This window comes from Dipteris shenzhenensis, chromosome 33 (genome assembly GCF_047967505.1).
Source record: "Dipteris shenzhenensis isolate YYH24624 ecotype China chromosome 33, Dip_SZ_1.0, whole genome shotgun sequence".
Taxonomy (NCBI): Eukaryota; Viridiplantae; Streptophyta; class Polypodiopsida; order Gleicheniales; family Dipteridaceae; genus Dipteris; species Dipteris shenzhenensis.
In genome coordinates, this window is record NC_141628.1 from 29,888,425 (window position 1) to 29,960,513 (window position 72,089).

Here is a 72,089-nt window from a genome sequence, read left to right on the forward strand (position 1 = left end):
ATATCAAATTTGTATTTTGTAATGTCACTGAGGAGGATCATTATGGCTTCCTTCCCCATAACCCTGAAAAGTGTCATGAATAAAACTCGACGTGGATGGTGCAGTTCCTATCTGCATATCATTGTATATCTCAAGGCCAAATAGCTCGAACAGTGCACGAGATAGTGGAACAAGACATATTGGACATACATGGCTTACTTTCATATGATTTATCAAGCATGAGAGGTGCAAATGGTGCAGATCACATAGCAAATTGTAATACCTCGACCCCATGAGTCAAATGAGTTGTTGCATGCAGGACATTCATTACAATCTTTAACGCCTTCCCCTACTTCAATTTGGACATCTTTCGAATGCTTCACAGTGATGGGGTTAGGAGTTAAGTCATTCTAGTGCTTCAAGGACTCTGTAAGCTGCTTCACTCTGCTTTAGCTCAGCCATCTCTCGCACCATGCTTTCATGTCTAGCATGAGGTTGCACTGGACGAGGTGGCATTTGAGTTTATGCAAACTCATGCCACCTCTTCGTTTTTGTCTTTTGTTGGCTCAACCTCTCAAGCAAAGAATTTTCATATACCTTCAAGGCAGCTCTTGAAGCGCTAGATTCAGCTCTTCCCATGTGAATGTGACAGTCTCCCTCCTGATATGATGTACGTTGTGAACAACCTCTTTAGAGGTAAAGTCCACACTCTCGCCTCGAATAAAGTGCATGTATAACATTTTTGCAAAGAATAATGGGCAATCGGAGTGATGAAGGGGATGTCCAAACACTTTGAGGTAGATCCTCTTAGCGTTTGCCTTTATGTCACCATTCGTGCACTTGTCCACCTTCCGTCATCCCTTTTGAGACTCGCTCAATGACACTGGCCATATTGAATGCACATCTTCAACCAAAACCTGCTTCTTGATTTCCTTCCATTGAAGGGATGTAGGGTTGGCCCATTTGCTAGTTCTGGGAGCAACACGAGCTGCTCTGGTTGGATCCATCCCCAAGGCTAAGATTCGCATTTGCTCGAATGCTTTTTGACCTCTCTCCTTTGTTATAACCTCCTCTTCCAATTCCTCTCTAGTCAATGGTCTTTTTCCCCTATCTGTGTTACATCCGAGGTCCTATTCTTCAACCATGGAAGTATGCATGTACATTGTATTGTGATGACATGCGTCTACCGAACAAAAGGACATGATGTTCAGTACACAAGCAAATATGCGATAAAAATTACACAATAGAGATTTAAAATAATTAAATATGAATTAATCTTAAAACAATGAGCATCTATTTAAATACCATTGAAACAATTTAATTTAAACAATACAAATTTAAAATAATTGGATGCTAAATAGTCTTGTAACAATGAGAGCCCATTTAAATACCATTTAAACAGTCCCTGATTTAAACAATAGAAATTTAAAAAAATTGGATACTAATTAAACATGCTCCATTTAAACAATTAAATACTAGTTAATATTAAAACAATGAGCATCCATTTAAATACCATTTAAACAGTTTAATTTAAATAATAAAGATTTAAAACAATTGGATATCAATTAAACAATACCATTTAAATAATTTAATCCACACTCGTCATGCAGGGATAGCAAGTTTAAAACACAGACACAAACTTCAATTGATGAAAAGTTGAATACACAGACAAGTGCATGAATAAGATAGTGCCACAGGTACAGTAGCTATTCCCAATACAATTAGATATTCATTGTAATTCAAATACAACATGCCCAACTAGAGCCTTGGGTTCATCTCAATCATTGGTCGCATGACCAACTGTGGATTAATGTTCAACTTGCTAATTCTTTCTCTGACATCAATCATAGCAGCACATGCATTTGCGTTCTTTTCCAACATAAGATCTACAATAATATCTATACGTGACATTGGAACAAAATTTGTATGCATGCGGTAGTCTACTTTCAGATATACATCCACACACTCTTTCCAAAAAGTGAACATTTGCTTGATGATCCAACCGAGAGAGTATACATCGGAGGCGTTGGAGTATGGATTAGAGCATGTCGGATCCCAAATCTTTAGAGCCACCACCCACTCTCTCAGTCTCTCCCTCCCTCGTTGCGCTTCTTCTTTCCTCAGCTCGAACTCTGCCCCTCGCATTCCCTGGGGCCTAGTAATAAAATTAGAAGTTGGTCTAGTCTCACTGGCCTTTAGCATGAGACCCCAATCAATGACACCTACTCTGGGACAATGGTCTCTCATAAAGTCCAATATAATATTTTCAGCGTGTAGATCGCAATGCACGATCCCTGCCGTATGAGCAATAGACACTGCATCCACAAGGGCATACACAATTGAGAGAATATGGTCTAAAAACCCCAGTAATCTTGCCATGTCATTAGCTTTAATCTTTGGATCCTCCCCCGAGTTTTTGATCACTTCTCCTTGCTTCAACTTGAGATGTGCATGCCTATATGTACCTTTGCGAAAAGGTAATTGCATCATCATTTTCCTTAGGGTACCGCCATTGAAATATGGAAAGATACTTACCCATGGAGTCTCGCCTATCTTACCTATGCAACAAACAAGACAAGGGTGCAATATTTGCATCCCTTGTTCAATGTCAAAATCCTCAAACTGTTTTCCTATGGACCTTGTTGAGTATTTCTTTGCACAAGTATGTTAGATGACTAGGAAAGAAGAAACACCACTGAATTGGACCTTGTGACAAGCTCCGTATGCACCCTTCCCATTCTCTTCTTGCCATACTATAGCATCATATGGCACTACAATGATCACCATACACTCATTGTTTCTTGTCATCCGTTGCAAGTGTCCAAACCCCCCTGTATCACCTAATGATGCTCCTACAACACCTATCTCTCTCTCGCCACTCTACTAGATTCATCTAATGCTTTGCGCTGACGTTTGCTCAGCAACAACTGCGAGTCAAAGTCCTTTGCTCTCTTGCTCCTATGCTTCTCCTTTGCCCATTGAACATCCCATAAAGATATTCTTTCCATATCTTCAGCTGGTCGTTGGAGTCCTAGACTAGTGACACACTTAGTGACATTTCCAATGACATTGAGACACGTGTTTGACCACTTTCGGGCACCATAATCTTGCCTCTGTCAAATTTTCTTTTCCCTCTCTGTGAAGGCATCTTTTTCCACTCAGTATTGCATGAGTGAAGTCATTGAGTGATGCGAAATTTTGAATGGTGTTCTCAATAGCAGTCAGCAACTAATCTCATTGACTAGATCCAACCTAAGAGCTCCCATCACATCCCTTCTCTCATCTCTCCTGTAACTGACATCACCCATTCTGCATATAAGAGCAATTGACAATGAGACAAAGAGCATGCTTCTTGATAACAAGATTGTTGTAAGCGAGAAAAAAATGATGTCAAAACATAAGCATAGTAAACACTTACACATATATGTTGTAGGCGGGCCCGGCGGGGTTTTTACAAGTTATCAAGTCACGCTAAACCGGCTTATTACCAAGCTCTTAATAACATGATGATGTGAAGTTGTTATTAACACAAGTTATTAACGTAACTACTGAACCCTGGGTATGATACTTTAGATATGCATGATTCATGGTAAGAAATAGGAAAATATCCATGTTCAGCCACCTTGAAAATGATATTATATGGGTATGATAATTTAGATAGGACTTAATCTTACCTAAATTAAGGCTTGTGCAAAGTATCCTGCATAGTAGAGATATTCACATAGGGTAGAATCACTCCGATGCATGTTTCTTCACCCTCATGCATGCCAAATGGTGAAACAAGGAAAAATGTGTCCGTAACCATGCAAAGGATATGCGATTAACATGGTACTTTGCATGGGTCTTAAAGTGGGTAAGATTAAGGCTCCTAAAACTACCATAATACAAACAACACACACATTCAAATGATATGCCCAATGCATGTTTTTTGCTCGTCATCCATGATGTGTGCTAAGAAATAAGAAAACATGTATCCTAGGCCATGAAAATTATATCTTATGGGCACAATACTTTGCATAGGCCCTAAAGTAGGTGAAATTTGGCCCCACACAAAGTATAAAGACCATCGAATAGGCAAACATTGAATGTGAACATTATTTTAGAAGTAATTAAATTCTATTTTCCTTTTCCATTGTGGCTAATCTTTGTTTCATTAATACAAGACTTCACTCTTCAAGAGGGTTTAATTTTAGCAATATATTTGAGAAACGAAGTGGTTGAATTTGGGAAAATACTCAGACTTGATGCCATGAGCTTGTCATTTTCAATGTTGTGGCATCAAAAGATGTGTGGTAATAATGACCAACATGATTTTCCCTCAAGACATAGAATTAAAATATCCGCATGAAAATTTTGAAACAGTTTGTGATGTGTTACAAGGTAAAATTATTGACATGCATGCACAAAGAATTCTTTGGGATCAGGATGAGATCATTCCACAGCATTTACTTCTTGACATTACACAAACTTATCTTGAGGGAGAAAAGGTGCACATTTGTTCTTGCGCTGGAGAAGTATTAGGAGTTGTCAAATTTATTGGCTATGTTGATAATATACTTTATATGGTCTACATCATTAAGTCGACATGGAAGACATCATTGAAATTGCAATGGATAGTAGTTCACATTTACAAGTGCATAATAATATCTTTTGGGGTAGCTTTCTTGAAATCCCATTTGGTGAAAAAAAAAATCTTTTAATCTAATGGATGACACAAGAAGGTACTACCAAAATTATGGGAGATAAGAAAAGGACACCCAGATGCAAAATTTAAGAACACAAAGGCAAGGGGTTGTTGGAATACGTAATTCAGTAATAGGAAATATCGATAAAAATTTTAGTGATATTGGCCATGAATTATTTACTTGGAATTAAGGATATCTATTGCATTTGTGGGATATATTGAAGCTCGTGAAATATTGATAGCAAATTCATAGAACGAGAAGGCTCCTCTCCATTCTCCCTCCAAGAGGTAATCCAATCACTTGCTTTCAAAGAGGGTGGTGGTGGATCAAGTTCACCTTCCTGCGCAGGATGGTCAAGCAGAAGGTATCGAGCATGACCTTCATAAACCATTTTCTTCATATGTTTTGAGTGTCATGCAAGTTTATTTAGACTGCCACCACAAATAGGATAAGCATGGAACCCATTTATAGGAAGTCCTACATGCATGCATAAAAAGGTTAACTGCATAGATCACATCACGAAGTATAAAAGGATCCTTAGGCATGCACATATCTACAAGAATGTACCTGAGCACTCCCAGATGCTGGAAAGTCATGCATGTCCACATCAAGATTCCCCTAATGAGAATGTCATGGGTATGCCTTAGAGCTCTAGAAATACGAAAGGCATGTATGTCTCTCCATAGGGTCTAAAACTCCTCTATCAAAAGTGCCATGTGTCATGAGTGTAGGTGCAATTGTGAGTGTTGGCATATGCACATGTGTCAGGATGCATGCGCACATGTGTGGAAAACTCTATGCATGTGTGTGAGCATGTGCATGTGTAAGTGCGAGCTATGTCCCAATCTTGTGCATGTGCATGACACGAGTGGGTGTATGGGGTGTGTTTCGGGAGGGGGGGGATTGCGCATGTGCACATAGCCTGAACTTCCTAGAAAAGTGACTCATATGTGTACAATTCCATCGTGAAGGGTGATCCATATTTATTCCTATAAAGCATCATTGTGTTAAATATAGATCATTCAACCATTGTCATAATTATACACGATAATACAACACAATCTTTTAAAGCGAAGAAAAGAAAGGCTTTCATAAGCATTGTTACACATGTTCAAACAAGAAATTGGAAAAGCATAGAAATGCATATTCTGTCCGATGTCTTCTTTTTGCATTCTCTATGAGCAGGTCTACTTATCTATGTATACGTGAGTGAGTGCATGCATGCATGCATGAGGAAGCTGTAATCTGCATGAAGGCCATGATTAATCAGCACTAGTTTCAATACGCTCTAGAATCAGCGCTTGAAAGGTATGAACAAAGCATGATCATGCATGCATTGTGTCACACCACGCGCAGTTTGAAAGACTTCAAGTATGTCAATGTCTTATAAACGGTCAGGAGGAATGTTACAATCAGGCAATGAAGTTAATGCAGGTACTTACTAATTAGCAACCCGTGATAGTCGTAGTTAGAAATATCGGATGTGGTACGTCGTTTTAACGATAGAACCAGGCTGTAGAACTTACAGGCATGTTGCTAATGCTGCTAATGTGCCTACGCCAGGTTCCTGTTATTTAAAGAAGAACGGCTCTCATTGCATACGTACAATATATAGTACCAAGTTCAACGCACAGTTCTGAATTCTAGGTTATCGACTTGACAACCAAGAATAGCTTTCAATATCTACAACAGCCATGGGGCTCAGGACAGCAAATTGTGAATTGGTGCAACCTGTCGAAAAACACCATGCAATCAATCTAATGCCGACCAGACAAAAGGAAGCATAAGGTGACAAAAGAGTAAAAGACGAGAGAACCTGCGATCTTCGGAATTTAGGCGGCGAAGTACCCAAGCTGAAGCGTTGTCTCGGCAGCAGTTATGCTTGATTCATGTTGTTGAAGGTTTGATGGAGGTGGTATAGATGAAGCCTTGACACTCGAGGAATCCTGGACATCTAGAGAGCTAACTCCTGTGACACTGTTGAGCTGCATCGAGGAGCTGGGCTCCGAAAGCTGCTAGAATTTCGGGTTGACATATTCTTCAGATAAAACATAAGTTCGCAAACTACCTGAATTGTACATCTCGTTCTACTCTACAAGAGTGAAATTCAATCTCATAAATAACATGCCATATAGAACATAGATTGTGGTACCTTGGCTCTAAGCATCTCATTCTCTTGCATAAGAAGTTGCTCCTGGGAATATATAATCAAGTGTCATGATTCATGGCACATGCCTAGGGGCGTTAGATGTCTACTTGTCCTACTTGGAATTGTATCCTAGCAAAGAATGGGAAACTATCTCGTACCTTCTTACGAAGGTCCTGAATTTGTTCCAGCAGTACTTCAGTCTGTCCACAGAAGTTATTACAAATGAGCTAGATCTCAATACATGCATTGGCGATATTACGTCTTGCCCACACGCATCGACAGGTTGGTAAACTGCGTCATGCAAAAGTTACCTTCCTTGCCCTCACGCGACTTACTCCAAGTTCGAGTTGGTTTTCTAGCTTTTGTAAATCCTTCATTGACAAACCTGTCAGGTTGTCGCCCATCATATGTCTGCAACATACACAACCTCCCATGTTAGCCTGAGTACGTTACAAAAGAAAACCTTCTTACAGGCGTCTACCATTTGTTGGTCTAGCAACATGTTGTAGGTATTTAAGGCAATCATATACGACTGAAAAGATATGAGCCAAGTCAGGTGAACCGTTGGTGACTTTGTTATACCTGTGTGCTTCTTGCATGAAAGTCAGCTGGTCCTTTATTCTGGTAGCTTCCTGTCTCCAGTACTGCAGTATGAATCATAATAAGAACGAACATCCAAGCAAGTCTCGGTTTTGCAAGAACAGCCCGGAACATTGAAATATTGTACGACAGCAAGCAATATAAATCACTCAGTATTAGCAAGCTTAACTAGTTTTGAGATAGTTGGCTCTTAAGACTATTTATGGCAAACAATCTAGCTAGCTCAGTTTCTCAAGACAATTCATACTATTCTCATTAGCATTGACAGAGTATTTTGACTTCTTTCGTCAATAATTTCAAGGCAATCTCATTAACATTGAGAGTTGTTTTGACTTCTTTCCTCCAAGCACAACATGCATATCAAAATTCTAAGCACAAACTAAATGAGATTACAGAAAATTCTCTATTCTTTCTCTAGTAATATGGATCTTGAAGTAAATCTCTTTTCTCATACACTGGTTTAAATCTATCTCAAACTTATTTTTGGTTTTGATAAATTGTAAAGCACAAAGTATGGGTTATATTCCTTACCCTCCTCAAAGAAAATGCGAACTACAAGGTTATCTTCTATGCATGAATTGGGTCACCAAAGCCATCTCAAGTGCTTCAATATTTTTTCCTTACATGTAGTAACTATTGCATCTTTGTTAGAGAAAACATAAACATACTGGTTATGAGTTTCACAGATATTGTCATGGTCATAGATGTTTATATTTTTTCTTTAATCCACCTTAACCTCATGGAATACTCTGTGCACTAAATTACTAGCGAGGCTGTTTGTTTGTTTGTTTTTTGTTAAAATTCCGGCTTGTATTGCAAGGGGGGGGGGGGTCAGACCCTGAAAAAAAACCCATGATCATACAAAAATTAGCCTCTAGTGGGAGAACGACCTAGGCCTATGCTAAGTGGCTAGCCACAAGCCATGCTAGTATTTCATGGGCAACCTATATCCTATCATGTGGACTAATCACTATTAAAAATGCATATAGGAGAGATCACACTTTCTTTTCTTTTTAAAGGTAGAAGAAAAAGGTTGCTCAAATAAGAGCCATTCTACAATGCCACAAATAAGAGGACTAGATATGTAAACCCCCCCCCACACACACATACGCACATGCACGCATGCACACATGTGCACACACACCCCTCACCCCCACACACACATGCACGTGCGCGCACACACACACACACTAGTTTTGATTAGCAAATGTATCTCACACACACAAACACTTATTTCTTTACACACACACACACACACACATGTATACTTCCCAAACTATGAGTTATTTCTTTATGTACCCCCGTGACATCTATCCTTTACACTCTCTTTTTAACCAACCTACACACCAAGCCTACTAATCGTCCCATACCTCCTCTAATCTCTTCTAAACCCATGCACTCATTTGCTTCTTACTCCACTTGTGACTTAAACTTCACTTGTATCTCACACACATAAACACTTATTTCTTTTTACACACACACACACACACACACACAATGACATTGACACGCACGCACGCACACACACACACACCCATACATATAGAGATAGATAAATAGATAGATAGATAGATAGATAGATAGATAGATAGATAGATAGAGAGAGAGAGAGAGAGAGAGAGAGAGAGAGGAAGAAGAGTAGGGGTATCTAAGAGGGGGAAGATGCGGGGGTGTGGGCCAATGGGGACTTATAATTTTAAACTTATGGCTCACTTAAAACTTTATTAAGTTGTGGATTTGTGTAAAATATGCTCGTTTCAAGGTCCAAAATTTGACTCAATGGATGAGAATAAAAACCTCGACCCCCATGTAAAGTGCAAGAGAGGATTTCTAGCCAACGGTAATAGATATGGTAGGTCTATAGAAAGAATGATTGTCATTTCCACAATGGAAGGTTTTGACTACTATTAACATAGGGATATAGGCCTCTCCGCCCCCCAGTAGAGCATGAGAGAGGATACACTATAGTTAATACTAATACATTTGGTAGGTCACCATAATTCATGACAGTCATTTCTTTGCTATTGTGAGCATAGGGATAGAGGCCTCTTGTTCCTGGAGATGATTGTTTACATTAATTTAGAGCTAGATATACTAAAGATATCGCCTATGGATTGCTCATAGCTATCTTCTTCTTCTTAATCTACCCTATAATTTGAGATTTTTACTTACAACATAGGAAACCCTATGGCTTGTGCATTTGGGCTTTTAAAATAAATGCGCAACCTGTAATTCTATGCATCCTCCTAACCAAACAACCCTTTTCTTTATTGATAATATGGCATCTCTTTTTGTGTTTTCCTTCTATCACCTACATTCGAGACAAGTGATCTTAATACTCTCTTTGATCTTTGCACCACATCTATATCCATTTATTGACCCTTCCCTTGAAACTTTGGATCTAAAATAAAGGATGCAATTACCTCCTAAGGCGAATGATATTTTGTCCATTGAGAGGTTGTAGTGTCCTTTAAGTCATCCTTGCTCAAACCATACAGGCATCGAAGGTTTGAGCTATCTCAATCATCCAATCCAGTACTTCATAAAAGGTCCTAATACAAATAGCGTATCCATCAAGAAGCCTCAACATAATGAGAATAGGCATTGTGACCCAAAGCAATAGGCCAACCTCACCCAAAATTACATGTCATACAAAACAATGGAATTAAAGCTTTGAACCTTGTAGAGTTAATCTACACCATGCATCCCACTCACAATACGTTGTCTCAATTAAGTTTCTAGCTTAAAAAGTCACTTCAAGATGATGATTTCGACAATCAAGCATGTGCCAAAAAATTCAGGAGATTCTTTGGGGATATCTTGCAAAAAAAGCCAAAATGTAGTGGTGGTGAGTGATTACAATGACAACACCATTGCCTAATTGTGAATGGCAAGCTCCGCCTATCCAACCTACCAATGTCTTCCAATAGATTATTAAACCATGTGCCATCCAAGGAGTGAAAGTAATGTGAGAGGACTTCTCCCTAGAGTCGTCCCTAATACCCTATTGGAGTTCTCACCATGAGAAACAAATTGTATAACACTATGTTACCCCCCCATATGCTCAGTGGCCTCCATCCAAATGCCTGTTAACTTCTCCGATCTCCTCTAAATTATCAATAGCCTTAATAAAAAGTATGTCCCTTTGGAGTATGAAATCATTCCTTGAATAGGGTAGCTCCTAGTATTACTCCATCCATGTCAGATTAGTGTGACACCATATCTCAGCCATATGTAAAGATTTGATGGGACTCAAAGCCCACTCTATGCTGGGGTAGCATTGGGGTGCATATGCCTCACGTGAGGAAAGAGTGTGTTATGGTCCAAAGGCTATAAACTTCTTCACCATATCAATGAAGTAAGGATTACAAGCCCTTACCATGGCTACATCTTCTCCACAAAAGAAATAGCCCACTGCTATACCTACTTATGCCCTCACTCAAACATGCCTCATGCCATGGATTCACAAGGCTAGCCTATGCAGCTCTTGGGGCTCGTGAAGGGGTATGTTCACCTGTATGTGTGGATGCTCTACTCACAAATAAGGGGGTGTAAATAGAAGTAGAAGCACGTGAGCTACCACACATGGTAGAACTTATTACACCTGGGGCTAGTGATGCATAATCTTGAAGATCAAATACCACAAGGGTTGATCCATTATTCCCCAATCTCTCTACATGTGTCTTCAAATATGTGAGATCTACTCTTGGAATTGAAGGGAAAGGGGACATGCCTTGCTCTCTCACTCCTAATAAATGATATTGTACATAGTCTATGTCTCTGGTTTTCATTGCTTTACAAAAGCTACAATTCTACTTATGTCCACCTTCTCCCACGTGCACTTTACAAGGTGATCTACCTCCTTCGATCAAATGACTTATTATCCATCTCACGCCACATGGAGGAGTCATTAAAAGAGAGGACGAAACTTGAAAGGAAAGAGAGAGAGAGAAGGATAGGCAGTCCTACAAAAAAGGCATCAAAAGGGCTGCAAATTTGCAAGAAAAGGAAAAGTATAAGTAGTGAGGACTTGGAAGACAAGGAGGCTGAAGTTTAAAGCTTGAGAATAGGGGGTTGATGCTGCATAGTGAGGCAAAAAGTAGGCGGTTAATAAGAGGAGGGGGCTGAGGGAAGTAAGGGTGGGTTGAGAAGAGGGGGCTAAGAGAAGGGGGTTGGGTAGTGAGAAGAGATGGGGCCTTAGAGAAATCGTGTGCTGAGCTATAAGAGGGCTGGGAGGGTAAAGGATTGTAGTATAGTTAGATAGGAAAGAGTGGAGGACCAAGCCAACGACACAAAAACAATGCACATTCTTCAAATTTTTTAGGATTTTACCTATTTTGTACCATGCAGCTAGATGGGTAATGCTAGGGAATAGGGAAAACATGTTTCAAAATGTATTTTGAGAATTTAGTACCTTGCCATTCCAATTTGGTCCACTCTCTAGGAACATCTTTTAGGATTTTTGACAATCAAGTGGATGGTGTTCAAAAAGGTAAATGGTATTCCCTACTCACTTACTCCATACATGCACGTAGGTGTAAGGCATATTGTCATAGCAAGTGGAAAAGATTAAGGAGGGAAGGTTAGGTTGAGGATAAGGATCGAAATTGACAATGATGAATTATTTGTTTATTTTCTTTGTAAAATATTAGTCAAAGTTTTCGAAAACTATCAAGATAATGTGGATAAGAAGATCACTATGGGGGCATACTCTTGGTAATTTTTGAGTTAGAATATGGTATTAGGCAAATTGTGATGTGTGTTATTCCTAAGAGGGTTGCACAATTTCTCTTTAGATCAATGCAAAGGACAATGTTGGGGAACATGTAGTAACAGAATGTAAAACAAGCACGAGTGTCTTTTCACACTATTTCTTTATGTCTTAAGGAAACAAATAATAGATGCCAGTAAAAGCATTGATAAAAGTTTCTAAAGTCTGCTTCAATATTACCCATATTACCATTGGTCTTTGATGGAGGACCATAAACCTTCATGTAGAAGAACTAAACCTATAATCTCAACTCATTTTTTTCAATCAGTCCTCATGTTATCAGAATTCTTTGAGATTGAGCACTAGTATGTGTACTAGAATTAAGGCATTATAAGCTTTGGGTCATAGGTCAATATAATTACCTTGATTGTTTGGACAAGGACCTTAGCTATGGTCAACTACCTCATTGGCTTTCAGTTAATCGTCAACCACTCATTGCACCATAGTTCTCATAGAAAAGCTCTATAATAGACTGAACTTAGCCAATATAGCCTCTTATGGCTTAAATAATGATCATTAAGCTTTAAGCATGTATCAAAAACACTCAGGGGGGTCACTCATTATATGTAACCCTATCACGTGAGTTCAACAGAAGGATGTTTTTAATATCTAAATTTAACAAAAGTTAATTTACATAAGGGAGTATTTAAAACAATTTTCAAAAAAATTTACAGATTTGTATAGAAAAAGGGTACATTTTATTAATGAAAAATTTACAGATAAGGGATTTTAGAAATATGCCTTGAACGCACGTGATATAGAGGGTTTATACATAGTGACCCCCCCGAGCAAAAACATACAAGCATGCTTGTTTATGGACTTTTTTATTGAAGCCTATTTGAAATGTACATAGATAACTTACCCATGACACCTTTGTATGACATTATACTTGAATTTTCTATATGTTGGCCAAGTCCCACCAAGCCGTGTCTTAAATGGAGGTTGCATCAAGAAGTCACCACTACTTTAGTATTTCAAGATGCTTGCATTGTATCCTTCCGTTCTCTTTACTTGAGCATCAGTTGATGCTCTAGCTTATTTGGTGCAGCCAATCAATGATTGGAAGAACCAATACTCACTCCATTGCAATATGTGTGACTGCAGATCACTCAGATATTTAAGATTCCTATCAAGGAATCTTCCTCCACTCAACACCAAATACATCCACTAATAAAGAGAAAGAGAAACACTCTTCCACTCACACGCATGGAATACCTACCATAGCACTCAATGTAGGCGACAGCAATGAGTTATGTACAAGTCATAGACTATATTCACAATTACAATGGATGGTAAACGGAGGAGCTTCAACTCAGCTTTGTACATCATCTCTCTTAAAAGGTTCAATGCCCTTGAACAAAATATAACGCCACTGAAACATGTGCGTATTCGGTGAATATCCCTGATGTAGGGCACAAAATCACCTCAAGTGACTAAAATCTCACTAATTTCACAATTAAAAAATCCCTGTTTTTAGGACCAACACTCCCAATACGAGAGCTCAGCAGGGCAAGCGTGTATATGCTGATGTCCAACTGTATATGCTTGACTGAAACTGAGGCAACACCTCTAACTGAGGTCGATTCTGTCAAAGCAATAATTGAGCAGCCAAAAGTTCCCTTGAAACAGAGATATTTTGTTGTTTTCAAAGAGAAACAGGTCCAGCCCGTAGAAAATATACTCCAGCTCAAGCTTGAATTCAAAAATCAGTCAAAACCACCTGAGAATGGGTCGTCCAACACCAAAACATAGGTGACCTGTTCAAAAACTGCTGCTCTGCAACAGTTAATATTTTGGGAAAGAGTGGTCACCCATCTCTCAAATAGCTCTAGAAGAGCTCCAACAGCACCCGAAAGCATGGGATACGTAAGTGATGAGCATTATCTCTAATTTTAAATCCCAGCAAGTCTTACCTTTTGTCTACTTCACACGATGGAATACCACATGTCCCTACTTCTTCGTTAAGATTAGTGGATTCATTAATCTCTATTTTACAACAAGGCACCATGGTGCTTGTTTGAGCATGCATGCTCTGTCATCAAACTTTACTTGGTTGAAAGATTCCATCACGTAATTAAGATAGCTGGATTCATTAATCTTTAATGTACAAAAGTGCACTATGGTGCTTGTTGGAGCATGCATGCCCTTCCATCAAACTCTCCCTGTTTAAAAGATTTCAATGTCTTAACCGAAGATGGATTGTTATACAAATAAGCTAGCAAGTCTCTTATAGGCAAGGTTCTTCTTTGATTTGCCTATAGAAAAGGACATTCATCCTCTTCAAATTTCCAAGTTCCTTTAGTGATGTCTTCATCTGTATATTTGATTAAGTACTTTATGTACTCTTTTTGTCTCATCTTCATAGTGTATTCATCCACAGAATCAATTGTAGATCTTCATCAACTTCAAGCCTATTCATTGATGTTGAGGCATATTTACCTTTATCTAAATAACCACCATGCTGGTCATGTTATTCATCTTCTTTACATACTTATAAGTCACTCTCAAGTTCATTATCCCCATGGTAATCAAACAAGTCTAGAATGCTGGATATGGGATTGATTATCCAGCCTGTTGTAGCACTACTTCATAGGGGTAGTCTTCTTCAAAAGTTTGCATGGTCTAAACTTCCTTTTCTTTAGCTTATTATACTCTCCTATAGGATACCTTTCCTTTCTTGTATACACCCACACAAGATTACCTTGCTCTCAAATTGATTTGTGATGATGTTGGTAGTTGATTCATCCTAAAATGGATATGAAAGAAAATATGCAAATTAATATGTGTCATGCTCTTTGAATAAATCTACTTTTATTTGACATTTTATATTTCTTCCTTTTCCATGCATTTCCTTGCACTGTGGTCCATAGGACATGTCAAATATGTCGACATTTCAGAATCCACAGCATCACATATGCTAATATGCCATTGTTGTTTTTATGTTTTTTATAAATGTCTAAGGCCACGTAGCATTTGCTTCCCATTTGCTTAAGGCTCAACACAAAGTCTAGTTTACTATTATGTTTACTATTATGTATGAGGCTTTACCGCTCTCTTTAGCATATGGAAGAGGCAAATCATGGCCATCGTGTTTATCCACAACTTTATATGTCTTGCATTGGCCAAATTTTATAACTTAATGGCTCTAAATTCAAAATAAACTACCAATACCAATTATTTTTAAAAGTCCTTCCATTTTTTATTGTACTAGAATTTGTGCTCCTATTGCTCTATCCTCTAAGCATTGATTACAAGTTGGTACCACTGTTCTTTCTTAAGGGGGTCTCTATGTACAAACCAAAAATATCATAGGTGTTCAAGGCCTATTTGTAAAATCCCTTATCTGTAAATTTAGCATGAATGAAAAACATTCTTATCTATGAATTAAGCATAAATAAAATTGTTTTAAAAAACATCCTTTCTCTATTCAATATGTGAATACCCACATTATATGATACCATTTTGTATGTGAAAAATGTGTAAAAAGGGAATTTAAAATACTCCTTATGTTGAACCCAAGTGCTACGCTTACATATCTCTGAGTGATACCTTGAAGATTTGAGGCATTGTTGATTAAATTCATGGCATTAGAGTTCAAATTGATGATGACATTGTAGCTGCATGCTTACATGGAATGGAAAGAGAGTATCAATTATCTGTCACTAGCATCTTTGTCAGGGACTGTTAAATTACATGGTGTAGCGGAACAGAAACTGAATAAAGAATAGCGAGTACACAGAAAGCTAGAGAAGAACAAAATTTCCCTTCAATATTGATGTAGTACAAAGGATGGCTCCGTCCACCCGTGCGCTCCCACAGTGGAGCTTAGATGGCAATCTAGACAAATACTAGGTGAAGAGCTACTATCTGGAAGACCTCTGCTAGAAGATCTGATTTGATACAATGGACTGGGAAGGTTACCTCTTTATAGCTATGAGGGCGGTAGTCGAATCAACATAGTCGGTGGAACCGACTAGTCAACCTAGTCGGTGGAGCCGACCAGTCAACCTAATCAGTGGAACCGACTAGTCGTTCATGGAATATTCAAGGAATATTTCGTATATCATTGCCTTGGGGGATTTCGCTCCCGAACTTCCACCAGGGGGGTGGCTGGCTCCCCTAGGACCCCCCAGCTGGCCCCAAGACCCTTGTGAGAACAAGGGGCTCCCACACAATCAAGACAATGTACCTCGTTGTGCTACCAACTTACCTACCCTACCTAGCCCATAGGCTAGACTCACATAGATCACCTTTCTACCATCAATAGTCTCATTGATAGACCTCATCTGACATACATATGGAGGTTGAAGATTGGAGATAGACTATAGTTAAGCCACATACATTGAACAACAAATGAGCCAAGGCTAAGGAGATGATAACTAACATTAAAGACGTTATTTGGATGAGAGATTACCTCTCTTGCAATTCAGCTCCCTCCCTTCAGAAGAATAGCTTTTGCATTGAGCCAGTTTTAAGAGAGAAGAAATCCTAGGTCAATACAGAGGCTTGCAAAACCATAAGGGGCTCATGTTGGCCTCCACACCACTCCTAGATCATGAGAAACTTGTTGCACTAATGAGGGGATGGCACAAAGATTACCATTACATGTCTTAAGAAAAAAAAGCTATAGGAAATACTCTCACTGCTTTATATTGGCACCAACAAGAGCTTCAATGATTGCATCCATTAGTAAAGCCCAAGTAGGTTAGGTTGACTCCTTTGTCACCCACTAGAATTATTCATTTATGAGGGAGCACCTTCAAGGATATGTTCTAGCTCAACTAAAGATCTAAACTAAGCTAAATCTATCAACAAGAGAAATGAATATACCATAATGGTAAAAATACATGTTTCTAATGCATATTATTTAGCTTTTATCCACATGCATGATTGAAAATGACCACATAGTAGCACTGTATTAGGGAATTTGGGAATTTTCAAATAGATTAAAAATTCCAAATATGGTTAATATTTTCCCACATGGTCAAATCATGACCCCATCCTTGAAAGTGGAATCTTACTACATTAGGGAATCCTCCCAAGTCCCATTTCACATAAGGGGTTAAGATTTAGCCACATGATCAAATCTTAACTCTTTATTTGGAAGTGAGCCTTGGAAGAGGGAGAATCTCCCAAATTCTCTAATATAGTGTCTAGCATGCTTCACCATTTAAACTAGATGTCAACATACTCATATCAATATATGTGTGAAATTTCATTACTATTAGATGCATACATAGAATCAATTAGAACCATGGTGATGCCCAATTTCTTGACACATCCACCATGCATGGTAAAACATTACTGTGCATGTTGCATTGTATAAACGATGTCTAACTACGATGAAAATTTATGAGTATGAAACTTACTCAAACAAACATCTATGAAAATTTTCATGACCATCAAACATAGACACCTATGGTATTATAAGGATGCTGTTGCATGCATTTTAAGCAATTATGTACCCTGCATGGTCAAAGATGAGAAAATGTGCATGTCCCATCCCATAGGCAATGTCCAACCCTTATGAAACTATGAAAATATATGGATCTAGGTCCTTCAAAGGTCCAAAGTCTTATGACCATCAAATAGATGCACCTATAATATAAGCGTAATGATGTATAATATTATGTACCATGCATTATGAAAAATGAGAAAATCTGCATGACTCACCATACAAATGCTATCAAACTCTAATGGAACTCTATGAGAATATGGACTTTACTCTAACAAAGGTCTGTGAGATATTTTTTACCATTGGACACATACCTCTATGATATTAGCATGTAGATCATGAGAAGTCATGCATTAACCTACCCTTGGGACACTTTTCTCCTCCAATTAGGAGGTTTTTTCTCCTAGGGTTATTATTTGTTATTACGAAAGATGATGCTGAAGGTGAAGATCAAGATCACTCAATGTGGGAAAGGAGAGAGGGGGAGGACCACTAGATCAAAGTAGAAGGACAAAGTCAGTGCATTAGCTATTAGCATCACAATACAAGGCTCCTTGTGATCCACACTAGAGCCACAAGGTACCACCTATATACTAATAGGCTTCCAAGCATCCAGTACCCAATCTAAACATATCCATGATCTCCACTAGCCAATCAAGGTCATGTGCTACCTACATCCCTCTAGCCACCTTGATGTATAACTCTCAACATTCCCCTTAATACAAAGGTAGAGTATTTCACTAATGGTAGGTCATAAAAATATAAAAAGCCTTAATCAATAATAGGATTTACTACAAGGTCTTGGATTATTATGGAGACATAGTATTAACTAAAAACATGCTACATAATGAAGGTAGTGTATTGATTACAATATGAATTTGGGAAATAGCATCTCCATTATTTCCTTATTTTTCGGCTAGAGGTTGAGCGAGAAATATTGATGTTACCTCTAGTTTAACCACTTGACATTCAGAAGAGTAATCATTTGCCGATTAGGGCATTCTTTGTGAAGTTATTGGTTGACCGTCTTGAATCTATATTCATTGCACTTTGGTCATTCTCAGATAATGACCGGACTAAGTATGTGATCCTCACTGAAGTGATATGAATAGCTACTATGAACATGAGTGAGATTTCTCTAGATATGGACCCTCCACCAATAAAGAGGATAGAAACACATCCTCTAAATGTCAATGAGGGTGTTCCTATCAAATGATTATGGAAGAAAAGAAGGAGAATCTCACCACTTGATTTTTGCAAAGCCCAATGAAAATGTTTACTCCTTTTACAATATGTGGAGAGATAAAAGATATATTGCATGAAAAATGCCATAGAATTGAAGGTACAAGCATGAATAGAGTAAAAAATGCATGTCACTATGATAGTGACCTCTCTAATGAATCCTACAAACATCTTGATGTTTAGATGTTGCCAAAATGATGAAGATTTCTATTATCAATATGTATTAAGATGTGAGGGTGAGCATGCTATCATATTCACTCTAAAGATCGATGGTTTTCCTAAATAAATATGGTAATAACCCCTTGATAAGAGTTTTATAATGAAAATGTGACATCCATAAAACTTTTGCCAATGGGAATATGTTGGTCCATTGACATCCAAGAGATATAAATAAAAAAGAGCTATCACGAAAGCTCCCCATTTATAAGTAGGTGATCTTGAACCGTAAAAGAGACCTTTAGAAAATAACCTTCTAAGGGATAGATCAAAGAATTAAGGTATAATCAGCCCCTTGATAATAGTTTAAAAGGATACAACATGGCCTAGTTAACCTTGTAATAGCTTACTAGCAATAGGTATGTCACTTAAGGTTTGACCAAGAAAAACACCTTAAGAAAGAGGCTTAAGGGGGTGTTGATTAATATGCTGCATGTAAAACATCTAAGGTATTATGAGAACCTTAGAAAATAAAGTGGAAATTCATACAAAAAGGAATTGTCTATGCAAAAAATTCATTGCAAGAGAAATAGAGCCTTCTGCACTAGAAAATTTTGCACATCCTTCAAAGGAAACACCTTCTAAAAGAATCAATGAAGCAAGAGCATTCATGAACTGATAGCTAAGGAAGCAATTACCACTAGAGAATCGATAACACAATTCTTCAACAACGAGCTTCTCATGGAACAAATATGATGCATAAACACAAGGGCTCACAACACCATTTTTGGAAAGAGTTGAGATAGTTGTGTTTGAACATATTTGTAGGGAAAAATGAGTCCAACATGTTGAAGGAGCTACCAAATTACCAAATTTTGATGTCTCAGTTCATTCACCCATAGCTAACTTTAGGCACTCAATGATATCCCAACCCTATACAGTGATAATGCAAAGATTCTCGCTCTTTTCAATCCTTGGTGCAACATGCTCAGGTGACATAACAGATGCTAAAATTAAACACTCGGAGTTTGAGGATAGTTGTTAAAGAGAGAACCATATGGTGATGGAGAACCGAGTTCACGTTGCTTAGGAAAACAACACTAAGTGCTCAATACCATAAATAAATAGCTAATTTATAGATAAAGAAAATTAAATTGAATTGATAAACTTTCTTGCAAACATGTTGCCTCAGTTTGCAACAATGAACAATCAATAGTAGTAGTTCAACAAACAGACTTCAAGGATAGCCTCATCTATCCTTGAATTGGGTTCTCATGGTGATAGACTTGTAAGAACCAACCGCCACTACTCAAATGCTGAGGCTTTTGGATTGAAGCTGGCAAGATGTTGTGAAGGATGTCATCATCGGGGCGGTGGAGGAGAGTGGGCTAGTGGAGCAGAGGGTCTAGCTTCATCTACAAGTGGGGATCGAGATCTAGCAAAAGTAGAAGCTGTAGGGTCAGGGCTAAAATTTCATTGCCCTTGGGGAGGCCATGGGACAGTGAGTGGATATCTATGGGAGGCCATTCTAGATCGGTGAGCTAGTCTACTATGCACATCTCAGTAAATAGATTCGCATGTGGATTGGAGATATCAAGGGTCCATTCAAAATTTATGGTGTATCTACAAACTGGTGTAACTCACTCTTGCCATGTAGTCAAAGGATCCTTGCACAGGTCTTGGACATTATTGCAAAAGTTTGTTGCCTCTATGACATAGCTACTTATCAATTTTCCTAACTCCCTCAAAAGATGCACATAGTAAGATCACAAATCGGGCATTGTAGGTTTAAAGAGTTAACAAATATGAGCAGCAATTAACAATTGCTCAATCATGAAAATGTTGTGCTACTTGATCCTCAACAAAATGGTTAAAGGCCTTTATGCCTGATCATAAACCAAAATAACAAGATGTACTAGACAAAAGACCCCATGATGCAATGACTATGGGGGAGTATATAGGAGTAAACTCGACCTCTTCAATTTGTTGTAAGGTGCAAAAATGAATGGACACACCTTCTTTTCCTGGTACTTGGTGCAAGACTTCTCATACTAGCTTGCCCTCGAGATGATCCTACCTTGGCAACATTGACTCGAAGTCAAAAACTTCTCGGATGTTTGGATCTCCACTTCACAGCTATTGTTTGCCAAAAATGAGAATTTCACTAAGGCCTCTGCAAAATTTCAGCAAGTCTGAGTGGCCACACTATTGGATTTGACTTGGCCCACTAGATCAAGAAGAAGTATTGCATGTGCCAAATTTATTTCCTCCATTGCCTTAGTGCCTGACGTGCCTTCACCTTTTACGGGCTTTGACTTTGAGGTACCTATTTGAGTATGGGCTTGAAACAAATTCATGCACACCAACTTAGCTTGCTATCGAATCATCGTTGTTTGGTGGCTATCTTCTGAGACAACTTGCAAGGATTTTCATCGGGAGATTCGAGGAGTCGAATAAGGGATTGCAGTTGAAACTACTACTCTAAATTTGCTTGCAACTAAGTGTTTCCTCTCTTAAGTCATCAGCATCAATACCTGCATGATGAAGCCTAGTGTTAGACTCTTTCTATAGCATCTCCACCTAAGCCTAGGTCACCTAGAAGACCTTTGGGTTGACCCTTGTCTATTGCATTTTTGCCATCATATCTTAAGCTTGATGTTGGCCCCTGCAACATTTGTGAGCTCACTTTGGGACTTGGTAGCAATTGTTTGTAACCCATCCACCTCACATTTGAGGTTGCCAAAGTCCGTTTGCAATTCGGTGTGAATTTGGCTTAGTAGAGAGTAGTTCTAAAGAAACTCATAACGTACTGCCCTCTTGCTATCTAGTTGCTCATATAAGCTCTTGTTCTTGGCTATTAGATTTACCTCAACCGGTCTTAATCTTAGCATTTGCTCCTCAAAGAACCTAGCCAATTCCTCCTTGTACTTCATCTGAAGGAACTGATTATGATCCAAACCCTGGGGAGAGAGCCAATGGTTGGCTAGTAGTCTAGGGCTTCACCTAATTGCATCATGTTCTCTCTAGGATCTTCCATAAGGGCTCAATAACCTTTCGATCCTGGTGATTATCGTGAGTCAATAAAGGAGGGTTAAGTGAGAATAGCTTAAGAATAGGAAGATCTTGTCAAGTAGAGGGAAGCAGGGATTAATATAAGTGGGTCAACATTGGTCAGATTTTGAAATTTGCACACTCACGCTCTCATTTTTCGATGTCATAATTTCAAACTAGCATAATAATGAGACATAATCTATCTATTATGAATACCACAAAGCTTGACACATGGTAGCTCTATACCACATCATGCATCTCTGCACTGCTTCACATAGCGTAGTCTCTAGTCTAACCACCTATCATTGTGTAGCCTTTTATTGCAGCTTTGCCACTTGCCATTGGGCAACGTGCTCGTGCAAATCATGAAAATTCAAGTTTATCTTAGAGAGACCATTGCACTGGTTCTTAGCATAATAACAAGATGCGATCTATCATTTTGAACATTGCCTTTCGGTGTAGTATCTGGCCTCATGACATATCATCGCCTAGAATTAAAGGTTAACTTGGAGCCACCACCACGCTGGTTCTTGGAGTTATAGCTCTATTACCTTTTTTTACATATTACAAGACATCTATGAGACAACTACCACACTGGCAAATAGAAGAGATCTATGATAGCCATCGTGATGGTTCTTGGAGTTATATATTTTTGCACCAAGGAAAATACATTTCCTTATGCAACCAAGGAAAATGCAATTGATGCTATGGCCCTTGAGTGGTCCCCTTTAGGGACATGGGCCATATTAACATGCCATATCTGTCCAATGGCATCCTAGATATTAAGGTCGGTGAGATAGCAAACTTTGACACATCATAAATAAGGTGATGGATTAGGTAATTGACATGTGTCAGGTTGACGACAAGGCGAAGGGTCATGGGGATAGGAATTGTGTGGGAATATGTCATTTTGCTGACTCCCGCATGATGATTCCTGACAATCAAGGGCAGATGATGGATCATCTATTGGTGGAAATGATGAGCAATGCATGTCAATATGGCCCTTGCCTCTAGAAGACACCCCTCAAGGGCCATATTATCAATTGTATTTTCTAAACGTTTAATTATATTTTTCTAGATGTATCTCCATGCAACCACAACGCTGGGTTGTTAGAGCTATTTTAGTCCTAAACTAAAGAAATTGTAGTCCTATTTTATTGGTATTTTAGTCCTAATTGTAGTAAATACTAAATGAGGGCGAGCCACCATGGTGACTGGAGGCCCAATGGTACCATCCAGATAATCAACTATAATTCATTGAGTGAAAATTGAGCAAAAGAGATTACAATGTACATCTACATCCAATAATAGGTTATATAAAAATTAACAACTTGTACTGAGCAAAAATTGAACAGAGGATCTTACATTTATAAAAACTCAGCAATTTCTATTAAAGAGCCTTAAAGGCAAAAGATTACATCTAGCGACCATAACCATTGAAATATAAAAGTTAACAATAGTGCATACTGAGAGTATCAAATTGAACAAAAAGAGATTACATAAATGTAATAAAAACTTAGCAATTACTGAGAGCCTTAGAGACCAAAATATTATATCCAGTGAGACAAAAGATTGCTGAGAGCCTTAGAGACCAATAGATTACATCTAGCCATTACTGAGTGGTTATGAGCGTCATTGAGCAAGATGAAATTTATACAACTCAATATTGCTGCCAGCCTAGCTTGTTGCATTAAATCTTTTTAGGGAGCCAATGGAGGAGAAAATGGAGAGGCCAAAGACCATGCACATTACCAGGACTCAAAATAGGACTCAAAATACAGCCCCAGCAATAAGATGAGAGTACTCTCCTGTGAAAATACTTAGGACTTTGTCAACGTCTAGGGAAAACCCATACATCATAGCCATAAAGAGGCCAGAGGTGAGCATGCCATCTAAGGTGGTGACATACAGATATGGGGGAAATCTATCATGGGAATGAAGGGTATCTACTAGAGCTAGCATTTCTATTCCTAATGAGTGCAACATAATCACCTTATATGAGAAGGCACATAACAATTGGGATCACATTGCAACGAGGGGTGGTGGTAGGCATGGTGAAGATGAGTGGGTGAGTAGTGGAACGGATGAGCAGGGGAACAGATGAGTAATGAGAGTTAGAGGGAGAGTGAAGCAAAGTAGAGTAGGGGAAAAAAGAGCTACAGGAGGGTGTGTGGAGTAAAGTAGCAGAGCAGGGGAGGATGAGAGCAACCTAGTAAAATGCCAAATGCTATGGATCTTATATATTATAAAGTTTGAGCCACCATGGTGGCTGGAGGCCTAGAGGCTCATGGTTCCATCCATATTAATTGGAGGCCACCACGGTCAAAGCTTAAGTGCCACCCCAAATGGGCTGGTAATCATGAAGAAGCAAATGCCCAATGGTGGTAACCGAGAGGTGAGTAGGCTAATGTAATGGCTGGTAATGAACTGCTATTAGCCGAAAAAGAAATCAGGACCAGAGGTTAGAGGCTAAGCATGGCGACTCTTGAGGGCCATAGAGGAAAGGAAAACATGAGGGCGAAAGCTTATCATGGGAGGGAAAAAAAAATTAGAAGGAGAGGGAATGAAGAGGGAGACTATGACACAAGGGGAAAGGGAGAGGGGGAAGAGAAGCGTGTACATGATGGGAGGAGGAATGTAAAGATGGAGACATCAAGGGAAGAGGATCATGCTTTATTTTGAAGGAAAGGGAAGGGAAAAATCAAAGTACTAGCTAGGTGGCTTTACAAGAATGAGTGTGTCCCATCAAGGAATAGCCCCCTCCTTTTATAGCCAAGAGAGGGGGTCTCTTCCAATAAATGCATCCTCCCACATGCATGGTGTGTGTGGAAAAGTCTCCCATGTGGGCTAGGTAGTTACACACTCTCAATTGTGTGTAATAACCCTTTGCCTCATTTTTTCACATAAATCAAGCCCCATATCTCAAGTCTATGATACTCCCTTGGTCTCTTCCCAATTTTATAACACGTTCAAATCTCTAGGAGGACAACTGGAGGGTTGGCACAAGGAATCTTGCCACCTCATTCTACTTTCCCCATTATTTAACTTGCTCTCTTGGACCTTCTATACCTCCCTCACATGGGCCTATCCTATAGGGAGGGAATAACCCAATATAATATCCATCTCCACCTATTTTATATTACTTCTCCCATGGACTTTGAGCCATATCTCACTAAATGCAGCCTAGGTGGAGGGGTGGCACATGGAGAAGCGGCACATGAAGGAGCCATGCCACCTTACATTTTATAATATTACTACCATGGATTACACCTTATGGTTCCTCTTACGTGGAAAGGTGGCACATGGTCATGCCTATCACCTCAACCCTGGGCCCTATGCACTTCATATTTTATTATACTATTGCCACACATACAAGCTATTTATGCCTTTTTCATTGGTCAAATTTATCCATAACAGCTCCCCCCCCCATGCAGGGAATGCACAACATTTCATGCTTGGGAAAAAAAACACAGCAAGGAAAAGCTTGAGATCCCTTTTGTTGAACACCTTCCTCTCATGTGGTTTCTGGAAATGATCTTGAACCTCAACAGATCCAAGCACCCATTCATAGGAGTAACAGATTTTATACCACTAGCCGTGGAGATTTCAATCCCAGCAGCCACACCATTTCTATTAGCCAGAAAAGAAATCAGGACCAGAGGCTAGAGACTAAGCATGGCGACGCTGGAGAGCCATAGACGAAAGGAGAACGTGAGGGCAAAATCTTATCATGGGAGGGGGAAAGGAATTAGAAGGAGAGGGAATGAAGAGGGAGACTATGACACAAGGGGAAAGGGAGAGGGGGAAGAGAAGCGTGTACATGATGGGAGGAGAAATGTAAAGATGGAGACATCAAGGGAAGAGGACCATGCTTTATTTTAAAGGGAAGGGAAAGGAGAAATCAAAGTACTACCTAGGTGGCTTTACAAGAATGAGCGTGTCCCATCAAGGAATAGCCCCCTCCTTTTATAGCCAAGAGAGGGTGTCTCTCCCAATAAATGCATCCTTCCACATGCATGGTATGTGTAGAAAAGTCTCCCATGTGGGCTAGGTAGTTACGCACTCTCAATTGTGTGCGACAACCCTTTGGCTCATTTTTCCACATAAATCAAGCCCCATATCTCAAGTCTATGATACTCCCTTGGTCTCTTCCCAATTTTATAATACGTTCAAACCTCTAGGAGGACAAGTGGAGGGTTGGCACAAGGAATCTTGCCACCTCATCCTACTTTCCCCATTATTTAACTTGCTCTCTTGGACCTTCTATACCTTCCCCACATGGGCCTATCCTACATGGAGGGAATAACCCAATATAATATCCATCTCCACCTACTTTATATTACTTCTCTTATGGACTTTGAGCCATATCTCACTAAATGCAGCCTAGGTGGAGGGGTGGCACATGGAGGAGCCATGCCACCTTACATTTTATAATATTTCTACCATGGATCACACCTTATGGGTCCTCTTACCTGGAAGGGTGGCACATGGTCATGCTCTACCACCTCAACCCTGGGTCCTATGCACTTCATATTTTATTATACTATTGCCACACATACAAGCACACACACATATTTATGCCTTTTTCATTGGTCAAATTTATCCATAACATTGCCAGTCTGATGGAATCTTAGCCATGACAAACGTGGCTCATGAGAGCCACCACCATCGAGCAATAATTACCACAAAAGTAAATCACAAAGCCTAATCACCTCTAATCACTCATTACCATGCACTTTAGTACTCTACTGAGCATGCAAGTCTGGTGACTGATAATTTACTGCACTCGTAGTAATCATGCATGCAAGTCGGGTGGTGGTAACTAGTAGGTGAGGAATTGCGGGCCACCACGGTAGTTATTAATTAACTGCCAGCTTGGTGGCATCTTATCCACCATAGATGTGGCTAATGAGACCCACCACCATTAGATAGTAATTACCACAAAAAGCCTAATCACGTCTAATCACTCATTACCATGCGCTCTAGTATTCTACTGAGTATGCAATCCGAGTGACTGGTAATTTACTACACTCATAGTAATCACTCAATAATCATGCATGCAAGCCAGATGATGGTGGTAACTAGTAGGTAAGTAATTGTGGGCCACTGCGGTGGTTGGTAATTGATGACCTACTTGGTGGAATCTTAGCCGCCACCATAGACATGGCTGGTATTCTAGACACACCACCTCTAATCACTCATTACCATGCAAGGTAGTACGATCGCCTTGAAGTAATCAAAATTCAGGCCAAATAACGCGGTGGCTCTAACCTTAATAGTTCCTTGTAGTCGGGCTACAAATGTAAGCCTCCGCTATTCCATTCCCTTCACTATTTTTTATTATATCCCTCTCGATCATTTCTTTCTCCCTTGCACTCAAACTACAAACTTAAGCCTCCACTATTCCATTTCCTTTACTGTTTCATCTTCTATCCCTCTTGACCATTTCTATCTCCCTTGCACTCTTTCTGCAACTTCTATCCCCTATCGTAATGGACCCTACACAACCCAGTGAGAAATCCTCAAATAATCTTTCCTCCCCCTTTGCAACATAGTGCGAGAGGCTCTCTCCTCTTAATCTCGGGGGGTTCACCTTATAAAATTTTAGTGTAGCACGTGCATTCAAAAGGAGGGGTATTTTAATTCAACTTTTTGAAAAAATCTAATAGGATTCTAATAATAGGAGGGGTTTTTTAATTCAATTTTAGAAAAAAAACACTTAGTCCATAAGTAAAGATGTGTGTTTTTATTGAGGGATAATTTTTAGTTGAGGGTTTCCTATTAGTGCAACCCTTGAGCTCCTGTCGTGACATCTAGGAGCTTCTCACTCGCTCTTCAAAGCCCAATTTGGATTCTCTTAGCAACTTCACCAAGTTGGTACAGGAGGTGAACGTGGAGGGATAAATAGTTTGTCAAGGTCAAAAGATTACCTTCACTGAAAGCATGATTGAAAATGCACTAGGCATTCATGCATGCAATTTTCAAGCACACTTCTTTCAGAAGCAGTGAAAGAGACAGGATATTCTAGATGTATACCCCAATGCTTAGATTAGTAAAGATGGTGGCATCAAGCTTTCTAGGTTGCCAATAAACCTCCAAGATATGTTGAAGAAGACAATGCACTTCTTTCTTAATACGAGAGGAGCTGTGAGGTTTTGGCAGGTTCCAACAGAAGTAGAGCAACTGAAAGGAATGATGTATCTTTCTCAAGGGAGATCTCTGAGAGCATGACAACCAACCTGAAAAATTGCATGGATGGCAAATCCCAATTGTCATCTGAGTTTGCTAGAGTTGCAATGCACCTGATGACACCTAAGGAGATGTCTCAGAAGGTGACTCTTCTACAAGAAAAATCCACTGATGCAGCAAAGGCACCACAACTTGAGAAAATTCTCACGGAGGGTGCAGAAGCCAAGGTAGAGGAGGCAGAAGCAAGGGTATTTCAGGCATCAAAATAAGCTGAGGCTGTTGCAAACATGGTCGACATGGAAAGACATAGAAGAGAAGAAGTAGACAAGCACATCAAGGAGCTCTGAAATAGGCTTTAAAAAGCTAGAAGCGATGGAGACATCACGGCCAAGGAGCTAGCAATGATGCAAAAGGAGCTTGAAGATAAGAGAGACAAAAAGGAGCATCTTTATAAACGGCTCTCCAACATGCAGAATGCATTAAACATTGAAAAAGACCAAATGATGGAGGAGACAATGGAGAAACTAGAGCAGTGATGCAAGATCTACAAGAGAGATTTAAGGCTAGGAAAGATCGAATAGAGAAGACAATGAGATAGCTCTCTAGGCCAAGAAGGATGCAGAGAGCACCCACGGTGGAGCAACTTGCAGTAGCCACAGTGGGGGTTGCTTTTTTGAAACACTGTTGGAAGTTCAAAGAGTAAGCTACAAGACCTTGCAACAAGATTAAGATAGGGTTGTGCACGAGCTTGTAGTAGCTTTCGAAAGTTTTGAAAAGTAGTCCGTGATCATGATAGATTTTCAAACTAGAGTGAGAGTCTTGGAAATGGCCCATGTTGATGTTTTTGAGCACTTTAAGTAGCTTCAAGAGATGCTAAGGGAATCAGATGAAGATGTTGCACGGACTGAGCAAAGAGCAGAGGAGATAAAGGAGAAAATCTGCAGCCTTAGGATGAGGGAGGAAGGAATCACGAAGCAAATTCATCATGTAAGGAGCAAGACTGTGGTATTGACAGCTGCAATAGTTAAATCAGATACCTATCATGCTATGCAGCAGGGCTCAAAATGCATGGTCTACCATACCCCCATCATAGATGACTGCATGATCCGATGGCCTGTGTGCTACCACCCTATGCATGTTTTTTGCTTTGGGGGATTTATGCATGCAATCTTGGTATATAGAGAATGCCATTTGCCATTGCCCAAGTCACTAAAAGATCAAATGTGCCTTCTTGCTACAACTATCTACGACATGAAAGTAGATGATGTAGCTCAATTTGCCATTTGGGTAAAAATTACAAAAGACAAGGAACTCAAATTGAAGAAGGCCAACTGATTGTGAGAAAAAGGAGCAACGAAAGGGGCAAGGAGGGCTGAGCCTGCAATCAAGGAGCTCAAAAAGATGACCTCCTCAAAGCAATGTGCAACCAGCCCCTTGAAGGAAAGAAGTCTTTGAGATGTAATCTATAGGAAAGGAGTCTTTGAGATATGATCTTTATAATCTATCAAATTATTAATTTTCTCCAGAGTTTAGTTAGGCAATGCATCTATTTTTATAGGATAACACTAGCACGATGGTTCGCTTCTATTATTACGTTAATACATGATTGCTTAGGTACAACCAATTGCTACATTTAAAAATTAACTGTCACCAACATTGTGGTTAGTCATCCGCATGGTGGTTGGTTGCCCACAAGGAATATAACTACCACCAGTATGGTGGTTCGCTTTAAGATAGTAGAGTTTGGAATTTTCTTGAGCCGTGAAATGTCGAACATTGTATTTTTGAAAAAGTACAAATCTTATAGGTATTTCTTAGACTTGTGGACTTTCTCAAACTGAACAATAGTATACTGAGCTCCCTTTTTGCACTACTAAAACAAGACAAAATACAGTACTATGCTGGTTTAGGACACAGTCACAATTTTAAATATCGGGCTCAGTCGTAATTTTAGGACATGTTTAGAATAGCCAACCACCGGACTGATTTAGAAAACATTTAGGACAGTCACAATTTCAACTACTAGACTGGTGTAGGATAGTTACAATTTTAACCACCGGGCTAGTTTAGCCTGATGGTCTCAACATATTAGACAATAACAAGTATATTGCTTTTCATTTCTAAAATTTACAATTAGAAAATAACATTTCACAATTAGAAAATAATAATATATTGCTTTTCATTTCTAAATTTCACAATTTTAATCTATAACTGATGTTTGTCTTGAACAAGCAATGGACTGGTTTAGGATAATCATATTAATTCCAAGCCATCCCGTATAGAAATAAAGTGGTATATGACCCGAATAGTAGATAATTAGATTTAACTAATTTAAGTACTAAGAAACATAATAATTTCTTCCATTAGACCATCAGCAACAACTAATGTCTGTTCAACTACGCTGGTTTAGGATAATAATATAACTGGTGATTGAGCTAAAGAAGCCACGGTTGCATGATGTTCCAACCATCGGGTTGGTCTAGTAAAACAACAATATATTACTTTTTTGATACAAAATATATTGCTATATATTGCTGTTAAGTTCTTCTCCATCACTCCATTGTGTTGGTCAACAACTAATGTCTATTCAACCATGCTGGTTCAAGACAATCATATAACTAGTGATTGAGCTGAACCAACCACAGTTGCAGGATGTTCCAACCACCGGGCTAGTTTAGTAAAATAAGAATATATTGCTTTTCTTTTGCAAAATATGTTGCTGTTAATTTTTGCTTAACCACACCACCGGGCTAGTCAATAACTAATGTCTATTTAACCATGTTAGTTCAGGACAATCACATAACTGGTATTTGAGCTGAACCAGCCTATGAGTGCATGATGTTCCAACCACTGGACTACTTTAGGACAATCACATTTAGTCCAAGCCTGGTTTTACGAAATGAAACAAGTAAACTATCCCAAAGGTCAATCATAAACAATGACCAAACTAGTTTAGGCACCAGTAACCTACGTTGTATTAATCATGTGTATGATGTGCTCCTCAAAACCTTTCATTCCATCCGCTTCTTATTCGGAGAAACTCTTGTTTTTTCGTGCCAAAATGTCATCACTATAGTAATGACTTCCACAACATTTGTCTAATAGTTGGCGTGCATATGTTGATAGTCATTGAGAGTGGATTTAGTTCATCCCCTAGGTTCATCATCGAGTACCCACTTTGATACCATCTTGATTTTATAGATTAAACACAATAGAAAGAGAAAATGACCTTAGAGAAAGGACAACAAAAGATACATAGCTAGGCAAATCAATTGTAGCAACCAATTTGGAATGCATCTATATCTATTATCTCATGGTGTCAAATCTCGATCTCAATTAATCACACTAATGTTGATCAAGGCTCCATTTCAGATCTTTTGGAATACAAATCATGATGATAAATGTCATGACCCAAAATTCAAACTATATTTTTATTTATCAATGATGGAGAGTCATTACATCCAAAATTAGAGAAATCCATCCAACCAAGATGCCAAACAAATCAATAAGAGAAATTTATCTAACATTGATTTCCATCATTGGAATATACAAATTGAGTATCAATATGTGATGTAATCTATTCAATATAATCAAACCATTCATTGTAAATTACCACATCCAAATAGATCTAAGCGTGTGTTTGTTAATGTGTTAGTGAGCATCTCAAAGAGAAGACAAATTGATAGTTGGATGGTTAGTCAAAACTTTACAATTGCTCATAATTAATGGAGGAGTGTTATGGGATTGAGGTGGAAATCCAAACATATTTGCAAGTAAAGGTGGGAGGTCAAATTCCTTGGTGGATCATTGTATTAACACAGTTTTGATAATATTCAAATGGGAGACTTAGGAAGAGTACTTATATGAACATCATTATATTTTAGTATGAGCTACACACACATGGCAATGAGAGCTACAGTCTACTAAGGCAATCAAAAGCAACCTCAAATGACATGACAATGAAAGGGACCATCCATCAATATATGTGATCCACAACCAAACACAACTCTACATGTGGAACTAACCCATAACAATATTTGCCATTAGTTGATCTCCTTGTGTATAGGGCATGTGCAACTCCCAACATGCCTCCTCGCATGCATGATTGTCTACTATGTCTAGGATCAGACTATAGCTAGGTGTAGATACCTTGTTTGAAGAGCTATAGATAGTTGATAAGCACACATGGCAATGGGAGCTTAAAGACTACCATCACATGTATCTACCAAGCTACCTTAAAAAGGCCCAAAGTAAATGAAAATAAAAGGGATTGTAAAGAGGTTATGCCTTTTACTATTGGTAGCATACATAAATGTATATATAACCAAAAGAGAGTGTGAAGAGCAATGATGAAAATTTTCCTTAGATTTGAAAATTTAATGAGTTTTGAGGTTTTTTTCATTTTCTTCCTTCACTCCTCAATCTGATGATATGGCCTAGATTTGTGACAAGCTTGTAACGTCACATAGAACTTGTGCTTGATAGAATCTTTGCATAGTTATTGGTCTACACATAGTCATCCAAATAAGTGCAAGATGTTACATTCAACCACCTCCTCATCTACATCTTGCTCATCCCTCAATCTCTTTCTTATATCTCTAACAATATCAAATAAAATGTCCTACTTCCTTGCAATAAGAGCATACATTATGAGTGTCTTGGATTCTTGCATGAAGTATAGTTTCCCTCAAGGTCATGTTTTATTTCCTTGAATTCAAAACATCGTAATGAAGCATTAATGCATGCTAATTTTCTCTAGCTCCATTTATATGTTGCATTGCATCTTTTTGCAAAGTCGTGTTGATTTTTTGTGTCCTTGCATGAATTTATCATGGAGGGCTCAACTGGATTGGAAGAGCAACTACTAGAAGTAACATCTATTTTTGTTCTCGCTATATTTTCAAGCCTAACTTTGCAATAATGCAGGCCATGCTTCAAGGAGTTTAGTTATATATTTTTCTTCTTCCATGGTGAAATGATTGGTAGACTATTACTTGGAAAGTAACATTTGTATGGTTATAGGTGGATTGCAATTCAATCTACATCTCTCTAGACATCTTTTGCACTCAAATCAACTAGACTTGCAAGTCATTGCAATTACAAATCAATCTAGAATTGACAATTGTCTAACTGTCTTACATTAAGGCCTATATCACGTTCACTTGCTTTACTACATTGACTAGAATGTGGTAATGCCATCTCCTTCTTGATGGACCATGTGGATTAGTTTTTCCTATCAAGCCTTTTGAACCAAGGCATTCACTATGTATAACCCTCCTACATGTGCATTCAACAAAGGGGGCTTTAATTATCCTTAATGTATGTGTATTGTTGCTAACTCCACAAGAAAATAAAAATCCCTTTGTTGAGCTCACATGCTATCTTACATATTACGTAGATTGTATTGAACTCCTCAGGCTATTTTATCTTTTAGAAATGCTAATAGGTTGATGACACCATTGAGAGCTATGGGTAATTAATGCATAAATTTTATAGTGAATCTACCACAAAAAATGTTCATCTTCATGCCATTTACTATGGACTATTGAAAAAGCATTCGATTTTCTCATGGAGGTCGCAAGTGACTCATTTCCTACATTGATACCATATCATGATTGGTAATATGCATTGGGTCTCAAAGATCTTTGTAAGCATCCAAGAACTCATAGGATGTCTATAAAAACTAAAAATTTTGCCTCCATTTGCTATAGTAATATGAAGGCCCTTCAAGATTATGTGACTAAAATGATTATTATTGATGATAATAAATAGGAAGGCTTCTATGGCCTCAATTTATTGAGCCATTTGATGTGAATTCAAAGTGCCCTAATAGAATCATGTGTTGAAAGCCATTTCATGGCAAATTGAATCCCGTCATGTGTCCATGTTGAATGGCTCTTTTTGTGCATTTGATGTGAATACAAAGTGCCCTAAGAGAATCACGTGTTGAAAGCCATTTCATGGCAAATTGAATCCCATTGTGTGTCCATGTTGAACGACTACTTTTTGTGCAAATCTTAATTTACTCAAAGGCATTCTTATAAAATCATTCATGCATGATTTTTCTAGTTGGAGCAATGAGTAAGATGGAAAACATTCAAGTGAAACTATAGTACTATTTTTGTCTATGTTGTGATGATAGAGAATAAGGACTTTTGAAGATTGAGTAACTTCACCATTTAGTTTCAAGACATAGCAAGGTCATTTCCTAAAATGCATTATAGCCTTCACAGTTAGTCTTATGGAAGTGGTCATGATATGTAGCTTATTTGTAGCTACTCACCAATTTGATTAGCCATGAATTTACTAGAAATTATCCAATCTTTCACTATTATAAATGGATTCTCATAGCTTTTCCATAGGTTTATACACTATTATAAATAAAGGATTTATTAAATTTCATTACTTTGAATAATGTGTCATTCACCATAACCTTTTGAAAATATTTAAGAGAAATAGGTAGATACATGGCGTCAAGGGTACTAAGGATAAATTCAACATTGTCATTGTTTGGTAAAGATATGGATAGGATGCATAATGCCCATATAGACACATTTACTATTGTTATAGGATTGCCTATTTAAATTTTCTCATTTTTTGAGTCCCACATTGGCGGACTCTTTGATGGATTCCCAATTCATTTCTTACTTTTTGGGATATCTTTAAAGTGGGCCTAGGTAAACTATCAATGATATATTATATAAAGATACCTCAAGGAAATGTTTTATATGGGCTTGATCTTGTTATTTCCTTAAAGAAAGGATGAGATTGAAGGTATGGAAATAAATCCCTCTCCATGTAAAATACTTGATAGAAGGAATCAAGGTGCTTGCACTAAGATTGATCAAACACTTCCAATCGAGCCTCATCACATATTGAAGATATGTTTAGCACAAACATCATGGCCAAAACATTTTGGTTTCTTTTCTCTATGCTATCATTGAGGTTTAACACTTTTTAAATGCTCATCTTTGAAGATAGAAATGTTAAGCATGCTTCTTAATAATGCTACATCCTAATGTGGGGTACATTTACGGTCTCTAATATTGGCATAACAGCATGCAAGTTGCAACACATGGCAAGTGACAAGCGACAAAGTGAATGGTTTAACCATTTGTAAGTATACAAAGAGAATAGGAAGAGGTACGATTATTTGATGGGAAAGAAACTCTCAGAGTTATAATTAGACAAAGGTTTGGTTAAGATTATTGGATCTCTTGAGTACTTCATCTAGTGAGAGCATGGGCTGATTTCTCAAACTATAGACCTTATATGACAAAACATTGAAAGACAAATAGACAAGAATGTAGTCATGACATAGGCTTGTATTTCTCTTAATGCCCATGTATGCCACTTGAACAATGGGATAGTTTTAAGCATGATAACATTGATCACACTCCAAATAGGTATGTGGATAACATAATTGGATTCCACATGCATTCTAGACACTACAACCTCAAATTTTAATTCAAGCTAATTATACTATATATATGGCTGCTCCTAGTAGACTAGTCCTTTATTATCTCTTTGATTTCTCCCATTATCAACTATATAGTTGGTCCCTTTACAAGAGGGACATAGATAGTTCATCTCAATATGAAAAATTTTCTTATTGGGTGAATCTACCTACAACTTGCCAAGAAACAAGGTCATCTACATACCATAGGTATTCAACAAGATGCTCATAACTTGGCTTCCAAATGGATTACCATTAAGAGATTCAATTTGTAATTTTAGCAATGAATATTAATATTAGTATAGCTACTAATCCTTAATCATGTTGTGGAAGAATATTTCTCAACACTTTTGAGTGTTTTATGTGCTATTTAAATTTCTTCATAAAGAATAACAAATGTACCCTTCCTATGAACCCAATTAGTTTTTAGAATTGAACATTTACATGCATAGTACTGTTTTATATAAAATATATAATCAATCATTTTTAAATTTTGTATGCTAAGAAGTATGCATCATATTTATTGAAATGTCAATGAATGATGGTGTTCAAAGTACAACCTATCCACATCCCTAATCAAGGATGGGGTTTATGTGAATCCCTCGAAGAATAAAATATAATGCATCATATGTAAGAAAGGACTTTGAAATGAATGGATACTATATAAGATGTAGTTCATTAACTCACTTAGAGGATACAAGAACATAGTTTGATATATCTTGGTCAAGTAATGCCTATCCAAATTTCAAACTAGGGCAAAGATTACATCAAAGTGTTCACATATAACTCTTAGAACACATTAAAATAACTAGAATATTTTTTAATGTTAAAAGCATTAAGATTTTGGCAAGATTTAAGCTAGTTTTTAACTAAGTCATGATGAAGTCGGACTCTCTACCTTCAATCACATCAATCATGATACTTGCACAATACAACAAGATTTAATGCTATTTCATACCTATGTAGAAGCAAACATGCATAACTTCAAACAAATCACAAGTCCTTGATTGCAAACTAAATTTGTAAATCTAATATGATCAAGATTGTAGGACATGCCAAGCATAAGATTGATTAGACAAATATGGATCTTCATACTAGACCTAAGGTTTCCTCTTCTTTTCTATTTGATAAGAATAAATTCTGATGTAAAATTAGAAGAAAACACCTCTCTATTAACAGATATAAACTTTCAAGCAACAAATGTAAAGATCAAAGGTCGTTTATGTCTTTTCTTATGAAACTTCAATTACAATAGATACTTTTACAACAGTTTATTAGATTGGTGTTATAGACAAAAATAAGATTCCATATTATTCAAAATAATTTGTATGATACATACCTCAGCATCTCTTGTTCCAACAAGGCTAGCTTGCATTCCACCAGAACATTTCCGATATCTTTCAAGAATCTTCCTCATGCTACAAACACAAAGTTTGGGGACAGCCTCAGTCATATAAAGAGAAATATCTCTCTCTCTCTCTCTCTCTCTCTCTCTCTCTCTCTCTCTCTAGTAGAGTTGTGATTTGTAAATCTAATACTGGGGACAGCCTCAGTAATATTTAATCCTATTCTATATATATATGTGCTAGATACAAACATTAAACTCTAGGGAAGCTCATCTTTCTTCATAATTTCGAGCAAGCTTCAAAATGCATTCACTCCTACTTAGAATCTTCTTTTTCTAATGCTAGTCATATACAAAGACGTAATGAATTCAAGAAGGAAACCACAAATTGTGGCAAGCGCATCTTCACTTTCAAGGGTATAGATAGCTAAGCTACACATGCCCTTTGATTGTATCCTAGATATACACTTGATATGAAACTAATTAAGCTTCAAGAAAATCCAAACCACAAATTGTGGCAACCTCATCTTCACTTTCAAGGGTATAGATAGCTAATCTACCCATGCCCTTTGATTGTATCCTAGATATACACTTGATATGAAACTAATTAATCTTTAAGAAAATCCAAGCATGAAATGATGGAGTTGAGTTATAATACAAAATTGAAAAATTTGGGAAAGATACATGAAAGTTAAATCATCGCCTTAAGATGGTTCTAAAATTTAATCATACCCTTAAGATGGTTCTAAAATCTACCTAAATGCACTTTTGATAGCCATCTTTGTGCAAAATCATCTTCCTACAACTGCACCTTCTAGTCAGATACCAATCACAGAGCTTAGACAAGGGAGACTCCTTTTGTATCACATTTTCAAACTTTTGGTTGCATTGCTTATATTCATGTTCCAAAAGAGACACGAAAAAAGCTAGATCTTCCTAGCAAAAAAGTCATATTCATTGGATTCTCTGAATTCTAAAGGTTATAAATTCTATGATCCCTAGACTTCTAAGAAGGTGATAATTAATCTGTAAGAAAACAATACAATGTCTGTGCTCAACAAATAACAGGATCTCGTACGCAAGAGAGAAAACAGATAATATGGAGAATCAAAATTTTCATTACTGTAGAATTGATACAATAGATGGCGCTACCTCCCAACCGTGCGCTCCTATGAAAGAAGCTTCGATGGCGAGCTGGAAATAGTAGAGGGCGGAGGCTGGATGTTGTGATACCTGGAAGCTCTTGTCCTCTTGCCCATACCTCTTGACCTTCAGGATTCATCAAGACTATCCCCCCGGCTCCTTGTTGGCATGAAGGCCTAAAAGCCCCATCAAAATACAAAACAAAAGCTGTTGGTGGTGTATTTCTTTCATCTTTAATGTTCTCCTTACATTTCTTTTCTTCTCCTAGATCCTCCCGCCCTGTGAGCAAATCTGCCATAGTGGACCTAGTGGTATTTTCAGTGACAAAAGAGAAAGAGAACTCTTGAAGCTCTGACAACCATTTTGCAAATCTCCCCCCAGGATTAGGCTTGCGAACTAGATATGCTAATACAGACTGAGAGGTAAGGAAGAAAAATGGTCGAGGTAATAAATAGGAGCGAAACTTTCTAACGGAAAACACCAAAGAGAGAGCTTGCTGCTCCATTTCTTCATACCTTGTTTCCACATCTATAAGCTGTCGGCTGGCATAATAGATGGGTTGCATTCTACCTGCCTCTCCTTTTTGTAGCAATACAGCACCAAATGAATGCAAAGATACACTTGGATTTACATAAAAGTCTTGAGACCAATCAGGGGGCTTCAATATTAGGCCCTTACTCATGGCCTCCTTAAGTTGCTAGAAAGACTCTTGTTGCTCCACACCCCATTGGAAAGAAACTCCTTTTCTTGTCAACAAGTTCATGGGACGCACTATCTCTATGAAATCATCACAAAAGCATTGATAGTACTTGCTCTTTCCTAGAATTCTGCGAACACCAGTGACATTCTCAAGACTTGGCAATGCCATGATTGCTTGAACCTTGTCAGGATCCATTTGCAGGCCTTCTTGAGACACAATATGCCCTAACAAGACTACTTTTATTTGATCCAAATGACACTTCCTAGGATTTAGACACCCTTTTGCTTCATCAATCCTAGCTAAGGCCATCTTTAACTTCTCCATGTGATTTATGCGCCGAGCTAAGGAATCAGGGTTGCTATAGCCAGTGATAAAATGGGATTCACGGGCTTGCTCTTATATAGCCACCAGTCATAGTCGGTTGGGCTCAATCGGATGACCAACCCAGTCCGCCCAAAAACGGTCGACTGGGAGTCGGTCTCGAAATAGGCCACCGACCACACAATAGAACCGGTGCTCAAAATAGAGCAACTGACCTACGTTCTCTGTTCGGCCCATACCCATCCGGGATCATCTGGGACTCCAAACAGGCCCCGCAACCCAAGAGTGCGCCCCGAGAAATGCTCCATCTACCCTCAATGCGGTCAGTCATGGGATGCCTTCCTACACTTGCATGTAGCCTAGTTCGTAGTGTGCCAACTCCGTCCAGCCATCAGGCCACACATGGCTCCCATCTAGTATCCAAACCAAGACCTACTGGATAACCAAGCTACTCAAATGCCTTCTCCTCATATGGGGGGCTTACAAGTAGAGTTAGCTGGTTCCCACGTAGTTACATAATAGTGGAGCATTGATATCTAACATAATCGTGATGCCATATTCAATGAGCAGTTAATGGAAGGGACATGATCTATCGAGGATGCAAAGGACACTGAGTCCTTACTTTTTGCCTTTCCTTTTCTATTTGGTAATGATTTTACTTCTGATGTCATTACTACTCATTCATCTGATGGCATCACTGCTTCTCCATCTACAATGCAATGTGTTGACAATCTTGATTTGCATCCTGCACATACACATGCCTCTGATGATAGTGTTGATATTTATGTTGATCTGCCCATTGATTTTGAACATGATTCTACTCATGATTGTGTTGATGACTTTGAAATCATTGATCATGCAATGGTTGCTCATGAAGACCCTACTACTTATACAGAAGCTATCTCTTCTGTACAAAAGAGTCAATGGCAAGAGGCAATGGAAGCTGAATATGATTCTTTGATCTCTAAAGTACATGGGTTCTTACTAAACTACCTCTTAGTCACACTCCTATCAAATGTAAGTGGGTTTATAAAACCAAAACCAAAGTTGATGGTTCTTTTTACAAGTTTAAAGCTCATTTGGTTGCAAAAGAATACTCACAAATTGCAGGAGTTAATTATCATGATACTTTTTCACCCGTTGTTTGTAGCACAAGTATTCGGGTACTCTTGGCTTTTGCTACTCAATTTGATTTGGAGATTCATCAAATGGATGTGAAAACCCTTTTTCTTAATGGAGATCTTAAAGAGGAGATTTATATGAAGCAACTAGAAGGGTTCATCCTTCCCAGTCAGGACCATCTTGTTTGTTGCCTTCATTATGCTCTTTATGGTCTAAAACAAGATTCCCGTTCTTGGTACATGAAAATTGATCAGTTTCTAACATCTCAAGGTTTCAACTCTTGTTTCTCTGACCCCAACTTATATGCCAAACATGACGGTGCTCTTTTTGTCATTCTTACTCTTTATGTGGATGACACCATACTTGTTTCCAACAATCTTGATTTCTTGCAACATGTCAAGAAAATCTTATCTTCGGCATTTGATATGGTTGATCTTGGTGACATTCATTCATGTCTTGGTATTCAAGCTCAACGATTTCATCACAAGGAAATTCTGCTACTTTGACAAACAAAATTCATTCAAGATGTAATTCAAAAGTTTGGCTTGACGAACGCTCACTCTACGACCACTCCTTGTCTTGTGAGCTCTGTAAAAAATACTCAATTGACTCATGATGTTGAGGTTTCACATCAACCCTATGCCAATCTCGTTGGTTGCCTATAGCTTGTCAGTTTGAACACTCGACCAGATATTCTTTTTACTGCCAATTTTCTAGGTCAATATCTGGCTACTCCCTCAATGCAACATTGGTCTACAGCAAAATGTGTTCTAAAGTATTTGAAAGGCACTTCTGATTTTGGATTAGTTTATCGACATCATATAGAATCATCTTTTGTGACGTCTCTTAATCTTTTGGGATATACAGATGCAGATTAGGCAAGCTCTCACTTCTCTATGCGGTGTACAAGTGATAATTGCTTCTTTATCAATGGTTGCTTGGTCTCTTGGGCAAGTAAGAAGTAACGTTGTGTTGCTATTTCTATCACATAATCTGAGTATGTAGCAGCTTCTCTAGCAGCGCGAGAATTGGTTTTGGCTGTAACAATTGCTTACAGATATTGGTCATCCTCCATCATCCAGTACTCCTCTCAGATGTGATAATCAAAGTGCCATAACTTGTCTGGCTAAAGACTACGTTCAGCATAACAAATCAAACATATTGCTATTCATTACCATTATGTCATACATGAAGTGAAGAAATGGATGATAATGATTGAACATTGTCCCACTTCTCAGATGATTGCAGATATTCTCACTAAAGGACTTAGTGAGACACGCTTCACAGTGCTACAATCAGAACTTGGAGTTCTTGCAGCTTCTCTCTTCCAAGATTAATACACCTATGGGTGACCTTTTGTATGTAAATGCACATCTGCATTACATACTTATAAATAATTGTACAAATGATCAACTTGTATACTTGTATATAGGAGCTTGGGTTTTTCCCTTGTACTCCCCAAGGGTTTTTTCATCCATAGCTAGAGACCTTTGTTTGAGTGGGGGTATTAGAGCTATATATAGCTTGCCCGAACTTGAACTAGGTCTTATCTATATATGTGTAATTAGTGATCAATATGAATCAGTCTTTGGGAGTCTATTTGGTGTGTCTATCGTCTCTTCTTCTTCTTTCTCAACATAAGTATCTTTGTATATGAATTATATAGATCCAATATATAATTACAAGAATGCCTTGTGGATTGCATCAAGAAAAATAATGACCAATAAAAAAGTTAACTATTATGAGTTAGGGAAGCATCATTTCAAATTTTAGATCTCTCTAGATATAGTGACAATATTTACTGAATAGTCTAATATATTATTCTCATTTGGAGTCTACTCATTTCCCTTTCATTATACAAAATATCCTTAAACAATGTGACTATTAGAAGCTTTTTGTGAGACTCTCAGACATGCTTTTAACTAATAAAATCTAATAATATATCATAGAATAGTATTTCTCATATCCTTATTCACTAGAGGTATAGTATAGAATTTTCATGGTTGTATATTATTTAATTCAAAACCTAATTTGATCTTTAGTTCTTTAATCGAGTTAAACATTAGGATATAGTTAAAGGTACCATTAGAATACACTATTTTTTAATAATATTTGTCTAAAATATGACAATTAGGGCATGATGGATGGCATAATCAAGCGTGGCAAGAAACTAAAAACATAAAATAAATTTTAGTAAATATTAAACAATATTTAGAATGGTTTGGTCCCAATTAGGAGTTTATAGTTTTTTAACATTTGTAACAACATATGTCTAAATGACCATACAAAAGAAAATGTAGAAAAAATGCATTGCAATTAGGGTATAGTCTTACCATTACAAAAAAAGCCAAAAAAGAACAAAATTTTCAAAGCTTTGAGATAGTTCTAGTAATATATGTTTCATTATCTTGATAGCGCCTTTCTAAAAGCATGATCATCATGTGTTCTTGCATACCTTGGAATCCTATGGTTCTCCTTTTTGCACAGTTTTTACTACAATGACCAAGTGGTTGTCTCACACAAGATAACTGAATAACCTCCATTGAGATATACTTTTCTTTCTTTTTTTAATGTAGAAATATATAGTTCTTCTTTTGTTATAAATGTGGAAGCTCTAGCTCATCTTTTATTTTTTAATTACACTACTATATAAATAAACACTATATAGAAGTTACTAGAAGTACAATCCTATTTAACTCGAGGCACAAGTAAGGCTTTTGTCTCTAGAAGAAGTCATCCAAACCCTTCTTTTGTCTTTTGATAAAACTAAATTATTAGCTTCTTGCTAAGTGGGTTTGGTACCATAGTTGCCTCTACTCATTCAATTGTTCTATCATTTTTTGACTTCTTTCAAATTTATATCAACACATATCACTACTTATGATAGAAACATGAATATTTACTGCTACATATACATACATATGTATTGACATGCACATATATATACATGTATGCATGCATGCAATTGTGAATACATATGTAATCATATATATATAAATAAATAATAATATGGATAATATTTATATGTATTTTTCCCATGTGTGCATGTCTGGTTGCTTGTGTGTGCGCACGCATGTGCACGCGTGCATGACGAGCATGCGTGCACATATGAAAATGCATGTGTTTCATTTTGCTATTGTAGCTATGCTAGCACTCATGCATATTGATATGCATCTCTATATATATGTGTGTGTGTGTGTGTGTGTGTGTGTGTGTGTGTATTTACGTATGTATGTATAATGTACCAATGTGTACATTTCTTTGAGTGAGAACATGCGTGAATTGGATAATTCAATTCAGTCTATATGTGTGTACATGTGTCCATTTAGTATACATTCATCTGTATGTATATATGTGCATTTGAATACATTTTTATTGCATGGAATTTTTTGGCATGCATGTGCATGTTTAATTTTTTGGGATTATGTAAATAGATCCTTATCTATTGTAATTTATGTAACATGCATACACATATTATATCGTTCCATAGAGAGACTTATACATAGATGTATGCATGCAAGGATGCATGTGTGCATATACACATAAACATGTGTATATACACCACATCTTGAGGTGTTCAATAAGTAAACATCCCATATGTCACATGCATTCAAGGTATATTAAATAAAAGTGTGTGTGTGTAAAACCCATACACAAAAATATACACATCACATCCTCAAGTAAAAACCCCTGTATCAAGTGCATTCAAGGAATATTGAAAAAAACCCATAAGTATAGACTTATATATCGTATATACACCCTTAAGGTAGCGTTTGAGGTACTAAAAGTATCGATTCTATGGCTTATACTTTTTGTGACTCCCCACGAAAATAAAACCCATAATGTGGAACTCATGTCTTATCTTACATATTTCTTAGTGAACTCATTAGGCAATATATCATAGGTTTATGCATACATGCATATATTTATATATATCTATGCACTTTTTTAAAATTTTGATTTCAAAATGGAAAACCCTTATAATGATAGTTAGTATATGTGTGCACATCATGCACATGTTTATATGCATATTTATATTGTATTTATATCTGCACCCATTTTCAATACAAGGATATATAGATACATGTGCATGTGGATATTTTTAAATATGCAATAAGTTATTTCCATCAAAAAATTGTTGACATCTTATGGTTGCTCATAGGCCAACTAGATTCTCATTGTACTAGTAGATACTACTTGATTATGATGTAGTTGGAATAACAATCTTAAAGGTGTGGATGATTATTAGACAATAAGTAACATGTATCCCAATATTAGATGCAAAGGGAATAGCAAATACCTATCCCACTTTGACCAATTGTTTCTTCTGTGTAGGGATGAGACATCCTCCCGTGCTCTACTTGGCAATATAATCCCATTATGACCAATTATTCCTTCTCTATGAGGACTAGAAGGCCACTCATGCTAGCTAGACTATGACTAACTATTCCTTCTCTAAATTTAGGAATAAAAAACCACCATGGTCTATATAGCAATGTAATCTCCTATCCATGGTGGTTATTGCTACAATTAAGGACATTGCTCAATTATTAGTTTCCCCTAAAAAAAGTTTCTCATCCTCTTTGATATAATCCATGAAATATTTTATAATTAGAAATCCATATAGCAATTATATTCTTACAACCATGTGATCCAAAGTAGGCCATGAGCCATTCCTAATATATTGATCTTGTAATTATGATTTATTAATGTCTACTCAAGAAGGTTGCACCTCTTTCTTTCTCAAAAGACTATCAGTGAATATTTAACCCACCCATGCACATCCACAATTTAACCCACCAAGCCACTTGTATCCATCAAATCCAAAAACCTATTGTGAAAAATTCAAGCAATATATTGTAAAGATCATTGAGTGAAAGCTTGCCTAGTTTTGAAGGAAAAGATCTAGTTAGCACTACTAAGGTGAGGATGGTTTTTAAAGCTTTTGAGATAGTGAAATGTATCACATTTAATGATAGAAAAAACCCAACTATGACTTTTTTTTCGATGACAAGAGCTAGCTAGCACTAAAAGGTGATAACATGATTTTATTATTTTGATACAATGAAATGTATCACATTCAATGATAGCAAAAATCCAAATATGACTAGCCAAATTGAGAAAATGAATGCTATTTGTGTTATTTTCTAGTGGTAGTTAGCAAAAATATTAGGAAGAAAAAAAAACATAATTCAAATATAGTAGATCTTCCTTCCCTCATCTTCTTCATTCTCTAAGTTGTTGAATCGCCCCCCTCCTGCATAAATTAAGCTCACGTACCCCCTTCTTATCAAACCCATAGGTGAATGCTACTAGGGACCCATACCTGAGATATATTCTCTGTTTACTCATCTTGTAATGGCTATTGTGTGGGTGAGAAAACATAGTTTGTCTTTGAAAAAACATATTCCCTCAAAAAGGGCCATTCAAAACAAGGTATCATTTTTTTCAAAGTTTCCCCTTGATGTATTAATCTCCGCTCCCCCTCCTTATCAATCCACTCTTTGAATGCAAGTAGGGGTACATGATATATATTCCTTGTTGCTTCATCTTATAATGTTGTTGCATAGGTAAAAAATTTAACTAGTTTTTTCTTTGAAAGCAACTAGAATCCATTTTTAAAAAGGGGAAAAAGGACAATCATATAAGGCATCACATTTTATCCTTTCTTGTTTGGAGATTTGTAACAAAACCAAGCTATAAACAAAAAGATAAGTTTAACTAAGCAAGTATCATAGTATGATTGAGATTGAGAAACAATTTGGCTAGATGGAGTACCCGAAATTCTCAAGGAAACTACAAACCCTTAAGCAATCCAGGTGTATTTGAAGCTAGTCTATTAGAAATCTGAGAAGACTAGATAGTTGGCTAATTTATGGAAATAGCCTATGGCACATGCTTCAACTATACTCTAGGTTTTTACGTTAGGGTGTTATAGTTTTTCCATACTGACGAACTATACCCCTTATATATAAATCCCATATAGCATGCATATATATATATACATATATGTGTGTGTGTGTGTGTGTGTGTGTGTGTGTGTGTGTGTGTGTGTGTGTGCGCACGTGTGTACACATACACACACACACACACACACACACACACACAAGCACACAAACACACCTTATGTATGTGCAAGAAATGGATCTTGAAATAACTTTCCTATTGATCACATGGTTTTTAGTAACATGTCTCGTGCAATGGTATAAGCAACGACACATTTCTAATTTAAAACAATATGCCTATTTTGTACACCAATGCAAAAATGACAATTCGGATAAGTGTTCCATTGAACCTTTGAAAATGGCATAAGTTGTAAGACAAATGAAAATGTGGTATCTATTCACAAAAGATCACATTTGCAAGAACCTAAATGTAAAACTTTGATACTTTAGGTGCAATACAAGGTTTTTTATCATAATTCTTTTGTTTACTTTGATGGTTATGAATCTAGCAATAGGATCTAAGCGAAATTTTACTGAATAGCAAACTATCAACAATAGGCTCTATCCAAAAGATAATGAAGCACATGACCAATTAATCATTTGAAGAGCAAATCGTCTTTCAACCCATTTGGTGATTATTGAGACATTTGTCCATACAAAAATTCTAAATTTGTTGGGTGTCACTCAAAGATTGAATTTGAAGCAATCTGCCACCCTGTTATTTTCTTTAATGCAATAGGTGTATATGTAGTTGAACTACATCATTTATAGAGAGTATTGATCTCGTATCGATCCATTAACCAAAACTATTAGTGAATCTTACCACCTTAATCCTAGACAAAACCTAAAGAGCTAGCCACATAGAGGAAACAACTTGCTAAGGCAACAAGCTAACTAGCTATAAGTTGATCAACCTTACTAGCCAACTAGTGAATTTAAAAGAGGATCCAAATACTTTTTTTCCGATATAAAAATTTTTACCTCTTGAAGTTCTACCAAAGCATTACTCAAGTTGGGCATCGTATAAACTTAGGAAGATAGCAAGAAAAGATCCATAGTGGTTCACAAAAAACTCAAGGAAAATGTAAAGAGAATTGTGACTACATGCCAAGAATGGAGCCTTTTCTAAGGATTTTGAGTGTAAAGGATTAGTGTAATTTTTTGCACAGCTGAAGCTTTCTCTAAGGGGATGAAGACTAGAACAAAGTGGGCCAATTAAAAGTGTAGAAGAACATTTACGAATTGTAGGCCATCCTCCACCTAAAGTCACCTTATATTATAATCTCTTATTCAAGATCAAGAACAGAAACATGGAAACAGAGACAACATCATGATAACATGGATATGCATTACATGCATTTGAACTTGGATATCATTTGCAACTAGAACAAAGGAGTTAGGATGTGGGAAATCAAGAATAGATTTTATCATGTCCAATTATATTTCCCATAGTAGTATATCTAAGCCATAGATGTATAACCCCTAAGTCTCATGGCATTTGAATTAGGTGAAGCCAAAGACTACATGTGGGAACAATTTGTAATATAACCCTAAACAATCAATCACATGTAAAAGTCTAATGGTAAAAATAATCACTAGCCTAACTAATCAAAGCTATGATTAGGATATTATTAAAGGCAAAAGATTACCTAGTTACTCATAATTATAGGAAACAGCATATAAGAAGGCTTATTGATCATGAGTGAGTTACATATCTAGATATTATATTAGAAAAACATGTAAAATCATCAAGTAATCGAAGATAGAACATAATTAGCTAGGCTAGGAGGTGCGAGAGGGAGAATACATCATACTTTATATATTGTCTTAGTGACCAAATCAAGAATAATAGCATATGTAAAGTCTTTATATGTTTCTTCAAAGGGATATATATTATAAATAGAATTTTGTGAGTCAAAATATGCACTTGATAGGGGTCTATATTTTGAGCCTATAGGACAAGAGAATCCCTTGAAATAACCTAGAATTGAAGGATTTCCTAAACGAGGTTATTGGAACAAATGCCCTTTAGAGACATCACCATATTCAAAATCTACAATATAGTATTTCAAGAAAGTTGGGAATCTACAAAAACAACAATAGTATTGATTATCACTCAATATTGCTTTCAAATAAGTTATTCAAAACATTACTTTTGTCCCCAACACATTTGGAATAGGCTTGTGTATAAAGTTGAGTTAAATGTTCATTACTTTATCTTTTGAAGGACCTCCATGATGGTGGACTCTTCTCATAAACAATATTATACCTGGATATACATGACTCATGATATAGCTAAACCCGTATCTCTCTCCAAGCTAAATGTTAGGATTTCCTATCAATGTCTAAATGGACACCCTTCACAAAGGGCTAGCTATGTGTCAATCCATCCGAATTGCAATGGAGGATTTATGCTAAAAGTCATATAGAGCTTGCAAATTATTGGTTGATTTGTTGAAAAATTAAAATCAAGTGTTGTGTAAATGAAGACACACATATGAGCATGTGCTAATGCATGTTAAGTGTACGTCCTCCAGATTAGCCACTTGGGCTACAAGCTCAAGGACTATCTAGAACATTATTTTGTTTGAAACTTATGTTGCCTATAAAGTACACTAAAGATAGCATTATCCATTAATGCAAGGGATAAAATGTCACTTGCTAGCTTTTAGTTGAAGAAACACTTGTAGCTAATGAAGATGTATGTATTCATGCTATGGTTGCATTTTGAAAAAATGTTAATTGTATCTATTCAAGGAATAGCTATTTATTAAACTTCCATCATAGCTACGAGTTGAATAAATGATTCCAAGTTGAAACTACTTCTATTTTGAAACTCTAGCCATAGTTTGAATACCTTGTAAGGCTAGTGTGGATTCTACTATATAGTTGGTTAAATTAGCCTACAATGACATTTCCACATGCTATATTGGCCTACAAGGATATTTCCATTTTCTTTTGCTTGCTAGAGAACGAATGTAGATATGTTTTTAATTATTGACTTTCTTGAGTTCAACTATTAGAGTAAAGATAGCTCAAAGCTATCAATCATGTAACTTCTACCATTCCAACAAGAAAACTTTTTATATCAAGTTATATACGAGGTTGAAAGCAGCATACTTTCATGGAGTTACAGGCTTTGTCACAACTATAAATTACAGATTGCAACCTACTTCTTGATAGATACACCTTTGTAAGCCTAGAATAAATGCAATTGTACAAATGAAGATTTTTGTTGTTCTGAAGTCCAAAATCCTATAGTGAAAATAAAAGAGAAACGAAAGAGAAGAAAAATGAACCAACTAAATTATTGAAAAACAAAAGCTACATATACTTAGCGAGCAAAACAATGCTTACATTGTCGTCAGTGCCCAAGCATAAGCAGCTATAATAGCCTTCTAAAGAACTTTGACACAAAGTTACATAGGTAATTCAAAGTTCACAATGCACCTAGAAACTTCAACAGTTGGCATGTTGTCTCTCACATGTGAAATTGTGGTCCACTTGAAAGAGGGAAAAATATGAAATAAGTAAACATATGATGTATAACAAAAGAGGTGCATTATATTACCCACACACACAAAGAGCGCGTGCGTGAGAGAGAGAGAGAGAGAGAGAGAGAGAGAGAGAGAGAGAGAGGAGGGGGGGATTGTAAATTATAAGCATAGCCTTAATGCAAGATTATGAGAGGATAATAAAGAATGGCATGGCCACGTAGTGTCGATAGCACAAGACTTAAGAGGCTTCAAAGCATGAACCAAATAGAGAGAGTGAGAAGGTGGAGCATGACGAGGAGCATGAGCACAACTAGAACTAAAGACTATGAGTGGAGAATGGAAAAGATATAGAGGAGAGACCGAAATATTCGAGACACTTCAATTGGAACATGTCATCGCATGGTTTAGATTTCAAGGGAGACATTAAGAGGAACATATATGATGCCTAAACTAAGCAAAACATTGTAAGGCTCAAGGGTGAGCAGGCGTAAGGATTGCCCAGCCAGTGACCCAATATGGAGTTTCCAAGCAAAACATATATAGAGAAACATATATGATGCCTCAACTAAGGAAGGATTGCCCAGCGAGTGACCACTATAGAGTTTCCAAGCAAAACATAGGAACATATATGATTGCCTCAACTAAGCAAAATATTTAAGGCTCAAGGGTGAGTAGGCGTAAGGATTGCCCAGCAGTCACCCAATATAGAGTCTCCAAGCAAAAGGAACATATATGATACCTCGACTAAGCAAAACATTGAAGGCGTAAGGATTGGCAGTCACAAGTATAGAGTTTGTAAAAATAGAGTTCGCAAAAGGAGACCAGAACGGGAGGTTTGATTTTGCATGCCCACGACGCGAGTTATCGAAAGTAAAACGATTAGAGTTGAAGCGAAAACTTCGCTGCCGTACGGCTGACTCACGTTTGTACGGCTCCTGAGCAACTTACGGCTAATGTGTCATATTTTAATGCTTTCACAAGCAGGACGACGATAAACAGATGAGAGCGACTCCAGTTCCCTATCAACTCCACAGCTCATTGCCTGCTACCCTTACGCTCCTCTTCTTCCTTAATACGTTGCATTGCTAATCATGGACACGCCCAATGGAGAACTCTCATTACAGTAATCCTTCCTTTAATAAACTCTCGTTACATCACGGATTGCTCTTACTTCTGTTGTACGTGACTTGAAACAAAAGAATTCGTTGACCTGAGCTTATGTTTGAAATTACTCTGCTGGTGATTTGGAATCGTGAAACCAAGATTATTCTCAAACTGCTATTAGTGTCGGACTTGCTCAAGATGTCCATCATCGTGATCTAGTGTGCAAGGCAGTTCCATATAAAGTATGAAGTTTTCCGCTCGTCTTGTTTTACTGCCAACTACGGATTACGACGTTCCCTACCGGACTTTTGTTCTTGAACCCAGCGAGAAGATGTACACTATCTAGGGCTGTAAGCATAAGCAAAATCGACGCTTACCATTGAATCGGATTGTGCTTATAGTAGACTCTATTCTACTCTTGTACTTCCGAAATTGGAAGGTAGTCACGGAGAATCCTCTTGAGTCTTCAGTTCATAAATCAGAACGGGAAAACACATATCGAGGAGCTTAGTGTACCTACAAATGGCTAACGTACCCGCTTGCGAATGTAGAATCATGTAATTGTCGTCCTACGACGAGATATCTGGCCTCTTAGGCTTCAGAAATAGATTTCGCTGCTCGCATGGAAGTGTAAACGTCAATCGCAAATTCTTTAAAGTCTGGAAATGACGGATTGGACAACCTGAAATGACTATAAATTAGGGCTAAGCTGGTCCTGTACGTTATGAGGCTATGATTGTTTCTAGCTTTGACTGTTCAACGAGAACGAAACAAATTCCGCGATGAGGGGAACAGCATTTCCAACAAGCACAGAGCAGAAGCCTAGGGGGCTAGAAGCTTTTGTGTCTTCGTACCTGGAGCTCGCGAACTCGAAAAGCTTCCCGGTGCTCGAAAAGATGATGAGAGCGATTTCGGCGTCGCACAGAACGGACAGTTCGTAAGCCTTCTTCAGCAGCCCACTTCGGCGCTTAGAAAAAGTGACCTGTCTGCTGGTAGTGTTCTCGATCCTCCTGATCTGTATCTTACCGCGGCCAACCGCGACGCCCTTCTTGAAGTGCTTGCCGTCGTGATCCATGTCCGTGGGCTCAGCGGCGGGATCGTGAGGGTCGTAAGCCGTTTCCGCGCTCTCCTGTGCGGTTGCGCTGGCTTGAAGGACGCCACTAAAGCCGGACATTTTGGGAGGGGGGAGAGGCGAAGGTCTAGCGAAGCAGCTGGTAAGAGGACGTGGGCGATAGATCAGTCAACCGAGGCGGCGAAGGTGAGGAGTGAGGCAAGCAAGGAAGGAGGCATACAGAGAAAGAGAGGAGGCATTAGAAGAGAATGGCATACTTGAGGGAGGGAGGGAGGGAGGAGGGAGGGAAGGTGGGAGGGAGAGGAGGTGGGAGGAGGGGGCTGGAGGGAGGAGTTGGAGGGAGGGAGATGGTGAGGGAGTGGCGTCGATAAGGACGAGGGGAGGGATCAGGAGCAGGGAGGAAGGGGGGCTATGGAGGGGGGGAGGAGGGGATGAAGGGAGGAGGAAAGGGTGGTGATGGCGAGGGGAGTGAGGTCTGAGGAGCTGAAGGAGCTATGGCGATGGCGATGAAGAGAAGCTATGACGACGAAGAACAGCAGCACGCAGCTCCATCCCAGGAAAGGTTTTTTCCCTTTTAAAATAAAAACCCAAAACAGAGAGACAAGATTTTGTGGGCATTTATTTTAATAAAAAGCTCTTCACAAAAGCCTGTGCCCGCGGCCACGTGGATTTACTCGTCTAGGACAGGCTGGTTAAACAAAACCGCTTTTCAGAAACGCGGTTTTTTCAAAAACGGGAAACCCAGAACTAGTACATGGGTTGGTGGAACACCGGGCCTGACCGGTCCGGTTTTCCTTTATTCGCAAACTCTGCCATTGGTTGGCCGCCTTACGGTCACGTACTCCACAAAACCACCCTGGTTTAAACTTAATCCGCCATTTCTACAAAATCTGCTTTTTCACGCCTCCCTTAATTCAAGTCAACCTTCTGCCCTGGTTTCTTAAACCCGGACGCTTTCCCAAACGAGTTTTGATGCTTTCTTTATTTGCTCCACCCACACATCCCAATCTACCTTTATTACGAACCCCACCCTGGTTTTCTTTTCCCCTCCTCCTCGTAACCCGGTTTCCCCCCTACCCCTGGTTTATTTTTTTGGCCTTTTGGGAAACCCCTCCCTCGACAGCCATAGCGTGCCTTTGCCCCCCCACTGTACGCTTCCCCCACCTAATGTATCTCCCTTGCTCCCCTCTTTTCCCTATCCTTTCCTTACAACTCAAAGTAAAATTTCCTTTGGTTCCTTTTAAATTATTTCTTTTCCTCACTCTGTCAGTCCCGCCAATTCTCGTGACCTGAATTCACATGTAGACCCCTCATCACTTCTCCGAAAAAGGATTCGAACACTCCAACCACAATAAAGCAAGGACAAGTCCATATTGGTTGGATTGTCACCACCCATTTTCCCATAAAAACAACTCCCCTATTCTTTTTCTCCCATCAAGTAGAGGGACTTGCACGTACCCGGTTTCACGCTAAAATGGTTAACTTATGTAGATCCCACTCTTCGAGAATGCCCCCTATCAGTGTGTTTACCAACTAAGGATAAACTCCTATATACACCTTGCATGGCACCTTAAATTGTACCCTTGATATAAATTTGACATATCTACTCCCGTAATTTCTACTATAAACACATAGCCTCCTCCAAAATGGACCTCCCCCGTACCCCATTGTCAATGTGCTTCAAAGATAACAAAAATAGCCCTGGTGTGAATGCTTGTATAGGCCATAATGGTAGCTTTCTCTTCCTTCCCACCAAATCGAGTGGAGGGGAAGCTCAAGAGAGGAGCTGATTTTGCATGTGACAACTCAAAATCTAGAATTTGACAACAAGCGGAGGTGTGTGCATGTGTGGACAAATTATCTTTTTGGCAAGAGCGACTTTCTAGCTGCTCTTGTGTACTTCATCAAGATTTCCCACTCATAATATTATTTCAAACCACCAATTCTGAGATATATGTTAATTGCGTGTTACCATTTTACCAAAAAGACATGGGAATAAAACTCAAAATCTAGCTAAGAGAACAGAACATTTTGCAAGTTTTGTACATGGGTGGTTGGTCTTTCACTTACCATCTACATAGCCCCACAACATCAAATACAACTCACTAGGGATAGGTGGGCGATATATACATGTGAACCCAACACATCAAATGCAAAGGACTAAGGACAAAGTGTTTTCCATATCGAATATAAAGTTGTGTGATGACTTTGGCATTTCTCATCACTTTGGAAAACACATAGCCTTCATCATGCCCAGTCAGTGTTACTACCTATAATCTCTTTCTATATTTTTCTTTATTTTTCTAAAGAATCAAATGTGTGCTCACGTGCCCCATGCTCAACATACAATGTTAGGCCTCCTCTTGGATTCCTCCTTGTTGTTACCCTCTTTTGGTATTATCTATTTCAACCCCTCTGAGATAGGTAGTCATCTTATTCTCGTTCCTCTCACATGATGTCAACTTGCCCTTTCTTTTCTATCTACACAACCTCTTTCACTAACCACGTGCTCGTGAACTTTCCCTTTTGTCTTCATAAAGGTACCAAATATTGATGAATTATTATTGTGGTCCCTCTATGCAGTGCGCCTTGGAAATCCAATCGTTTCCTTGCAACACGTGCCCAAGTGAGCCAATAGATATCAAAAAGTATGTACTATCGCACGTGGCCCTCTTTGAAATTCAAGCTAAGGATCCTCAAAGCCTTTCATCGAGAAAATGATCATTGAAAACCAATATTACTATTGTATGAGACATGAAACATCATGCATCTGTCATGTGATAGATTGATGTATCATCTAAGAATATGGCATTGCCTATCTCATGCCTCCCAAAAGGAGAACCCCACCTTATCTTGTTGTTATTAATGTGCCATTTCATACTTAGATAGTTACTTTTTTTCCCCTTTAAATGGATTACTTTGTTGCATACTAGAATAGTAAAATGGACAAGTGGAGACACGAAAGAGCACATTTAATGAGGAGGGGGAATCAATGAGGCTAGCATGCTGATATATGATAATGACATTTCTTGTTAATTTAGATCATTTGAGTCAATTTTTGCATATTGATTTGTGACGTTTGAGAAATTTTAGGTATGAATGAGAATCTTGTGAAACTATTTGTTTATCACCTTTGATCGGTACATAGCTTTTCCTTCAATTTGAAAGTTAAGAGAAGTTAAAGATTTCAGTCATATTTATCAAGATGTAAAATCTATGCATCATTGCACTTCTCCTAGTGATGACGACCTACCATTTAAATCACAAAGGAGACATAGAAGACCAAAACCTTGAACTTAATAATTCAACGTCAATTTTGCATGTATTAATGAGTTGAGATATATTGATGTCCATTTTGTCCTACATGTCATACTTGTCTTCCACAAACTCTTAGGGCAAGGAAGCACTATTCCGTTATCATTTAAAGTTTTGACTAGCCCATGTAGAGAGACGTGCTTGCTTAATGTGTATTGCATCTATGGCATTCACAACTCATGAAAAACCAAAACATTATCGACATGTAGCTTTTTTTATAAAATAAAATAAAGATAAAATGCCGAATATATTAGCAAAAAAGGAGGGCTGACCATATAATCTCCATTCTTATTAGCTTTGATATTTCTCAATACATGAGATTTTACATTCCATGCTTAATAATATTTCATAAGTTGTGCAAACATGAAAGTCTCTTTTTATTGTGCATCATCTAACCCAAAAGAGTGGAATATAATTATGTATAATTACATTTTTTCTCAAATAGGGGGGTTTTGTTCGATATACATAGATAATACTAGGGTCTTTGTATAGGTGTTCACTTTGTTTTTTAGCTTTAAACATAGAGATTAAAACAAGGAAAGCTCAGAGGGTGATGGCTGGGAATATTTTCAAGATCGAGGGATTAAGTTTTATGTCTTCATTTTAGGCTTGTGGATCAGCCGTGGATCTATAAGCAAGAATACATAACCATGTTGCATTTAAAAAATCATATGTATTACCAAAGAAAGTATGAAAAACATCAAACAAATGTACTCTTGAAATCATTTTTAAGCAATATGAAGAAGTCCACTTATGTAAAAAAAGAAGAAGATGTAAGTGGATAAGAAATAATTTTCCCAAACATATTGTGTACAACTATACATCTACATATCCTTTTAGGTATCACACATAGGTGCTACCTAATTTTTTCATAAATAGCCTAGCATTATTAGGTCATTTTAGAAGTTTATGTTGCCCAAACCTCCAAACAAGGATGGGGAAAAAAATAACTATCGTAAATGAAATCACCCCTGATGTGTCCCTCATGTAAAAAGCATTGTAAAATTGCTTTTCATTGGATGAGAGAGATTTTGCTTTTCATAGGTTTATTACATTTATACATTAAAAAGTCAATGTATGCTAGTAAAGCCTTATGACCAAGATTTTAACCTACTTCTAAGTCTTCCTATTTTTTGTATGTCATTATGAATGGTAAGTGATATTTGGCAATAAATACATGCATTAGTCAAGAGTAAATATTTTCATATGTGCATATCTAACCTTAAGATATGAGGTTCAAAACACATTGTGGAGGTTAAAATACCGCTCATTCCATTTTGAGGTATTTGTTATTGAATGAAAGTGGAGATATATTTTGTTTTTTAATTTTCAATTTTGGCTACACAACACTTGAGCTTAACTATATATTAGAACTTGATACAAGACCAAAGAAACATTCCAAGGCCTCCTAATCTATGCCATTGGTAATGAGATGTGAAGGGGTTCATACTAGGCTCGTATGAAATAGCTCGAGGGGTTCACTCTGTATAAATCCTATATATCATGTGCGTTCAAGGCCTATTTGTGAACTCCCTTATTTGTAAACTTTTCGTTAATAAAATGTACCCTCTTTCTATACAAATATGTAATTTTTTCCAAAAATAGTTTTAATAATCCCTTACGTAAATTACATTTTGGAAATTTTAGAAAATAACAATATCATTCTGTTGAACTCACATGATAGGGTTACATATGATGAGTGACCCCCCAAGTGAAATAGTGAAATAGTCTCACATGATAGGGTTACATATGATGAGTGACCCCTCGAATGAAATAGTGTCTGATCCAAAGAAGATTTGAGTGGATAACATCTAGTGCATGATTCAAATCGATGTCAATTGGATGATGTTTGTAAGAAAGAAAGATCTCCCCATGGATCCCCATGGATAGATTATGAATCACTCATTATCGCTGAGCATTTGATGTGTTTGTCAAGTGCTAAGAAGATTGCCATGTACGCGTGATCAAATCTCTTGTAGGTTAGTTAATAATAAATATAGTTGAGTGTATAACTAATAGATAGTAATTTATGTAGTCAAGTAACAAGTTTGAAATAGAGTTGCTCGCAAGTTTATCATAAATTAGAAGTATGTTTGGGTGCAAATTCTTACTATGTTACTTCAAAGTCAGCTGATTTCTTGTCTTCTTCATGATTCTATTTAATTCTTACTCTTTATTTCAATTCCTTATCATCTCTAGACGATTTTATTTAACCGTATTGTGAGGGCAAGAGTCATATTCCAATTATAAACTTGTATCTGAGTGAGGTTATGCACCAAAACATGACATCTTCTCCTACAATGGAGTTTTTATGTAACAAAATTCAAGGAAGGAAATTTATGTTGGTACTTAGAAGTTTGAATTTTGTTCATGGAGGAAGATCGAGGGGGTCACTCATAAAGACCTAATTGTAGCACGTGGGTTAAATAGGAGTTTTTAAAAATTTGCCTTTTTACACATTTTTCACATACAAAAGGGTGTGTTTTATCCATGAAACATTTGTAGATAAGGGGTTTTACAAAAAGGCCTTTAATGCAAGTGATATATATGGTTTATGTATAGGGATCCCCTAAGGGATAAAGCATGGTCTATAGTGCAAAAAGGTAGTGAAAGGATTGAATCTTGGGAGAAGAAGAACAAAAATCAATTTGCATGCTAGGTAGAGCTATGGGAAACGATTGCTTCTACCATGTGCCTAAAGCCCAAATCTCAGTAATTGCAAAATAGAGAAATGAAACCAAAGATCAAGAAGTCAAAAAGTAATAGTCTCCTAACAGTTGGACTATGTTGGAGGTTTTTTTGAAGCAAAATTGTACTGCTCTGAAGTAGTCTTGAAATAATTATTTGGACTATGTATGGCTATTCAAGTTGTCTTGGGCCTCGGGGGGGTCACTATGTATAAACCCTCTATATCACGTGCGTTCAAGGCCTATTTTCAAAATCCCTTATCTGTAAATTTTTCATTAATAAAATGTACCCCTTTTCTATACAAATCTGTAAATTTTTTCCAAAACTATTTTAAATGGTCCCTTATGTATATTCATTTTTGTAAATTTTAGAAATTAAAAATATCCTTCAGTTGAACTCACGTGATAGGGTTACATATGATGAGTGACCCCCCCGAGTCTTGGGCACTTATCTAAAAGGGTTTGTATATATTCTATTTTTTCAACTAATTCTAGTGTATAGTTAGTCATTTGTGGTGTGCTCTCTAGCTGTGCCCTCTCTCATGCAAGGTATTTGGGAGTGATTGCATGCTCTAAGTTTGAATGTGGAGGATGAAGATGTAGAGGTAGTTCTTATTTCAAGTTTACATATGCAATATGTAGATTTGATTAATTTGTTGGCTTTTCTTTCTCGTTTAATGGGTTTGGTGTCTTGTTTTTTGAGTTTGTCATCTCCTTCTGGGTAGATACATGATACATCAATCCATGCATATTGTTAATACAAAACATAACAAAGAAGAAAATTGATTGTAATGTCTTTGGTCATCCAATCAACCTATGGCAATTGTGTTAACACTTTAAGCTATCCCTTCTTAAATTGACCCAAGATCCATTAGAAGTGTGCATGGGTGTGTCAATCTGGTATGTGTAGAGTGTGTGAAGAATGTTTAGAATATATTTCTCTTAAAATGTATTTTTTATATGTATGCAAATGATCATCAACATTCATGAAGTGCAAATCGAACTTAGGTCGATTTGCATTGTATATAGGCATGCCACTTGTGATTGTGTGTGGCTGTCAAATTGACCCAAGGTCAATTTAAAAAGCCTAGTCATTGTGATTAACTCTCAACATGTTTTTGGACATTTGAGTCATCATCAAATTGACCTAGGGCATGTTTGACTTGTGTTCAATACCATATACTAACAGTTCTCAAATCGACCCAAGGTCAATTTGAAGCACGTTTTAGTATGTCTTAGAACATGTGTTCATTTGTGTGTGCCTAAGTGATCATCTAAGTAGATGTGCATGAGTGCTCATTGAATCGACCCATGGTCAATTTGATGAGCCTGGCCATTGTGAAAAACAAGCTTCTCAAATCGACCCAAGGTCGATGCATGGGTATTTTTGAACAAGCTTGCGTGTTTGTGTAATGAATTCTAATGTATTGTGTGTATGTGTGAATCATAAAAAACATCCACAAAGTGAAAAAACCAACGTATTTGTGTATTTGAGTGATCATCTAAAGTATCTCTATGTGAATGTTCATCAAACCAACCCAAGGTCGATTTGATAAGCCAAGCATTATGATTAACATGCTTCTCAAATCGACCCAAGGTCGATTTGCAGCACTTCTCAAATTGACCCGAGGTTGATTTGAAATATTTTTTAGTGTGTCCTAGAACATGCATGTGCATGTGTGTGCGCGCACTTGAGTGATCATCTAAGTAGATGTGCATTAGTGCTCATTGAATTGACCCAAGGTCAATTTGATGAGTTTGGCCATTGTGATAAACAAGCTTCTCAATTTGATGAGTCTGGCCATTGTGATAAGCAAGCTTCTCAAATTGACCCAAGGTCGATTTGCAGTGTGCATGGGTATGTTTGAGAACAAGCTTGTAATGAGTTATAATGTACTTGTGTGTATGTTTGAATCATAAGAAACATTCATGAAGTACACAAATTGACCTAATGCCAATTTGTAGTGATCCTCCATGAAGTGCACAAATGAGCCTAAGGTATACTATTTGTTTGTGTGGGTGAGTGATCATCAAATCGACCCAAGTAATCCAAGCCATTATGATAATGCTTTTGTAACATCTTAGTTATCACGTATGTAAGTGTATCTTAGAATACGTTGTGTGTGTGTGTGTGTGGTCATCTCAGAAAGTGTATGAGTAGTAATGAAATCGACCCAAGGTTGATTTGAAAAGCTTGACTCATTTGTTGTGTTGCTTTGGGAAAACTCTTAAAATGTCTCTATGTATGAGTGATCATCTAATCGACCTAAGGTGTATTTGTAGGGTATATGTTTGTGTGTACCCTATGCTATCTCTTCACAACAAGACAAAGCACCTATAGATGTGTACACAGGTGCATTTTCATAACTTAAAAAAAAACTTACGGGCACGTCTATTTATGCCTCTGAAGACCTGCATCTAAAGGCGTGTCTATATAACACACAGGCACACCTGTAGACGTGCCTATAGACATGCAAATAGACGATCGGCTAGAAATTAAAAAAAAAATAGAGAGATGCATTTGTAGATGTGTCTATAAATGCACAAATATACGCTCTCTTAAATAGAGAGACGCATACATAGATGCATTTATAGATGCTCTGATAGATGCTCTATAGAATATTTTTTTTTAATAGAAGCAGAATTTTGTGTGCTTGAACAGAATGTTGTGTATGTTGTGTAAGATATGTGGTTACAAGAATCCCATTTCTACACTGTGCAATTCCATTCTTACAACCAACCGCATTTTAATTAGCACTCTTGCAAGCACATCGATAGCCGACGATTACAATTCTGAATAAAACATTACAACTCCAAAATGTTTAGTTCACAAGGCATTAATTGATAGAACGTTGCAAAAGAAAATTGAAAGCAAAAAAAATAAAAAGAGTGTATTAATTCATAGCTCAAAAAGTGCTTGTATGTACATATAGCACGCGAAGCTAAGCCATGTCTTGTGGCTTCAAGTACAAAAAATAAGAGGAGTGTATATACAAGAGAGGCACGAAGCCAAGCTAGTGGCTTTAAGTACAAAAAAGAGTAGCTAGCACTACTTCTACGACTTACCTAAGTTCTCCGTGTCCTTGCTCCCTTCTTCGCCCCCTTCTGCACCTCCTTCTTCCTCATCTTCTTCTGCAGGGCCATGTAAATGAGGGACAACATGTATCTATGTATGAAAAATCAAATCTTTACTTACAATATTGAAATTATTTAATTACTTTCAAATACCTAGGGGGAACTCCAGTAGCCCGGATATACTACTCCTCAGTAATAAACCCATCATCATAGAAGTGCCTCCATGTATCTCTCTCTCTATGATGGTGGTGGTGGTGGTGGGCTATCTCGACAGGAGTAGGATACCTGCCCATGATATCAAGCTGCAAGATGACACAATTTGTGAAGGGGTTAGTACAAAGAAACAACCTCCTAATAAACTACATAAATAATATAATTCGAGATCGATACTTACAAATTGGGCCTCCCATGATTCAACACCCCCTGCTCCAAAATGAACGCTTCCATATTGCTTCATTTGTATCCTTCATGCCTCCACGTGCTGCAGACTGGGGCCCGCTCTCGTTGCCTTCATTGCTTTCTTCCACTCACGCTTGTGAGCGGTGTGGGGCAGGCCCCTTGGTGGTTGACCTCCCTCGAGCCTAGCAATCTCCGCTAGTGCCTACCTCTTAAGTAAAGATCTTTTATTGCTAAGTATCGTAACAATCTTTGACTTGGCCCATTTATCTATGAACTGAACATTGGGGGATTGGGATACCTAGAGCGAACAACAGTGAGGGTCTCATCAGTAAACCTTTTTGGATGGTCTTTGTAGTGAATAAAGCAATCTCTGTAGTTGTTAGCAATTACAGAGCGCATGAAGGCCATGATGTCCTTCCCCCGTGCATCCATCAAGATGCCTCTTGTCTGATTGATGTCATAGTAGATCGTACCATCACCCTCTGGCACGTCTGCATCATCTGAATCATCCCCATCCCCACCACTACTCCTCCCAAAGCACTGTGCCATGCATCCCCCATCGCCCTCCCTGCTACTATGCCTGCTACCCTATCATGTTGAGCTAGTACGTTGGCCACTCGTAGTTGGAGAAGTGACTCTCGATTGCACAAAACTACGTTGACCACTCATAGCTGGAGAACCGAGTCTCGACTACATAGGAGTACGCTGACGGCTCTGCGATGCAGAAGGGCCTCCTGACGACATGGGGGAAGGGGCTCGGCTCTGTAGCCTTCTGGGCTATCTTGACTCCACTGGGGTAATCTCAGCTGGTGTGGGGTTGGGGTGGTTTGGAGTCTATAGTGCCGACTCTTGGGGGGTGTTTGGAGTATCCGTCATGTAGCGGTATAACTCCCCAAGACTGTCAGGGTGCCCCAAAAGGTTATATAACTCCTGAAACATGGTCTTGCGAAGATCAAGTGAGGCTGAAGAGCTTCCCGGCCACATGATGAACTGAAGAAAAGAAAAAAAGAAGATTACTAATGAACTAAAAAAAAGAAGAAAAAAGAGAGAAAATGTGGGGATAAAAGAGAGAAAAAGCGAGGAAAAAAAGAAAGAAAAAGTGGGGATAAAAGAGAGAAAAAGAGAGAAGGAAAGAGAAGAGATCACCTCCATGGCCATGATCATCCTCCATATGCTCCATATTAGTAAATGTACTATACATCACTTTGGAACATGGCATAATAGGTATGACATGCCACCATCTATTATCATCCACCATTGGTTAATAGACAACCTAATTCAAACACAAACACAATCATGTTATTTTCCTTGCATCGAAGGTATCAAATATTCAAAAGTGAGTATTTTTATATGTGTGTACAATACCTGTTCACATTGTTGCGGTAGTACTAGTGTGTCCTTACTTTGCCAAAACTTTGTGGAGTCAATAGTTACAAAGCCACTTGCATGGTCTTTGATTGTTGCATTAGGGCCTCTTTCCACCATATTCTTAAACCACTTTACATCCAAAACATACACAAAGAAGCATCGGAAATCAAGCTTAATAATATCTTGGATTATGCACAATAATCATCCATGGCTTCATTGGCTCCCTCAAAGCTAGCAATGATGCTGCAATCTTGTGTGTTTCTCTTATCATCAATCCGTTGTGTTTGAAAATGCTTGCCCTCACACCATATAGCATTGAACATAGTACACTACAACAAGACAAAACAATTAAATAAGCAATCTAAATTATTGAAAGCTCCTAACTTATGCATAACATTCTATATACTGACCTTGCTCATGCATCCCCTAGCATACTCCCATTCTTCCATTATGATATGCATCCCCTTGTCTCTCTCTGCTCTCTCCATTTCATCAAGTAGCCAATCCACATGAATATCCTTTGGAAGTGCTCTTAGATATTGAGGGTATGGCACACGAGATCCGTGGTGTGTACGAAAGAGGGCCCTTTCTTCTTGTGTTCTTACCTTTGCATCCTCGTATCTTGTCACCCATCTTTTCATCACATCAAGCAACTCCGTGTCTATTACTTTGCTGCATCCTTTCCCTTGAGGAACAATAGAGGTCATCCTTAGGTCTTCATCATCTCTCCATAGTCGTGGGAGAGAGCTATCCACATGAACAAGAAACTCAAAAATATATACAAGTGATTCTTGTACCAACGAACCCTCGGACATGCTACATTTGGGTCTTGCATTTTGTCTCATGAAACCCTTCAAGGTCTTCATGAAGCGCTCGAGGAAGAACAACCATCCTGCATGTATAGTACCGCATATAGCAATCTCATCCACCAAATGCACTATGAGATGTAGTTGGCTTGTGAGAATAGAATGTGGAAATGTCTCTTCCACTAAACAAACCACCTCCACTAACATAACTCGAGCATTTTCAAGTGTGGTGGGATCTATTTCCTTTGAGCTCACATACCTAGAAAGGAAAAAGTTCGCTTGATATTAGCAATATGAACACCTTGCATCCTATAAAGTACCTCACAAGCTTGCCCATCTTGTAAATACAATATTCACATTTTGTATCCTATAAAGTACCTCACAAGCTCGCCCATCTTGTAAATACAATCCTTCACGTCCTTCGATGCACTGTGAGAAATGCTAGTAGGTAGTATGAACTGAACACATGAGGAATGGTTGATTATTTGCTTCTAATTCACTCACAAATTTGAAAGGAAAAATATATTATGCACATAAAATACTTACTTGGAGCATCTTGTGCTAATCATGAGATTTCAAGCCATATAATTGCTCTACGCCTCTTTTCTTGCTCCTTGTGAAGGCCCCCTTCAAACACCTCATGCCATGTGTCTTCAATATGCTTCCACACAGGAGTGTCTGTGGGAGTTCTCCACTTGCCATTGGTTGATCGATGGGAGGAATGCCATGACATGAGCTCTGCAATGGATTTGCACTTGAACATGATATGTTGGATGCGAGGGATTATGGGAAAATGTCGCAAAACCTTACAAGGCACATCCAAAGTTTTGAGATCTGCTCTATATCTTGCCTCTCCACAAGTGGGACACTCTCTTGCCTCCTTATGTGGTCCACAAAATAGAACACAATCATTAATGCACACCTGGATGCGCTCGTAATACAATCCTCTAAGAGAGGTCACATGTTGCCTTGCCATATCTCTTGAGGTCGGTAATTTCTTTTCCCTTGGAAGCATTTTACACAATAGCCTGCACGTGAAGACCATAAATGAGTAAAAGCATTTGAGTAATTGACCCACTAGCATAATTCACCATGTTTGCAAAATAGACTTTAAAGCTTACTTGAGTAATGCATTCAAACTTGCATTGCTCCATCCATAGATGGTCTGCAAGTTTAGTAACTCAAGGGAGGCACATAGAACAGAGAATGTGCACCCCTCAAACAGTGGAGTCGATGCTATCATCCCTCCCTTTGGATTGATGGACATATAAATATCGCACCATATCATCAAACACCTCCTCCTCCAAGGCCTCATGAGGTAATGGTAGAGGTCTACTATCACCATCACTCCATGAATCCGTAACGGTCCCTCCTGACTCGAGGGGGGTCACTCATATGTAACCCTATCACGTGAGTTCAACAGAAGGATATTTTTTATTTCTAAAATTTACAGAAATAATTATACATAAGGGACTATTTAAAATATTTTTGGAAAAAATTTACAGATTTGTATAGAAAAGCGATACATTTTATCAATGAAAAAATTTACAGATAAGGGATTTTAAAAAGATTAAAGACAAGGCAAAGAATATTGATTAAAAAGAGATGACGGCTCGGATGTGGAGGCCTCTAAGAAACTTGCCAAACAAATATGCAAGTCTTGCTATAGAGAAATTAATATCCAAAGAATGGTTTTTTGGTAAAAAGGATAAAGATCATTGCATGGAAGATTGCATCATCCAACAGGTCAAGTGTGATGTAGTAAAGAGTGCAATTGAATGTTTGCTGGCAGAAAAAAATATTCCAATTAGGCAATGTAAAATTAATCATAGCATTGTGAGACAGATGGCATCAGCTTTACCCCGTCGGCTAAATAGAATGCTTGGGCGCATAAATGGGTAAAGGTAGAAGATGATGGATCTGAAATTACTCCTATGGCAAGTGACATTCCGGAAAATGTGTATGCATATGCACAAAAAGTCATCAATAAGCACATTCTCAGAAAAGCAAAAACTTTGAACAAGGGCTTTTTTTTCATACATGAGATCATTTCAGAATCTGGAAAGAGTGTTGAGTGCAAGGGACTTTCATTGAATGATTTCTTGTCCGATGACATTGCTTGGGAGAGGCCTCAGCTTTTCTTTCTTTATGAAATATCACCAAATGACATTCATGAACTCCTTGAAAGAATATTACATACCACCATTGGTAGAGTGGGACTATGTAACATAGTCATATTTGCTGATAAAGATGACAAGGAAAAAATGTTTGCTACCCTAGAAAAACAATATGGCAATGAGCCTAAGATTTATAATGGTATATACTCAAGAAAGAGGGACAAGAGAGAATGCGGTCTCAAGATACAGAGTCTTGAAACCTTTTTCTTGTGCATGAAGAGCCCTTACAATGATCACTCCAGCTTGGTGACTATGGACATCTTAGCCAAGCAATGTTTCTTTGTCAATTCAATAGCATCTATCCATGGCAGTGTGTCAGAGTAAGTATAACCTACCTGTGTCACAATTACATCAATGAGATGCACCCTATGCAATGCACATATTCATTTATGTTATCTATTTTGATGTGTAGATCGGCTCGGAAGTTGATAGGTGCTATAGATGCACTTATGCAAATGGAAGTTGACTTAGAAGATCAAATAGAGTATGTAACATGCCCCGCAACGAAGTAGAATGATGGGCATAGTTGTGGGTGGAGAATCGGATATAATTGCTTTTTGCTCCTTGCTCAAATTTTTAATTTAAGCAGCGGTGAAACCTCATTGTCGACATATACAGACTTGCATCTAGATGCATTTATGTAATCTATCATTAAGGCATTTATTGATAACATGGTGGAGCATCCAAAGGAAACATTGGTTGCTACGGCCATAAGTTGTCCTAATGTAACCGTTGTATGGAGCTCTTTTGAGGTCAGGGTTATCATTAGCAAGTGACCTCATGTTCTGACATTTGGTAGCGAGGAAGTTACAATCCTCTCTGGCCCTTTGAAAGAGGCGAATGACAAAGTCATGATGGCCATCCTTAGGTTTGATATGAACATCTCTTGGCTTGATACTTCAATCATTTGATTCAATCTGCTTCTAACATTTGTTTATCTATTGCTACAGTACAGTTATATCTCACTTTCCTAGATCAGTACAGAATCATGTGTGTATGCTCGATTCTCTCCTTTTAGTTGTACTTAATGATACCAAGAAGATGGTAGATGATGTTTATTCAATGCTACAACCTTTAGACTTGGTAGGCATACTAGTCGTCTTTATGCCATATTATGAGAAGTATCATCTCAATCTTTCTTTTACCCTTTTATTTGTAATATTGTGTCAATTAATACTTAATATTGGTGATGTAGCTCACATTGGAGCGGCCTGATAGTATGGGATCTTGAAGACAACCATTGTTGGTTTGTCAATTCAGTTACAGGCTTTCACGGGTTGTTCAAGTAAGTGTTCTTTTATCATATCATTATGAACATGAATCTTACTATTTACTACACAAATTCACTTTATCATATGTCATGATGGATAGGTCTGCAAACAAGTTAGTATCTCGAACCTCTTGAATTACAATGGGGATGGATGAGAGGTTTGGCATTCATTGAAACATCACATCAGATGAGGAAATGTGAAAGTACAAGGTGTTCTTAATTTCTCCGAGAATCTACTAAATAATGCATCAATGTCCTCATGTGTATGTCCCACCATCAAGGACCCTAGTTGGATCATTTGATTTAAGACTCCACATGCAACAAGCAGGAATAAGAATGCAAACAAGTATGTATTTTTATTCTCAGAACCACAGTTGTCTACCCGAAAGAGTAGTACTCGTGGAAGTTGCTTGTACCTTTTATTGGATGAAGTTATCATTGAACTTGTTGTAGGATGACCATCATATTTATTTAGTTCTCCTATTGACAGTCCATCTTCATGCATGTGGTAGTCTAATGCATCTCTAGACATCAATGCAGAGAATAAATCTTGACTTCTCCTACCGTGCTTGTTTGAAAGATCACCATACATGTGCTTGTGTAACCTCTCATGGTTTTGCAAACATAGTGACAATGAACCAATAGTGAAATTAGGGTCATTCTTCCAATACTATAAAGAGAAGTTTCCATATGCCAATTGCCCATGTCCATGAGCGAGCATCCCTATTAAGGCTACATGAAGTTGCATGATATGATTCAATGATTTTGGTATAGGTTGCAGCCTTGGTATGCAAGTCTTCATTTGATCCATCTTGTCGTGAATGATGCAAAGATTCTGCTTTGGGTCCAACTCTAAAAACAACCTCCATGCATAATATAGGCTTCTGTAAGACATTTGCTACAAACTGTGTGCTCATCTCCTTAATAACAACCGTTCCCTCTCACTTTCTATCTTTGTTCTTTCTAGCTTTATTTTAAGTTCAAAGCAAGTGTCGCACTTGGAGAATGTGCTTGTCTTTGATAGACTAACTTGTTTCAATATAGCTCTCCATAATCTGCTGAATGTTGACCTTGACAAAGGCTTGTACTTTAGTCTATCCATTGTTTTGTTTTGACTTCTCGCCAAATATCCACTTGCTTGTATATGGACGAGATAACCATTTGTGTCTCACGTTCCCCTATCATCATTGTATGACTTTTATGGGGCATTTTATTTGCATTATACTCAACAAACAATTGAATCACAACTTTCCCAATTGTGACATGAAGTTGGGGGTAATAAACTTCATGCACCTCTTCACTTCCTACTGCTTTCAAATTGAGTGATAGAGATAGTTATCACTGGGAAAGGGACATTAAAAATAAGCTTTTATACCAAGAGACCACACCATACTTTCCTGCCTTAGATGAGAATGAAGATGGTAACATCCCAAGTGATGTTATACTCAAGCATAGGGAGAAGGAAAGGATCAGCGGAGGCCATAATCTCAGCAAGCCGGTCTACACAAAAGAGAAGAGTGATACGTTATTGAAAGAAGATCTTGCGGGTCAACATGAAATGAACTGATATATATCGAGGAGTTTGAAGGGGTTGATTGGGTCCGATGGGTAGGTTCCGAGGAAACATTGCACCTCCTTCATAGACACCTTTACACTTAGCTCAAAACACTCTCCAAACTATCATAAGACACAGAGACCCATAACGTTCAATAGAGACATGATATAAAATATTCAAACACATATCGATATGTGCCTTGAAATGGGCTTCGCTCTGATATAAGATTCATAAGAAACAGAGAAGCAGTCGGAAAGATATGGGTAAATTACTGGACGGGGGTAAAAACTGTCTGAAAAAGAAATAGTCACACACAGAGAGTCAGAGATTTTTGGTTTGACATCTAATAAAATAACTGAATACATAAGGTGATGCTCCTTGGCGTCACATCTTTCCCCCCCATCAGATCCTCTCTAGTGACAGAGAGGGTCTACTGGTGCTCAAGGTGATCGAGCATAGAAGAATTTAAGGCGATACTCATTGGTGCATCCGGGTATCACCATGCCGTCAACATCCTCAAGCTGATAGGTTCCATTCGTGAACTTATTTTTGACTCGATATGGTCCCTCCCATCGGCTGATAAGCTTTTTGTCTAGCCGCTTGTCCAGACGGCTATCAAATCTCATGACCAAATCTCCTTTTGCAATATCTTTCTTCTTGCATAATTTGGTATCATCTGTAATCTACATTCATCCAAGGCTTCTAACTGTACCAAGCATTGAGCATAGGCATCCTTCTATCCTTCTTTTCTTGCAACAATAGTGCAAAGACTATGTATCTCCAATTCAATGGGCAAAATGGCTTCTATTCCATACACTAGTTGGAATGGTGTAAACCCAATAGCTAGCTTGTGTGTGGTTCTATAAGTCCATAAAACTTCTGCCAAGTGCCTATCCTAATGCCTTTTCTTGGTGTCTACAAGCTTTCCCATTGAATTGCACAACAACACATTTGTTTTCTTAGCCAAGCCATTACATTGGGGATAGTATGGCATGGACATGCTATGATTTATCTTTAGCTTATGCACCACATCTGCAATTAGTTCATTTCTAAAAGAGGTTCCTCCATCAGTGAGAATTTCCAAAGGACAACCAAAGTGTGAACAAATTTGATCAAAGAGAAATTTTGCAACTATGCTTGCCTTGCTATTGACTGTGGCCTTGTCCTCTGCCCACTGAGTCGCATAATCTGTGGCCACCAATAAATAATGCTTACCCTGAGATGAGCGAGGGAGTGGTCCCACAAAGTCCAACCCCCCACCTATCAAATGGTCCATATGTTGGAATAGGCTTCAAGGGCCCAAGAATCAATTGTCGCCTTCCAAACTTTTGGCATACTTTACAACTTCGACACCATTCATATACATCCTTATGGAGGCATGGCCAAAAGTAACCTACATTAAGAATTCTCCTAGCTGTGCTTGTTAAAGCAAAATGACCAGAGCATTCATGACACATTTCTAGGATTCTCTTAGTCTCCATGGGATGGACCACCCGATGGAGCACCTTATCTTTTTCCAATTTATAAAGAATGTCATCAATAATAGTATAGGGACAAGCCTTCCTTACAATCTTTGCTTTTGTTGTGGATTAACCCTTGAGGAAACATGCCTTCTTCCACATATTGCTGAACATCTTGCAGTTCTGGCCATCCAATGTCTACCAAAGAAACCACCCCTCGGTCTTGTACTATAATGGCTTGAGTAGCTAACTCATCTGCCCTAAATTGATTTTGCCCTTGCATTTGCTTTATAATAAGTTGAGAATCTCCTCTTACTTCCAATTCTTTAACTTGACTTTGAACACAACCCTCCAAACTAAGAATCAAAGCATTATACTCAGCTGCATTGTTAGTTGTGATACCTGGAAGCTCTTGTCCTCTTGCCCACACCTCTTGACCTTCATAATTAATCAAGACTATCCCCTTGGCTCCTTGTTGGCATGAAGGACTAAAAGCCCCATCAAAATATAAAACAAGAGCTATTGGTGGTGTATCCCTTTCATCTTTAATGTTCTCCTTACATTTCTTTTCTTCTCCTAGATCCTCCCATCCTGTGAGTAAATCTGCCATAGTGGACCTAGTGAGTAAAACTCAAGCACTTGACTCATGAACCTTTGAAATGTAGCTGGTGCATTAGTCAACCCAAAAGGCATCACTCTATGAGCAAAAACTCCCCAAGGTGTGACAAATGATGTTTTCTTTTGATCTTCCTCCCAAATACAAATTTGAAAGTATCCAGAATACCCATCACATATAGAATACATCTCATGCCCTGCTACTTAGTCTAGTACTTCATCTTGGAATGGCAAAGGAAAATGATCCCTCTTAGTGCATGCATTCAAAGGACGAAAGTCCACACAAACCCACCACTAATTTCCTTTCTTTGGTGTGACAGCCACAGGAGATATCCATTCTAAATCAGCTTTCCCCATTCTTTTCGTAGTTTTGGAGAGAAAGCAAGTAATTGACCCAAGGTGATATGAGCTTCCTTTTCTTTAAGGTTGGACAACAAGTCATAGCTTCCAATGCCTTGTCCTAAAGGAAAGTCTGACTTGCTAATTCTCCTTTTAGATGCCCTCTTTTTCTTAATATGGCATTCCTCTTCCTGATGTTCCTCATCTACTTCTTCCTTGCTTTCTTCTTCTTCTTTTGCTTTACCACACCCCTGTTTAGCCATCATTACCTCTCTTTCCTCATCCCCTGAAGAAGCTTCTAACAAGGATACTTGTTTTTCTTCTTTCTTTCTCAATCTGACACTTGGGGCGATAGTGACTTTTTCATTACATTCATAGCAAGTGACCCCACTCTTATCTCTAGGCCTATCTTCACTCTTTGGTGCTCTAGGTTGTCGTGCATTAACCAAATGCAATTTCAAATTAGCAAACTCTGCCATCAATTGGGAGATATTATAATCTAACTCAGAGGGCTTTGGTACTTGAGGAGTGCCCATTACCTCCACCTTAGAAGTTGAAGTTGTTGAAGACACAAAAGAGGATTCGATCTTTAGAGAAGCTTCTTTCTTGGTCGCAATGCGAAGTGCCTCCACTTATGTTGTTGGATGTTTACTCATTACTTTTGAGCGAAGACAAGGCTCCAAAGCCATAACAAATTTGCTCATCTTTAAGTGCTCCATCCCTATGAGACTTTGAGGGGCCGATGATGTAGATGCCATAGTTCGCAAAGCTGCCCTTTCATACTTTGTCCATAAAGTTTCATATTGGATTGCCAACGCAGTGACCCTCTCACCCTCTCCTTGATAGAATCAGTCCAATTGCAACATCAAAGCATTTGGTGACTCCATTGCCCCAAATCTTTGTGAGAGGAGGGCTCCTTTTATAGAGATTTTGTCACCCCTTTGTCACCCTCCTTCACCCATTTATAATTGCTGCCTGTAGATTCCTTTCCCCATCAATCACATAAGCCCGTATGTCACCATCCATGTCCTTTTTGGCTAC

At 38.0% G+C, this 72,089-nt stretch overlaps 1 protein-coding gene across 2 annotated transcripts; it reads right to left on the bottom strand.

Moving 5' to 3' along the window:
• Positions 1-5,736: 5,736 nt before the first annotated feature.
• On the bottom strand, positions 5,737-52,542 carry LOC147879942 (MADS-box transcription factor 23-like). Of its 2 annotated transcripts, none has more exons than XM_087371533.1 (8): positions 51,765-52,542; positions 37,073-37,151; positions 7,396-7,457; positions 7,125-7,224; positions 6,972-7,013; positions 6,817-6,858; positions 6,481-6,679; positions 5,737-6,395 (listed from the first exon to the last, which is right to left on the bottom strand). In XM_087371533.1, the coding sequence occupies exons 1-7, from the start codon at positions 52,082-52,084 to the stop codon at positions 6,497-6,499; spliced, it is 828 nt and encodes a 275-aa protein (XP_087227659.1). In that variant the 5' UTR covers positions 52,085-52,542; the 3' UTR covers positions 5,737-6,395; positions 6,481-6,496. The 2 variants fall into 2 exon arrangements, with proteins under 2 accessions (XP_087227659.1, XP_087227660.1); XM_087371534.1 differs by having other exon boundaries at positions 5,738-6,395; positions 6,481-6,676; positions 51,765-52,540.
• Positions 52,543-72,089: the final 19,547 nt, after the last annotated feature.

What these genes read in the sequence shown, in the direction of transcription:
- LOC147879942 (XM_087371533.1), bottom strand. Translation starts at nt 52,084, where the DNA reads ATGTCCGGCTTTAGTGGCGTCCTTCAAGCCAGCGCAACCGCACAGGAG. An exon ending in TTCGAGTTCGCGAGCTCCAG is followed by an intron (nt 37,152 to 51,764) that starts GTACGAAGACAC and finishes TTGTGTTTGTAG; the next exon opens with CATGAGGAAGATTCTTGAAA. An exon ending in GTCGCGTGAGGGCAAGGAAG is followed by an intron (nt 7,014 to 7,124) that starts GTAACTTTTGCA and finishes TTCTGTGGACAG; the next exon opens with ACTGAAGTACTGCTGGAACA.